At 38.2% G+C, this 72089-nt stretch overlaps 1 long non-coding RNA gene across 1 annotated transcript; it reads left to right on the top strand.

Annotated features, from left to right (window-relative positions):
- Positions 1 to 35181: 35181 nt before the first annotated feature.
- LOC108592988 (uncharacterized) lies at positions 35182 to 68326 on the top strand. The gene is made up of 3 exons (XR_004728254.3): positions 35182 to 35278; positions 36492 to 36600; positions 68009 to 68326. It is a non-coding gene; the product is annotated as an uncharacterized LOC108592988 (long non-coding RNA).
- The last annotated feature ends 3763 nt before the right edge of the window (positions 68327 to 72089 follow it).

The raw sequence follows: 72089 nt of genomic DNA, 5'->3' as shown, positions 1-72089 counted from the left end.
AGTTCTAGGATTACAGGCCTGAGCTACCGTGCCTGGCCATTATGCCAGATTTTTTTAAAGGGATGATAAAGCAGATTGTGCTGGGAAGCATGCCAGGTGTGTACTTACTTTTTCCCTTGTGGTAAGATAGTCATTCACTTCTGAGTGCGAATATCCACTCCTCTTTTCCTTTAAAAGAGCCAGTCATGCTGCAAACTTTTTGTCTCTTTTAAAGCAAAATGAAACTGTCATGGACACTAGAGAACAATAAAAGGGTTATATTCTTCTTCTTCTTTTTTTTTTTTTTTTTTTTGAGATGGAGTTTCGCTCTTGTTACCCAGGCTGGAATGCAATGGCGCGATCTCGGCTCACCGCAACCTCCACCTCCTGGGTTCAGGCAATTCTCCTGCCTCAGCCTCCCGAGTAGCTGGGATTACAGGCATGCGCCACCATGCCCAGCTAATTTTTTGTATTTTTAGTAGAGACGGGGTTTCACCATGTTGACCAGGATGGTCTCGATCTCTTGACCTCGTGATCCACCCGTCTCAGCCTCCCAAAGTGCTGGGATTACAGGCTTGAGCCACCGCGCCCGGCCAAAAGGATTATATTCTTAAACACACACACACACACACACACACGCACTCCAGTGGCTGGGGCAGAAGAAGATGGATGTCCAAACTCAAACACAGTGAATGGATTTGTCTTTCCTCTCCCATTTTTTAATTGCATTTTAGGTTTTGGGGTACATGTGCAGAACATGCAAGGTAGTTGCATAGGTACACACATGGCAGTGTGTTCTGCTGCCTTCCTCCCCTTCACCCACATTTGGCATTTCTCCCCAGGCTATCCCTCCCCAGCTCCCCTGCCGCTGTCCCTCCCCTATTCCCCCCAACAGACCCCAGTGTGTAGTACTCCCTTCCCTGTGTCTATGTGTTCTCATTTTTCCTCACCCGCCTATGAGTGAGAATATGCGGTATTTAATTTTCTGTTCTTGTGTCAGTTTGCTGAGAATGATGTTCTCCAGAGTCAACCATGTCCCTACAAAGGACATGAACTCATCATTTTTGATTGCTGCATAATATTCCATGGTGTATATGTGCCATATTTTCCCAATCCAGTCTATCATCGATGGGCATTTGGGTTGGTTCCAGGTCTTTGCTATTGTAAACAGTGCTGCAATGAACATTTGTGTGCATGTGTCCTTATAGCAGAACGATTTATAGTCCTTTGGATATATACCCAGTAATGGGATTGCTGGGTCAAATGGAATTTCTATTTCTAGGTCCTTGAGGAATCGCCACACTGTCTTTCACAATGGTTGAACTAATTTACACTCCCACCAACAGTGTAAAAGTGTTCCTTTTTCTCCACATCCTCTCCAGCATCTGTTGTCCCCAGATTTTTTAATGATCGCCATTCTAACTGGCGTGAGATGGTATCTCAGTGTGGTTTTGATTTGCATCTCTCTAATGACCAGTGATGATGAGCATTTTTTCATGTTTGTTGGCCTCATGTATGTCTTCTTTTGTAAAGTGTCTGTTCATATCCTTTGCCCATTTTTGAATGGGTTTGTTTGTTTTCTTCCTGTAAATATATTTGAGTTCTTTGTAAATTCTGGATATCAGCCCTTTGTCAGATGGGTAAACTGCAAACATTTTTTCCCATTCTGTTGGTTGCCGATTCACTCCAGTGACCGTTTCTTTTGCCGTGCAGAAGCTGTGGAGTTTGATTAGGTCCCATTTGTCTATTTTGGCTTTTGTTGCCAATGCTTTTGGTGTTTTGTTCATGAAGTCCTTGCCTACTCCTATGTCCTGAATGGTTTTGCCTAGGTTTTCTTCTAGGGTTTTTATGGTGCCAGGTCTTATGTTTAAGTCTTTAATCCATCTGGAGTTAATTTTGGTGTAAGGTGTCAGGAAGGGGTCCAGTTTCTGCTTTCTGCACATGGCTAGCCAGTTTTCCCAACACCATTTGTTAAACAGGGATTCCTTTCCCCATTGCTTGTTTTTGTCAGGTTTATCAAAGATTGTATGGTTGTAGATATGTTGTGTTGCCTCCGATGCCTCTGTTCTGTTCCATTGGTCTATATCTCTGTTTTGATACCAGTACCATGCTGTTTTGATTACTGTAGCCTTGTAGTATAGTTTGAAGTCCGGTAGTGTGATGCCTCCCGCTGTGTTCTTTTTGCTTAGAATTGACTGGGCTATGCAGGCTCTCTTTTGGTTTCATATGAAGTTCATGGTAGTTTTTTCCAGTTCTGTGAAGAAAGTCAATGGTAGCTTGATGGGGATAGCGTTGATTCTGTAAATTACTTTGGGCAGTATAGCCATTTTCACGATGTTAATTCTTCCTAACCATGAACATGGAATGTTTCTCCATCTGTTTGTGTCCTCTCTGATTTCGTTGAGCAGTGGTTTGTAGTTCTCCTTGAAGAGGTCCCTTATGTTCCTTGGGAGTTGTATTCCAAGGTATTTTATTCTTTTTGTAGCAATTGTGAATGGCAGTTCGTTCTTGATTTGGCTCTCTTTAAGTCTGTTATTGTTCTATAGGAATGCTTATGATTTTTGCACATTGATTTTGGATCCTGAGACTTTGCTGAAGTTGCTTATCAGTTTCAGAAGTTTTTGTGCTGAGGTGATGGGGTCTTCTAGGTATACTATCATGTCATCTGCAAATAGAGACAATTTGGCTTCCTCCTTTCCTATTTGAATACCCTTGATTTCTTTTTCTTGCCTGATTGCTCTGGCTAGAACTTCCAGTACTATATTGAATAGGAGTGGTGAGAGAGGGCATCCTTGTCTAGTGCCAGATTTCAAAGGGAAATTCAAAAACTGCTTCCAGTTTTTGCCCATTCAGTATGATATTGGCTGTCGGTTTGTCGTAAATAGCTTTTATTACTTTGAGATACGTTCCATCGATACTGAGTTTATTGAGGGTTTTTAGCATAAAGGGCTGTTGAATTTTGTCAAATGCCTTCTCTGCATCAATTGAGATAATCATGTGGTTTTTGTTGTTGGTTCTGTTTATGTGGTGAATTATGTTTATAGACTTGCGTATGTTGAACCAGCCTTGCATCCCCGGAATGAATCCTACTTGATCATGATGGATAAGTTTTTTGATGTGCTGTTGCAATCGGCTTGCCAGTATTTTATTGAAGATTTTTGCGTCTATGTTCATCATGGATATTGGCCTGAAGTTTTCTTTTCTTTTTGAGTCTCTGTCAGGTTTTGGTATCAGGATGATGTTGGTCTCATAAAATGATTTGGGAAGGATTCCCTCTTTTTGGATTATTTGGAATAGTTTCAGAAGGAATGGTACCAGCTCCTCTATGTGTGTCTGGTAGAATTCAGCTGTGAACCCATCTGGACCTGGGCTTTTTTTGTGTGGTAGGCTCTTAATTGCTGCCTCGACTTCTGACCTTGTTATTGGTCTATTCATAGATTCAGCTTCCTCCTGGTTTAGGCTTGGGAGGACACAGGTGTCCAGGAATTTATCTATTTCTTCCAGGTTTACTAGTTTATGTGCATAGAGTTGTTTGTAATATTCTCTGATGATGGTTTGAATTTCTGTGGAATCTGTGGTGATTTCCCCTTTATTGTTTTTTATTGCATCTATTTGGTTGTTGTCTCTTTTCTTTTTTATCAGTCTGGCTGGTGGTCTGTCTATTTTGTTGATCTTTTCAAAAAACCAGCTCTTGGATTTATTGATTTTTTGAAGGGTTTTTCATGTCTCTATCTCCTTCAGTTCTGCTCTGATCTTAGTTATTTCTGGTCTTCTGCTAGGTTTTGAGTTTTTTTGATCTTGCTCTTCTAGCCCGTTCAATTTTGACGATAGGGTGTCAATTTTGGATCTCTCCACTCTTCTCATGTGGGAACTTACTGCTATATATTTTCCTCTGGAGACTGGTTTAAATGTGTTCCAGAGATTCTGGCATGTTGTGTCTTCATTCTTGTTGGTTTCGAAGAACTTCTTTATTTCTGCCTTCATTTCATTGTTTATCCAATCAACATTCAAGAGCCAGTTGTTCAGTTTCCATGAAGCTGTGTGGTTCTGAGTTAGTTTCTGAATTCTGAGTTCTAACTTGATTGCACTGTGGTCTGAGAGACTGTTTGTTATGATTTCAGTTGTTTTGCATTTGCTGAGGAGTGATTTACTTCCAATTATGTGGTCAGTTTTAGAGTAGGTGTGTTGTGGCACTGAGAAGAATGTATATTCTGTGGATTTGGAGTGGAGAGGTTGGTAAATGTCTATCAGGTTTGCTTGTTCCAGGTCTGAGTTCAAACCCTGGATATCCTTGTTAATTTTCTGTTTGGTTGATCTGTCTAATATTGACAGTGGAGTGTTAAAGTCTCCCACTATTTTTGTGTGGGAGTCTAAGTCTCTTTGTAAGTCATTAAGAACTTGCCTTATATATCTGGGGGCTCCTGTATGGGGTCCATATATATTTAGGATCGTTAGCTCTTCTTGTTGTATCGATCCTTTGACCATTATGCAATGTCCTTCTTTGTCTTTTGATCTTTGTTGCTTTAAAGTCTATTTTATCAGAGATGAGAATTGCAACTCCTGCTTTTTTTGCTCTCCATTTGCTTGGTAAATCTTCCTTTATTCCTTTATTTTGAGCCTTTATGTATCCTGCATGTGAGATGGGTTTCCTGGATACAGCACACCGATGGGTTTTGGCTTTCTATCCAATTTGCCAGTCTGTGTCTTTTGATTGGTGCATTTTGCCCATTTACATTTAGGGTTAATATTGTTATGTGTGAATTTGATACTGCCATTTTAATGCTAGCTGGCTGTTTTGCTCGTTAGTTGATGCAGATTCTTCATTTTGTTGATGCACTTTTGCATTTGGTATGTTTTTGGAATGGCTGGTACTGGTTGTTCCTTTCTATGTGTAGTGCCTCTTTCAGGAGCTCTTGTAAAGCAGGCCTGGTGGTGACAAAATCTCTGAATACTTGCTTGTTTGCAAAGGATTTTATTTTTCCTTCACGTATGAAGCTCAGTTTGGCTGGATATGAAATTCTGGGTTGAAAGTTCTTTTCTTTAAGGATGTTGAATACTGGCCCCACTCTCTCCTGGCTTGTAGCGTTTCTGCCGAGAGATCTGCTGTGAGTCTGATGGGCTTCCCTTTGTGGGTGACCCGACCTTTCTCTCTGGCTGCCCTTAGTATTTTCTCCTTCATTTCAACCCTGGTGAATCTGATGATTATGTGCCTTGGGGTTGCTCTTCTTGCAGAATATCTTTGTGGTGTTCTCTGTATTTCCTGGACTTGAATATTGGCCTGTCTTGCTAGGTTGAGGAAATTTTCCTGGATAATATCCTGAAGAGTATTTTTCCGCTTGGATTCATTCTCTTTGTCACATTCAGGTACACCTATCAAATGTAGATTAGGTCTCTTCACATAGTCCCACATTTCTTGGAGACTTTGTTCATTCCTTTTGTGCTTTTTTCTCTAATCTTGGTTTCTCATTTTACTTCATTGAGTTGATCTTTGACTTCTGATATTCTTTCTTCTGTTTGGTCAATTCGACTGTTGAAACTTGTGCATGCTTCACGAAGTTCTCGTGTTGTGTTTTTCAGCTCCTTCAATTCATTCATATTCCTCTCTAAGTTATCCATTCTTGTTATCATTTCCTCGAATCTTTTTTCAAATCTTCTAAGTGTCTGTACAGGTTGCACAGCTATGAAGTTGCAACAAAGATTGCACAGATTGCATATCTTCGTACGCCCTTCCTCCTCAAAGAAATTACTCAAAAGACTTGTTTGGTTCTATTGGAGAGTTCCTGATTAAAGGGACTCCCTACTACCCAGCATTTGCCTATGTTGATTGGTTCAAATCACTGTCAAACTCTTTTTCAAACCTCCTTTACTTTCTTCAAGCTTTTTATCTGTCCCCACCCCATGTATCTACTTTGCTGAGAAAATTAAAGCCATCAGACGAGAACTACCTTAATTTCTCCCTTGTTAGTATGACATTGTAAACATGCAAATATAGCAAACATGCAAATATATCTGCACCCACATCCATCTTCCCCCACCCCTGCTTGCCACCTAAGGCCAGTCCCTTCTCCCTTCAGTTATAGATCCTGTGCCCATTCACCTTCTCAAGAACTTGTCAGTATCAGTTAATCTTTCTCCATCTTAAATATTTAGCCTCTGCTTTTCAATTAAATCCTTCTCATGACCATATACAAGTTCAAATCTCTCTTTTTTTAATCAAACAAACAAACACGTGGAAATAAATCTCTCTTAAAGCCACACCTCAAATCCAACTAAAAGCTCATCTCATTCTAACCCTTCATAGCTAAGCTGGCCCATTTTCCATATTTGCTGTCTCATTTCCTCACCTCAGTTCCAATCTGGCTTCTGTCCCCTCATTCTATAGACCCAGATCTCTCTAACATCATCAGTTACATCTATGCTTTTGAATTATTCACACATTTCTTTATTCTTACTGTACTTTAGAATCTCAAGAGCACTCTAACCAGCTAAGCAGACCATTGTCCCTCACTATCACGCCTTCCCTTGGCTTCGATAACCAGACAGTCTCATGCTTTTCCTCACATTCCTCTAGCTTCTTCTTTGCTGTCTCCTTGTCAGTCTTTTCCTTCTCTACCCAACCCATATACAGTGGACACCGCCAGGACTCGGCTGTACGTGCTTCCTTCTCTCACTGCATATTCTCTCCGAAAGGAAGCTTATCTAAGCTTCAACGATTCCCAAATTTATATACCTTCCCTGACCTCTCCTCTGTGCCATAGAGTGATAAATTTGTCTACCTACTTGACATCTCCTGTTGGATACCTTCAAATTACTTAAAAATTATGTGTCTTTGGCAGAGGCCATGATTTCCCTGCCTGCCTAATCTGTTCTGTTTGTAGTGTTTTCTGTCTCAGTGAATAACACTGCCATCCAATTTGTTGTGCAAGCTGCATATCCCCATCTATCACCTTTGCCGTTAAAACTATCAACCTGTCCTGGGCAGCTCTACAATATCTGCTGAAGTCTTGCAATTTTCTTCCATTTATATTAAAATTATTGTAGCCCAGTGATTTCCCCTTCATGGTCTGCCTACCTACCTGTTCAGTTTCGCTCCTACCATTGGCTCCTCCTCATTCTCAAAACTCCTGCTCTTATGGTCACTGTCACCATGATGTTCTTTGTTTGGAACCGTTTTGCTTCCTCTGTTCTCTATTTAACTCCTTTACTGATTTTTCAAATATCAGCTAAGTGAAACACTTCCTTAGGGAGAACTGTACCATTCAAGTTTGTATCTATAAGCAATAGAAGCATTTTCTGACCTAAGCAGAAAAAAGAATGTATTAAAAGGGTATCGATACTTTACAGACGGAATGGTTATGTAGTCTGGAAAACCAAGCTATAGTATTTAGGACTAACATGCTAACCACCCTTAGACACTGGTCTGGGGAAGAAACCTCTACCATCTGCCACTTCTACATCACATCAATGTGAGAGGGAAAGATGGGAGTTGGGGGGGGCAAAGACAGAGATAGAGAGAGACCCATTGCATCCTAGTTACAAGGGAAACTGGGAAGGCAAGTATCTGACATTTTCAGCCTCTAGAGTGCTAGAGTGGGAGGCGTTTATGACTCCACCAAGGCTTATCATGTAGGAAATTTTCTAAACATTTGAAGGGAGCTCAGATGTTGGGTAGTGAAAAAGAAGTACAAACTCTATAAAAGGTTTCCCTGATCTTCTTGGTTAAGTGACATTCTGTTACTAACTGTCATCACAACATGCACTACTTTTTAGTAGTACTTGTAACAGTTGGAATTTTACATTTATGCGTGTTATTGCAATTTGCCATGTGCTTACTATCTATTTCCTTCAATATCCTGCCAACTCCCTCAGAGAGGGTCTCTGCATATTTTTGCTCATCTGTGTATTCTCAACACTTAATACATTATAGGTGCTCAAAAAGTATTTCTTGAAGGGATAATATTTAACCTATAAAAATTATTTCTACCAAAATAGATTAAATAAGCATAACAACTTCTCTTATTTGGTGGATATATGTGGTATGTCTTTCCTTCACTCTTTTAAACCCAGATGGGGAAAGTACCCTACTGCTGTCCTGTTGTGAAAGCAACAGAATCTATTTATTTTGCAGGCACTCCTTCACAGGAACAGCCATTTGGGTGCATTTTAAAATGTCTTCTGCACTGAGCCAGGACATACAATGGTTCCCTTAATCTCTAAAGTAAATACAGTAGCAACCCAAGCACTAGGAGATTTTATATAAAACTATATTGTGCTCCTCACACTTTCCTCTTTCATCCTGAGCTCAAAAGCATTTTTGGATTCTTTCATTCTGTCCTCAGGGTATCATTGCTATCCTCCCTCTTAATTCTGTTAGAGGTAGCAGCACAGAGAAGAGGAAGTCAAAGCCAGATTGGCCTGGTGAGGTTAAGTAAGTCCCAGAAAAGAAATGTTGATACCATCAGAGCTTTTGGTTGTTGTATTTTAATGGCCATGTACTATTTAAACACTGCATGCTGTTTCCAAATTTGCATTCAAGCTTAAATGTAAATAATCCTAGAGAGATGAAAGTCCTTGAGGATAAAAATCCTGGAGACATTAGCTTCACGTAAATTTTTCTATGACAATATACCATGTATTGGTTTTCAAGAGCTGTGAGGACATAGTGCCACAGACTAAGTGGCTTACATGAAAGATGTATCATCTCATAGTCCTGGAGGGCATAGTCTGGGATCAAGGTTTCTGCAGGGTTGGTTCCTTCTGAGGGCTGTGCCTCTGCCTCAGCTTCTGGCGGCCTCTGGCATTCTTCACTTATAGATGGCATTCTCCCTGTGTCTTCACAACCTCTTTTCTCTGTAAATGTCTGTCTCTGTTTCCCAAATATTCTCTTTTTTAAAGAACAGCACTCATATTGGATGGAGACCTACCCTAATGACCTCATTTTACGTTGACTACCTCTGTAAAGATCCTGTCTCCAAACAAGGCTACCTTCTGAGATTTGGGGAGTGAGAACTGCAACAAGTCTTTTTTTGGGAGTACAGAATTCAGCTGATAACATAACCTAATCTGGGAGACCTCTGCAGCAGGCAGACCATCTACAATGCAGGTTGCAGGACAAGATACTTCATGGAAGCAAAGACATTGGTCAGCAGCTGGCAGACTAAGAAAGAACACTACAGACAGAATCAGCTCAGCTCTCAACAGCCACAGTGCACATACAGGGAGCATTATACCTGAAAAAAGGACTAAGCTTTGGGTTCCTCAGTTTCACTCATGCCCTCAGTAAGCAGCACCAAAACATGCCCATTTTTAGGAAATGAGACAAATTGTTCTAATCTTGTCAAGTTTTCAAAATGAAATAAATTATTAGTTAAGGAAATAAACATTATGGAAGTGGTTAAATAAAATCAAATATAATTTAGCTATTTTCTTACAGAAGAGTTTTTAAAATGAAGTGGTACCTCTGGTTCATCATGGGAAATGTACATGAACTTGTCCCGACTGGTCAAAATCATACTTACTACACACAGTCACAGGTCCACGCACCTTTACTAAATCGGCCCTGTCAAGGATGACATTTTGCATTAGCTAGCACTATTCTTGGATTCATGTTTGTCTGCCTGACTAGAATGCTACCTCCCTGCAGGCAAGGAGTACGCTTTTGTTGTTGTTTTTTTAACATGTTTTCACATTCTCAGCAATGACCACAGGCATGGGCACACAGTACAGCCTCAATAAATATTTGTTTATTATGAATAAATAAATGAATAAATTCATTTATTATTCAAAGGCTGCATTATTCATTCATTCAATGATGTATAGATAATATTTGCTGTTCTACCAGTACAGCTTGAGAGGTTATGATGAAAAAGAAGCAATATTTGCTTCCACAGAGTTTAGGATTTATAAGGAGAATAAGAATATTTTTGAAATAAAATGACAAAAGTACAATACACAGTGGTGAAATAAAAGAACGGCGAGAATGGAGTAAAACTGCTATAAACATACGGAAGGTGGGGGAGGCTATCATGCTCTGAGAGCAGGGAAAAAAGTTTCTGAGAGAAATATTTGAGATAAGTCTAATGAATGGGCAGCAAATAAAAATGATTCTGACAAGTAAAAATGAGAATAAAGGGGAAATTGTGAGAGAAATGAGCAAAAGTCATGCCTCTAAAGGAGCAAGTAGTTATGTTGCAAGTAGTTATTATGGCAGAGAAAACTAAAACTAAAATAGGTAGTTGTTGACAGTAAAAATGAAAATTAGGCTGAGATATTTATTTGTCAGGCTGAATAATTTAGATAACTTTTATGATGAGGAGACAGTAAAAATTTTTTCACAGAGCACTGGGTGTTTCCTTAGGAAGACTGTTTGGAACCTGTGGGTAATATGGGTTTGAATAGAAGTGAGTGAAATGAAGATTATTTAGGAAGCCACTACCCTCGTCTGGGCCAGTGATGACAGACATGGGTAGATCCAAGTTTTGTAGGGCCCCAAAGCTTATATAATTTGGACACTTTCAGGAAAATAATACAAAATTGAGTTTCAAACTAAATATTTTTAAAGGAAAAAATTACATGTTTTAAAGGCTAATACCATAAACATGAACAAAACTAAAAAGAAATCAGAATATTTTAATCAACAACCTGACACATTTGATAACATTTTACCTTTGTACACTTTTTAGCTGCATATTCCTTTAATTGCCTCTTTCTATGACATGTGACATAACTTTCTATAAGGAGAACAGAAGGATGATTTGCTTTTTTCTGTGGGATGATTAGTAATAGTTTAAAAAGCAATCAATAGTTTAGAAAACTTTCTTCCAATTTTGTAACTTGTTACTGCTAATTTCACACTAGGACGGCCTCTAATATGTTTGAATACGCAAAACATACAACTTTAGTTGAATATGTAAAACATACAACTTTATTTGAATACATAAAACATACAACTTTGCCCAGAGACCTACTTGATCTTGTTTTATGACCAGGAAATCTAATAATTCTACATCATAAATTAGCCATCAGAAAAGAAAATTGATGTGTTTATGATTGCGCATGCTGAATAATTGAATATATTTTTGACAAGAGAGAACTTGTCAAGAACTGCTTCTTCCACTTCCAACCATACACACATAATTATTGAAAGAATTTTCCCCATTTAAAAAAGCTTCTGGCTCTATGCCTTTCAAATATTTTGTTTCATCTCCTAACTCTGCCGGTGCTGGAAGCCATGTTCATATAAAGGTATGACCTCTGTTCTATGTCACAAAGCTGGTTGAATCAGCATTGTAGGAAATTGGTGTATTTCTGGAAACCAGTCCTACACCAGAGTAATTGGAAATAAATTACTCAAAGAAGTAACTACAAACCAATTAACATACTGCATAAAACTCCAAACCTAAACTAAATGCATCTCCAACTCAATTCCTTCTTATCTGTATTACAAAGTTCCTGTGATGATTCCCATGCCACCTGACAAGGGAGGGTGGGGTGTCCCTAAGGGACATGTGATGGACAGAAATCGGAAGTGGAGATAGTAGTCTTAGCCAATTGCAGGTAAAATGTCTTATTTTTGAAAATTTATTAAATTATATGACCTAGCAAATATTTTGCTAGGGCCCTGGGGTCCCCAAAATCCTTGCTTCCTGGTATTTAATGCCCTGTGTAAGCCCTTCTCCTTGAGCGTAGGCTGGCTTAGTGACTGGCTCTAACCAATAGAATGTGATCAAGGTGATGGAATTAAGTTCCCTAAGTTGCTACTGTCTTGCCAGCTGATTCTCTTCCTTGTTGGCTTTGATAAAGCCAGTTGCCATATTACCGAGGCTCCTGCAATAAGGAATTAAGGGTGACATCTGGCTAACAGCAGGAAGCTGTCAGTCCATCAACCCTAGAAGAACTAAACATTTGTCCACAACCTCATAAGTTTGGAAGTCAGTTCTTCCCAAGTCAAACCTTCAGATGAAACCCCTGCTCTGGCCAACTCCATAATTGAAGCCTTATGAGAAAACTTGAACCAGAGGGCCCAGCTAAGTCATGCCTCAATTCTCAAACCAAAGAAACTGAGAGACAAAATCTATGTTATTTAAGTTGCTAAACTGTGAAGTAATTTACCACACAGCAACAGAAAAACTAATGCAAGTAACTTCCAAGGTCTTGGGATGGTACAAAGGAAGGGCCTCAAAGCTTATTTGCTGCATTTACCCCCGCCAATTTACCCAAATCATATGAACCCAAATCAGGGTTGTGGCCATGGGAACAACATGTTATAATCTTATATAATCACACTTTATGCCTTATCATTATTTGTAGCATTTCATCTCTAGGCAGGCAGCATGGGTTTGGTGTGGATGATTGCTCAGTTGAGAAAAAGATAAATATTTACCTGGCAAAGGTAAGAGGTTAGGAAGGGACTGGTTAAGGAAATAACTTTTTTTGAACAATTTATGAAATTAGAACATTTACATGAAATAATAGATATGAATTAGGGGGAGCAGGACAGACACCTGAAGTTAGAGGATACATGCTTAACAATCTCATGGGCATGATTTTATGACTCTCCCCACAAAGTTTGGCAGCTTTGATATGGAAGCTGAGCAAAAGAAAGATGGAGTTACCTAATGGTGAGAATTTTGGATGTGGTCATGGGATTCTGGCCCAGTTGGATGACAAGTTAAGTTAGAAAAAGGTAATGTAATAGAAGAATAGAAAAATAAACAGGGCTTGGAAGTCATAGAGCAATGAAAAAATAAGTTCAGCAGATATAATAGAGGAGAGGAGAGATGAAAATATGATGTGGTCAGAGAAAAAGTTTTTGAGAGTTTGAGAAATTGAGAATGTAATACATTTGAAAAATTGTAAGTTGGGTTTGGCCATATAAGCATGTGGTGGAAATGGAAGCGAAAGGAAATGTGGTGAAGTTTAAAGCAAAAATGATGACTCCAGTGTCTCAAAATTGTCACCAAAATTTTTTTGAAGATACAAAAGATGGTTATATGAACAAGGCATTGAAAGGTGACTGTGAGCTAGACATATTCCATCAGTACGAACTTGTCTATTTTTTACTCTGAAAATATGGCTTTTTTTTCAAGTGGCATGTCTAATTTAATATTAGCCCCATTGTCAAAACACATCCTATCATTCTATTAATAACAAAAAAAGAAACTTTTATACTGTTAGTTTAAAAAACAAATAATATTTTTCCTAAGATTAACAGGATAAACTTCCTTGAGCAGCTGTTTCATGTTTTATCTAACTGATTTCTACAAACAGATTCATTAACAGATACCATAGACAAGTCATCTGAAATTGGTTATCAGTGGGGACGTAGAGACACAGTTCCTTTTTAATCCCATCTCTTTCTTCCACAGAGAGAAAACTTGAATAGACTGTTTTGGCCGATGAGCATCATTCTAAGTGTTGAAATGTGGATTTCATCTAGAGTTAGAGAAGCTGAAATTTCAGGAGAAGATACAAAACTGAGTGTTGAAAGGAAAATGAAGGTTAGTAAACTGTAGCAGCAAGTCTGAATTGGTCTCTAATAATGCTGTAATTGTAAAGGTTAACCTTCATCTTTGAAAGATCCCTCAGTATTTGGGTAAATTCCCAGACAATGAGACCTGCTTCTTTGTTATGTCACAACTCAAATTTTGAGGCTTACCAGCAGATAAAATGCAGACACTGGGCCTAGGCTACATGTATCAGAAGCAACGAGAGAGGATTGGCTTTGAGGGAAACTTCCATTTTGGCGGAGACTGCAGCAGCAGATGCATTCAACTTTCAGTCTTGGCAGTGGAAGGGCAGTTTCCCAGAGGGTTCGAGGCGGAGTTCCTGGCACAGAAGTAGCACCAAGGGGGTGGCAGCTGCCAAGTTTCCTTTAGTACTAGGTGGGAAGGCAGCAGCAACAGCAGGTTTTCTCATCAGGCCAATTCTGTTGTGAGGTTTTGGGCTTTAGTCCTGAAAAGTTAGCCTGAAGTCTGATTTGCTAGTCTTTCCAGCAATTTTGAGACTTTTGAATATGCTTTGAATAAACTTTTTTTTTTTTTGCTTAATTAGTCACCTGTTGATTGCATCAAAGAGGATGACATACATTCCTTATTAGAGTGAGGATATCAGGAGGACTGCCAGATGGCTTTTCTAAGCACATGCTTTTGCCTGAGGATGGTATCTGCGTTCATTTCTCATTGGAGCATAGGGAGGGTATAGCTACATTGAAATGAACTGGATGAGCTCAACAACCCCTTTGATTCAGGCTTCCATGCTAAATGGGAAGGGGGCACTATTATTAGATAAAGCCTACTGGAAGACTGTATTAGTCTACCAGAGGTGCCATAACAAATGATCACAGACTGGGTGGTAAAAATAACAAATTTATTTACTTATCACTCTGGGACTGGAAGTTGGAGGTTGGAGAAGTAGGTTTGGTTTCTTCCAAAACCTCTCTCCTGGGCTTGCAGGTGGCACCTTCCCAATGCCTCTCGACCTGGTTCTCCTTCTGGGTTCTTGTGCACTTGGTTTCTTTTCTTTGTGTGTCCAAATTTCCTCTTCTTGTAAGGACACCACATGGATTAAATTAGAGTCTACTCTAAGAACCTCATTTTAACTAATCACCTCTTTAAAGGCCCTATCTTCAAATACACTCACAGACTGAGGTACCAGGGGACCAGGACTATAACACACAAATTTTGCAGGAAAAGAATTCAGTCTATAAAAAAGACCTTGACATCTTACTTGGTCAACAAAAAAACTGCTGCCTGTGGCATCCTAAAGTAGCATGTTCAACTCTGTGGCATCTTTAATCTTCCAATTAGTTTCTCACTTCTCCCCGCTACACCACCTATCACAGCCCAAATGACCTGAGAGAGAGCAGCTCAAGTATATTATTGACGAGTACTGTCAACAAACATCCAATTGTAATACTTTCCTGTAAAGAGTACTGGCTATAAAAATGTTCACGGAGGTAGCCTCTTATTTTTGGAATGTTTCAGAATATGTTAGGAACTGCCACTGGGCAAATCCAAGATAATATCTTTTTCCACTCCAAACAGGGGATCTTAACTAGTTCCCAAGTCCTCCTGTCCATGTTATAAAATCTTCAAATTGCTTGAGTTTTCCTCTTTTAATTATGAAGAGAAAACCAATGACCAATCCTTTGCAACAATCTCTTAACTATCCTATCTCCTACTGGTTTTGCTTTTCTCATTGAATCCTAATAGGAAATCGCATTTCAAAATATGGAGGAGTATCAGAAATGACTGGTAAAATAATTGAATGTATTTACTGAGCCATAGGACTGGAGGGTGAGGAGATTTATGTTTTATTGAAAGCAATAAAAATTAAATTAGAAAGCAAGAGAGGGGGCCTAGCAGTTAGTGGTGGCCACTTTCCCTTTGTTCTTTAAGAGCAGCTTACATAATATGTCATAAAACGTATGTAAAAGTTGGTGAAGGCCAGTTTCTCATATTTATTCAAGATCTTCCCAATCTCTACTCCCATCTGTTCATTTGTTTCCCCCACACACACACACTGTTTCAGTTACTGCTTGTTCTCATCTCTGTTCTCTCCTCTACTTTTGACTTTGCAGGAACCCACATTAGCATAACCTATTCCTGCTGCAGGGTGTGCATAGAAGAAAACCGCCCTGCTTTCAAGGACATCATTAGAGCCCAGAGTTCATCAGATCATGGACACTTTGAGACAAACGAACACAGGGGCAATCTTCTTGGAGGAAAAAAGCTAAGTACCAACATCCCTTTTGAGTCAAGCATACCCACTCTTAAAAAACATAAAGCTATTGATCCGGGAGGGAAGTGAATTAAGTAGAACATTTTTGACCAATGGCTAGATACTTCCTCCTCCCTAACTGCAGACAACTGCGGTCACTCCTGAGATTCTTAGGGAGCAGAAGAGCAGATAACTGGAGGAGATGAAACATGAGGACTGAATATGGAAATTTGGGTGCTACATTGATTGATATAAACCAACGTACATATATCAAATGCGTCACACTTTCCAGTTTCTAGGCAAAGATCTTTGGTGCTGATTACTCCACCCTCTATATACAGGTAATTGCGACCTCCCTCTCTCTCTAAGCAAAGATGGCAGAGACTGGGAGGTGAGGATGGGCTCAGTACAGAATTTTAAATTATATACCTCTCTATATTTGTTCCCATAATGCAATCATCACTCTACATGCTGTTTTATAACTTTTTCACTTAGTGAAACATGACCTTTTCTACTTAATAAACTATAGATCATGAAATAATTCACTCTGTCTCTACTTTTGATGACCTATTGAGGTGCTTTGCTGAGCATTTAGGGCACAATAAGGAAAAAATGAATAAATACATGGCTCTCAAGGACTTGATGGAGCTATTTCTCGTGTCTTTAATTTATTCTTTGAATCATTTCAACAAATTCTTGACCTAAGTTTAAACCCTTAGTAAGAACAGAGCCAGAATTTGGACCCAGATTGTATTCCAAAATCCACGTTCTTACAACATATGTTTTATATGTAAAGCTAAGGTTTTAAAAAAAAGAAAGAATATGATAAACTGACTAGTGTAGTTGTGAATAAAGGTTTTGGGATTTTGAAAAATTTTGCCACATTTGCTTTATCTCTGTCTCTCTAAATAGATTTAAATATGTGTATATCATTTAAAACTTTTTAAAAAATAACTTATTTAAAAATTAGTTCTCGACATCGTGAACCTTTATCGCTAAGTATTTCAGCATAAATATCTTTTTCTTTTTTTTTTTTTGAGACAGAGTCTCACTCTGTCACCCACGTTGGAGTGCAATGGCTAGATCTTGGCTCACTACAACCTCCACCTCCTGGGTTCAAGTGATTCTCTTGCCTCAGCCTCCCAAGTAGCTGGGATTACAGGCTGCCACTACACCTGGCTAATTTTTGTATTTTTAGTAGAGACAGGGTTTCACCATGTTGATCAGTCTGGTCTCAAAATCCCAACCTCAGGTGATTCGCCCACCTCAGCCTCCCAAAGTGCTGGGATTACAGGTGTGAGCCACCATGTCTGGCCAAATATCTTTGAAAATGTAAAACTACTAGCTGGGCCTGGTGGCTCATCTCAGTAATCCCAGTGCTTTGGAAGGCTGAGGCTGGAGGTTCGTTTCAGCCCAGGAGTTGTAGTTAGCCACGATCATGCCACTGCACTCCAGTCTGGGTGATATAGTAAGACCCCATCTCTAAAACAAACTAACTAAAAGACCGTCTATGCTTATTATTACGCCCCAAATTTAACATTGATACAAAAATATTAAAGTATTATTCAGAGTTTTCCAATTTTTCCCAAATATACTTCAATTTTTTTTTTAAATAAAGGATCTAATCAATGGATTGATCATTATATTTCTGGAACTATCCCCTTTCCTGACAATTTTTTTGGTCTTTCACAAAATGACATTTTTGAAGAGTTTAGATCATTCTCGTGGAATTGTCCTACCATGTGGATTTGTTTGATTGCTCCTTCATGGTTAGGTTTTGGTTAAACTTTTTTTTTTTTTGAGACAAAGTCTTCCTCTATTGCCCAGACTGGAGTACAGTGGTGCAAACATGACTCACTGCAGTCTCAACCACAGGTGGCATGCACCTGTGGTTCCAGCTACTTGGTAGGCTAAGCGATCCTCCCACCTCAGCTTCCCGAGAAGCTGGGGCCACAGGTCCGTGCCACCACACCCAGCTAATTTTTTAATTTTTTGTAGAGACAGAGTCTCACTATGTTGCTCAGGCTTGTCTCAAACTCCTGGGCCCAAATGATTCTCCTGCCTAGGCCTCTCAAACTGCTGTAATCACAGACATGAGCCACTGCACCTTGCTGGTTAAGTATTTTTGACAAGAAGACTATATAGATGATATATGCATCCCACAATTCAGGTGACACATAATAGTTTATCCTACCATTGGTGATACCAAATTAGATCATTCAGTTAAGGTGACTTCTGCTAGACCTCACCTTTGCTAAATTACCTCTTTAGAAAGTGACCTGGGGTGGAGGACCAGCTACATAATTTGCAGCATACAGTACAAAATCAAAGTGCTAGGCTCCTTGTTTTAAAATTATTCAGAATTTCAATATGGCAATAATGGAGCATTAAACCAGGCAGGAGGCACCATTCAGTATAGGGTCCTGTGTGACTGGTCTCATGCCTGTGAAGCTGGCCCTGTGTCAGGTGATTCCTTAGAATCATCTAAATATCTTCTTCCTTAATGAACTTTCATTCAATAGTTTTGCATTTATCGATGGTTTTCCCTGAATTAATTTTTATCTCAGTGGCTGCAAATAAGTGATTTCCTAATTTTGTTATTGCTCTTATATTTATTTGCTGGCATTCTGTAGAAAAAGCTCTTTCATAGACCTAAGTTCATACAAAAATCTGCATGTGAATTTTTATAGTGGTTTGTTCATAATTGTCCAAAACTGGAAATAGCCCAGATGTTCTTTAATGAGTGAATAGATAAACAAATCATGTTGCATCCATACAGTAGACTATTATTCAGGGAAAAAGAAAGAACAAACTACAGATACATGAAACAATGTGGTAGAATCTTAAATTTAAATACATTTTCCTAAGTGAAAGAAACCAGTTTAAAAGGCTACATATTGTAGAATGTCATGTAAAATATGACATTCTGAAAAAAGCAAAATATAGAAACAGAAGTATATCTCCTGTTACCAGAGGTTGGGGTGAGGGGAAGTATTGATAACAAAGGGAAATAAGAGGGAATTTTTGGTATGATGGAACTATTTTATGTCTTAATTTTGGTGATAGTTACATGGTCATATGTATTTATCTAAGTCATGTAATTGTATACTACTAAAAAATTTTACTGTAGGCAAATTTGAAAAAGTGAGTAACTTAAAAATTAATAAAATTAGTCATGTTAAAAAAAATACCTCACCTTTCCAGTACTTGAGATAACTAGGGACTCATGGATTCTCTTTTTATGAAACATACAATATGTTCTACTATACCATTACCTGCACGTTCTACTTATACCATCGATATTATTAGTATAATATTTTCTACTAATACCACTTTTTACCTTTTATTTTAAAATTATTATAAATTTATAGGAAGTTGCAAAAATAATGCATAGAAGCCCTGAAAATGCCTCACCTTGGTTTCCTCTGTGGCTACGTTCTAGGTAACTAGAAATTCAATATTAAAACCAGGAAAATGCCATTAGTACAATATATGTATATATTTCTGAGCCACTTTATCATATATGTAGATTAATATAAATACAACTACAATCATGATACAGAACTAGTTCCTCACCAAGAATGTTTCCAGCATGTTACACGTATAGTTATATCCATCTCCTCAACGCCTGCCGCTCCTAACTCTTGGACTAACCTGTGTTCTAGCACTGTAGTTTTGCAATGTTGAGAATGCTATGTGAATGAATTATACAGTATATGACGTTTGGAGACTGGCTTTTAAAATTTAGTTTAATGTCCTTGGGATCCATTCAAGTTATTGTATGTAGCGGCAGCTTCTTTCTTTTTACGGCTGAGTAATATTCCATGCGCGGGTGTGCCACTACGTGTTTATTCACCTGCTGAGGGATATTTTGGTTGTTTCTCATTTTAGACTATTACAAATAAAACTGTGAATAGTCAGCTTACAGCTTTTTCTGTAGTCACTATTCTTTGTCATGTTAAATATTGTTCCAAATTTGGCCAGTAGGAGCCCCATCAATTCAGTTCAGGTATACTATTTTCTTAATTGCAATGTGATTTTCCTATAGATAAATTTATCCTCTTAGGGGTATAGTTCTAAGCATTTTGCTCAATATTTAGAAGTATGTAACTATCACCAAAATAAAATGGAGAATAGTTTCATCACAATAAAAGATTTCCTTGTGTCACTTTATCGTCACCTCCTTGCTCCACTCCAGAGCAATCACTGATTCATTTTCTGTGTCTTTAGTTTTGCCTCCGGTCTCCTTTTGATATCTCTTTAATAATCTCTAAATAAGTCCTTATTTTTGGCATAGTAAGATGTTCTAAACTCATCTTATCCTTTTTCTTTGTTTTGTTTTGTTTTTTATTTTTTTTTTGGTTCGTTATTTTTTAAAATTTTTATTTCTTTTTCATTTTTTTATTCATCTTATTCTTTTTCTACCCCAAATCTAGTGAGGACTGATTTAAACACCTGTGCACTTTGCAAACAGGGAGGCGAACCCCCAAAATATGCCATGGTAATTGTACTAAATAGGTTTTTATTTGCCCTATTTATTGACAAGAAGAACTTAGTGATTTATTATGAAATTTTGAACAGAAAACTTTGAAATATGCTTTGAAGTTAGTGCATGAAGTTAGCTTTCTAGCTATACTTTATTTTCCCTAGTTTATAGGAAAAATCCCTATTTATAGCTATATCTGTATCTATCTATGTTAACTGCAAAATTTAGAGATGGGATTTTACTTACAAGTTTACCAAAGAACGTAAATGTTTTTATAGTTCAGCTGATATTTTGACTGGACTTATCTAGAAATTTGAGTCATACCTTGGTCATTTAAAAGCACATTTATTCAATGCATAGCTTACTGAATGACTATTATGTGTCAGGTCCTTTCCAACATTCCAGAAATAAAAGTGGAGGGAAATATGTCTTGGAGAGAATAAGGCCACATAGGTAGACATATCACAATATCAATACCATAGGGGCTATTCAAGCCACCAGAATACAGTGCTTTGTGAAGATCTACCTTAAGATAAACCCACATTAATTGTCCATATTAGAAAATATGTCTTTATGAAATACAAAAAATGGAAGGGGAGCTTATTCTGTTGACACAGAAACATCAAGTAGGGTCGGTGAATCAATTTAAGAATTCACAGTTTTGTATGATCTGTGAGGAGCTAATAAACCGCCTTAGGACTAGCATTCAGCTGAAGAAGGACAGAAGAAGTAAACAGGAAAAACTGGTGAAGTAATACTTCACCCTGGCAACTCAGGTGCAAACCTCATCTGTAGCAGGGTGGGGGTAAGAGCTGAAGATGGAATAAAGAGATATGATTACTCAAAATGCTATAATATTAATATATTTTAACTCAGGACTGGAAAAGGAGAATGCTTTTTGGTGAGGAAAGAAACATTTGTATAGAATCTATGTTTTGGGGGGATGGAAATATATTTACTTATTTATTTATTTTGAGACAGTGGCTCACTCTGTTGCCCAGGCTGGAGTACAGTGGCATGATCTCAGCTCACTGCAGCCTCGGCCTCCTAGGCACAAGTGATCTCTTGCCTTAGCCTCCCAAGTAGTTGGGACCACAGGTGTGTGCCACCATGCCCAACTAATGTTTCGTTTTTTTTTTTTTTTTTCAGACACAGGGTTTCACCATGTTGCCCAGGTTGGTCTCATACTTCTGAGCTCAAGCAATCCACCTGCCTCAGTCTCCCAAAGTGCTGGGATTACAGGTGAGAGCCACCATCCCGAGCCAAGAAGTATATTTATTTTTGAGGCAAATTTGGCTAGAGTGGATTGCAGGAACGAAGTGAGGGCCAGATGAGGAGAAAGGGAAAGTGGGGCCTTAGAGAACTCGAGGCTCAGGGCAAAAAAAGGAAGTAGGGTGGATGTTAAATTTCCTTTCTAACTTACTTTTGAATTACTGGGACAGTTCACCAAGTCGAAAAGGAGGGTGGAATTTGAAAGTCTAACATGATTCTGTGACTCAGAGAAATACTTTGCAGCTATAAGATTTCAGTGGTAAAAGATCCCCAGTGACTAAATAATATTTGATATAATTGGGAGAGTAGTTTATCAAAGTTGCTCATTTACCTCCAAGAAATAATTTAAATAATGGAAATAATAGTTTTTTTAAAAATAATCTAGGAAAACATTTAAGGGTATGTGACTATATTTGGCAAGATACTTTGTAGTTGAGAAAATTATGCTCCTTATACTTAACAGATTTTAAAAAATGTAAAGTGGCAGAAGGAGATCATTAGATTTTAAAATACAAATAAGAAAATAATGCTGAAGATATCTGGCCAGACTAAAAAAAATTGCTTATAATGGTAGGGAAAAAAATACTTTTCTAAACTGTATTGATTATGACTCTTTCACTAATATTGATAATATAGAACTGTTATTTTGACAAGGTGAATGCCATAAAGTTAGCAGTGGAAGACTAAAAATAACTTTACCTTGGAAACAAAACGACACACATATGCACCTCTGCTTTGTCCTCTTTTTAGCTGTGTGAGGCTCAATCATGATAATAAAATGATCTGTAAAAGGTAAAGACTAACAAAAAGAAGAGCATTGCTATTAAAGGTGTTTCCAGAGAAGTGCATGGAGTCCATACAAGAGAAGAAACGAGGAGGTGACACCACTCCACAAGCAGAAGGGAATGAGGATCCCACCCTAAAAATCAATCGACAGTATATTTTTGGATAGAGCTATAGAATTTGACATTGTGGAAGGCAGGCTCTCGGATGGTCCCTAGTAATTGATGCCTCTTGGTATTCATGTCCTTGTGTAGTGCCCTCCTGCAATGCACACAGTCCCCAGGGAGGGACTGTGTGACCAGCAGAATCTGGCAGGAGTGAAATTCTATCATTTCTGTGATTAGCTTAAGACATGGCTTCCACCTCTCTCTCTTTCTCCCTGTTTTTAATTATTCACCTTGTAAAATGCCAACTGGTGTGTTATAAGCTGCCCTATGGCCAACAGCTACATGAGTGAGCTTAGAAGTGAATCCTTTAACCCAGCCTTCCAATGACATCAGCCACAGCTAACTATAGCCCCATAAAAGATCCTGAGCCACACCTACTTAGCAAGGCAACTCTTGGATTCTTGTGCCCTGAAACAGTGTGAGATAATAAATATTTGTTACTTGAGCAGGTAAACTTGGGAAAATTTAAAAAAATATTGCTCAGTAATGTATCAACTTGGCTGAACTAAACTACATTTACCAGAATTCCCTTTCCTGTATGTTTCCAGTTAGGGCCAAAAGGGAATTTCTTGCAGGGGATTTGGAAGATGGAAATGAAGCCACAGCATTTTGTACTCGCACACATCGTCAGCTGCCTGCTAACTCACCAAACTGGGACAAGGCGGTGGCCAGTACTGTAACTAGCCCACTTTGTTCTGGATCCTTCTTCAGCTTCGCTGTCTCCTGAGGCAGGTGGGTGTGTTTAGTTCTGTGAAGAAGAACCTGGCTTCTTTCAGACATCCACATCACTAAGATCAGAGATAGTGTGAACTGACTTAGGGTTCATTCTGTCCTCATGAGCTACTCACTCACTTGCATTTCAGGTTGTCTTTGTTCACCACTTTACTTTCCATCTTTTTTTCCTAATTACCTGCTCTTTGGACTTCAAGCTCAGATTTAGACATGAAATCAGCAGGCTTATAGAAACTGCTTAACCAGCACACCCAGTTGAGTAAGGTTAAATCCATGTCACAAATTCCTTTGTATTTATGTATCTGTGTGTATACATGTATATGTGTGTGTGTGTGTATTATATATGCTATCTATCTTACAAGTGTGAGTATATGTGTATACACACACACACACACACACACACACACACCCCACACACACCCCACATACAGTACAACTGGTTTTGGCAACATGGGATCAGTTAGATCCATCATCAAAAGGGTAATATTTACTGGCCTGCTTATATTCTAATTCACATGACTGCTCATTTTTCTCTCACTTCTTGTTCTACCAGCTCTAGTTTTCTATTTTTATCTAGTACTACTACATAGCAAATAGCTATTGGACTGTTTTCTCTAGAAGTGAAATGTCAGTACTCTTGTAAATGAAAGCTGATGATGATGATCATAATTCAAAATGACATTAAAAAAAGGAAGATGCCAAAAGTTTCATATGTTTAAGGAGCAAGATAAAGGCAAACTAAAAGAAATATACAGTTTCTTGCTTCTGCTCCTTGCATAGAAGTGGAAGGAAGAGCTTCCATTACCATCTTCTCCTCTTCCAATATCTTCAACCTATGGATGACGATAAGAGATCCAATGAAACAGTCAATGGGGTAGTGTGCTCCTAGGTTAAACCTCACACCTGGCTATTTATTTTATATCTGAAACACTCCATGTGCTTTCTACTCTGTAAGAAAGACATAATTGGCTGGGTGCGGTGGCTAGCACCTGTAATCCTAGCATTTTGGGAGGCTGAGACAGGCTGATCTGGAGATCAGGATATCGAGACAATTCTGGCTAACACGGTGAAACCCTGTCTCTACTAAAAATACAAAAAATTAACTGGGCATGGTGGCACATGCCTGTAGTCCCACCTACTCAGGAAGGTGAGGCAGGAGGATCACTTGAACCCAAGAGTCCGAGGTTGCAGCGGGCCGAGGGCTTGCCACTGCACTCCAGCCTGGGTGACAGAGTGAGACTCCATATCCAAAAAAAAGACATAACTGTGTGAAAAATATTCTAACATTTTAGTATGTAATTTTTAGAGAAGGAAGGAATTGATATTTTAAAAAACGCCAATCATGGGCATGGGATTGGGTTAGGCACTTTACATACACCATCTCATTTTGTGAATATCTCATATTCACAAAACAATGTCATGAAGCTGATGCTGCTGCCAATATTTTACAGATGATAAAATAGGCCCAGATGACTTATGTAACTTGCCTGTGCAGAGCTGGGCAGATCTGTCAGACTTTAAAGTAAATGCGCTTTCTATTAAATGGCACTGTTCCCTTTAGAGACCTCTATTCTGTAAAAAATAATTACAATAAGGGCTTAATTTCCTCCTTGGTCTGAGGAAAATGTGGATCGGCTGGAAGCGTTTCTAAAGTATGTAACTTGCAATTGAGTTATATGCTCCAAGTGTATTTACATGTAAAAATATTATGAGTTGGGAGGCCGAGGCAGGTGGATCATGAGGTCAAGAGATTGAGACCATCCTGGTCAACAAGGTGAAACCCCGTCTCTACTAAAAATACAAAAAAATTAGCTGGGCATGGTGGCACATGCCTGTAGTCCCAGCTACTTGGCAGGCTGAGGCAGGAGAATTGCTTGAACCTAGGAGGTGGAGGTTGCAGTGAGCCGAGATTGTGCCATTGCACTCCAGCCTGGGTAACAAGAGTGAAACTCTGTCTCAAAAAATATATATATATTATGAGTTTTGCTTTCTCAAAAATCAGTATTTAATTTTTTTCTTTTCTAGACAGGGACTCACTCTGTCACCAAGGTTAGAGTACAGTGGCATGATCAGAGCTCTCTGCAGTCTTCACTCTGATAGCTGGGATTACAGGTGCATGCCACCATGCCTAATTTTTTTGTATTATTAATTTTTTGGTAGAGATGAAGTCTCCTTATGTGCCTAGGTTGAAAAATCAGTTCTCTCAGGGGTCAGCATGGCATTGAGATTAAGAAAATGAGTCCCGAGGTCATATTGCATGAGCTGATAGCAGCAGTTCCCCCACTTACTCTGTGACTTTGGGAAAGTTACTTAACTCTGCACTTCAGTTTTCTCAACTTTCGACAGACCTAATGATAGTGCCCATATCTAGTGTTGTTAAGATCAAAATATGTATTTTGTCAAAACCATAAATCTAACACTATGGATTTACTATGGGTTGGACATTGTTCTTAATGCTTTGCCTATTATAACTTGTTTACTACAAAGACCCTGTGAAGTAGACTTTGTTAGTATTTCCATCTTGCAGATGATTAAACCAAAGAACAGAGACATTGAGAATAATTTGCTCAAGGTTACCTGTCTGTTAAAATCAAGAAGTCTGGCTTTGGAGCTTATGACCTTAGCTAAACTGCTTCTCAAGTACCTAGCAGACTGCTTGGTGCAGAGTTCATATTCTATATATGTTAATTCTAATATATACTTTCAAAAAGTTCCTTCATTGACCTGGCTTCTTTAAACTCTGTTAAATGCTGCTGGTCACTGTGTTCATACATAAGCAAGGTCATTCAGTGCTAATCAAGAATGAACCACTGCTGAAGGCATTTACTAAAAGCAAAAAGCTCTAGTCAAAGGCTTTTGGAATTATCTACTCAAAAGATTTTATTTGATGTCACATTGTCTTTTAATTTTTTTTTTTTTTTTTTTGAGACAAAGTGTCACTCTGTTGCCCAGCCTGGAGTGCAGTGGCACCATCTCTTTGCTTACTGCAATCTTTGCCTCCCAGGTTCAAGCTATTCTCCTGCCTTAGCCTTCCAAGTAGCTGGGATTATAGGTGCTTACCACCATGTCCAGCTAATTTTTGTATTTTTAGCAGAGATGGGGTTTTACCACATTGACCAGGTAAATCATATGCACACTAAAGATAGAGAACCTCTGCTACACATTATACCAAAGCATCTATGGAATATGTATGTATCTCTTATAACTAAGTCATGAAAAAGAAGTCTGTCATTTAGTGCTCTTCCTAATTCATCTTTAAAAAGGAGCAATATTTTTACATCTTGCAGTAAGTCAACTCATACGGCAGAACTTAAAGTAAAGGTGGCTCCTAGATTCCTGGGCAGTCACAAACCAATTTATTCAATCTCTGTAGGGTGAAGTTGGGGTAGATGCATATTTAATAACATTTTTGGAGTTTCTTATGCAAAATTGATAAGAGCCCTGGCCTAGGATGAACTATACTCACAGGAGTTTCTGTGTGGATTGACTTTTGCATTCCTTAAGTCACAGAAGAAACTGGGTCTGCTTATCTTGAAACGTCTTTGACAGGCCATTTGGGGCCACCTCTGCCTTTTGCCTCATAGTGTTATGTTTTACTAAATAAAACTCGTTTTGTTTTTGGAATCACCAGCTTCTCTGCCCCATCTTTTGTAACTAGTTACCTAATTTCAGGTCTCTAAGTAGTCACTGTTTTATTAACCTATAGCAATGTGAACTAAAGTAATAAATGGGCCGGGTGCAGTGATTCATGCCTGTAATCCCAGCACTTTGGGAGGCTGAGGTGGGAAGATTATTTGAGGTCAGGAGTTTGAGACCAGCCTGAAAAACATGGTGAAACCCCATCTCTACTAAAAATAACAATAAAAAAATTAGCCAGGCCTGGTGGCACATGCCTGTAATCTCAGCTACTAGGGAGGCTGAGGCAGGAGAATTGCTCCCTGGAGGCGGAGGGAGGTTGCAGTGAGCAAGATCATGCCACTACATTCCACCCTGGGTGACAGAATTAGACTTTGTCTCAAATAAAATAAAATAAAATAAAATAAATAAGATAAATGAAGCATGCTCATGGAAATTCCAAACAATACCTCACTGGTTGTGTCATAAACAAGAAAATTTTGAATTGTTTCTGCAATTAAGACCCTGGCTCCTAATCAAGTGTGTTAACCATGTATTAGTCACTTAGTTGTTTAGAGAAGGCAAAAAGCTTATTTCAAGGATACTAAAGAAAATCTTGTGGCCAAACCTACATACAAGGGGAATTAGTATTTAATTACAACTTCATAGAAACAAGCCTTAAATAAGATACAATTATGTAAGGGATGTTAACAACCTGACATTGTTTGGTTTGAACAGCACTACAATTAATTGTGAGAGTCAAATGAGCTGTAGCATACCCAGAAGCCTATGTATAATACTTCGTAGGTTCTGAAAATGTGTGAAAATGAAGAAAGGTGAACAAGAATAACTGACTTCATATTCTGGAATAAAATTAAATACTTTTTATAGTTTGTGATGAAATACACCTAATAAGAAATCAATGGATATGGGCAGGAACTTATAATTGATAGGCTGTAAACAGAAACTAGATACAATGGAGCAGGGACCTCCTCTCCCCAAGCATGGAAATCAAGGAAAATCTTGAGTTCTTTCAAGGGAAATTCCAGGCACCTGGCTATCATCAAGGAGTAAATGAGCAACTTGGTAAGCAAGAAGGTAATAGTAGCTTAAAACAACGGCCAAGGGAATTAGAATCATGAAATGTTCCCTACAGAAGCTAAAGATAACCTCTTAGTATATATCACCGTGTTGTTCTTTAGAAACCCACTGGCAGGCTGGGCACAGTGGCTCATCCCTTTAATGCCAGAACTTTGGGAGGCTGAGGCAGGTGGATCACTTGAGGTCAGGCATTTAACACCAGCCTGGCCAACGTGGTAAAACCCCATCTCTACTAAAAATATAAAATTAGCTGGGTGTTGTGGCAGGCACCTGCAATCCCAGCTACTCAGGAGGCTGAGATAGGGGAATTGCTTGAACCAGGGAGGTGGAGGCTGCAGTGAGCTGAGATTGCACGACTGCACTCCAGCCTGGGCGACAGAGCAAGACTCCTTCTCAAATAAATAAAATAAATAAATAAAATCAAAATAAAATCAAAAGGCAATGTGACATCAGATAAGTAAATCTTTTAAGTAGATATTTCCAAAAGCCTTACTGGAGCTTTTCACTTTTAGTAAATCCGACTGCATTTAGCCTTACTGACAGAATGATAGTCTTTCTCAAAAAAAAAAAAAAAAAAAGGAAGAAACTCACTGGCAGGTAGACCTCAGATAAAGCAGAACTGAGGACTGAACTCTGACTCCAGTTCTTGGTTCTAAAGTTATTCTTGAAGGCCCTAGAAGAAGTCATGCCCAGGAGCCAGGACTAACACATCTTTCTGCTGACCCCAAATTTTAAAACAAAGCTCTTCCCTAACCAGCTGCACAATCAGAACACCTTTGAATCAGTTTAAGATTTGTAATTCCCTACTTCAAGATAGCTCACCTTTTTAGAACAAACCAACATGTAACCTCCTTGTATTAATTTATGATTTTGCCTGTAACTTCTGTTATCCTGAATTTACCCCTGACTTTAAAAAGTATTTGCTTGCAAGCCATCCGTGAGGTAAGGTCTTAAGCATGAGGTGTCTGATTCTTTCGTTGCTTGGCACCCTGCAAAATAAACCCCTTCATTTCTCCCACTGCAAACCTCTGTGTGGATATTTGGCCTTATGTGCCAGGCACCTGGACCCCAGTTCAGTTGAGTAATGTGAGGAAGGGGGAATCATGCCCAGCAGTGGTAGATAATGATATAGCAGTTAAGGAGAAATCACTTAGGCAGATAGTAAGGGTATGGGAGTCCTCCGTAAGCTTTTTCTTTTTACTGAAAAGCAGCCCCAAATCATCTAATAAAGAGCAGCCTGTAAAATTAAAAACAAAAAACAGAGCAGCCTGTAAAGTTGAGCTGTAGATATAGACTAGCAAGCTTGGAGCTTGCAGGGGTGAATGCTGACAGGAACTAGGAACTAAACATGTTCAAGATGGCGGCTCCATCTTTCCTTCTCTGCCCACCATGTGCACAGTAAAGAGCAGACAAGATGGCACCCGCCAAGGAGAATTCATTTGCATAATAGGATTAGGGTGGGACTACCAGCCTTCCTCAGGCACTATGTAAGCATCATACCTAATCAAACCAATCTGTGAGCCTTGTGTAAAACAGACACCACCTCCTCAAACTGGGCTATATAATCTGGTGCATTTGTCACCAGTCGGTTTTTTTCTGCTGGAAGACCCCTTTCTCTATAGAGAGAACTGTTCCTCTTTCTCTTCTCTTCTGCCTATTAAACATCCGCTCTGAAACTACTCCTGTGTATCTGTGTCCTAAATTTTCATGGCACTCGATGAGGAACCCCAAGGTATATACCCCAGACAACACAGCCGCTTTAATAATGAACACTGTTCTCTCCAGGGAAAAAGAATAAAATGAGTATTCAAGGTGTGTCTGGGCTTGGATCTAGGAAGTGAGACTTTCTTTCACCAACCTGGAAAGCAAAGATGTATAATGTAGATAGCCTGGTGCAGGAACCCAAGGATTCTTATTGGTAAATATGAATGGAGAGAAGGTAAGAGTCTGAGAAACACAATGCCTGATGTGAACCTAGGAAGCCATGCTTACAAGTGTTGCTGATGAAAGAGCAGCAGTGGATGGTGGTCGGGGTGTCTGTCTGGGGTTAAGTGGAGCTAAATGCTATGTTTGCACCTTTGTAAGCAAAATAAAATATGTTGATTCTTCTCATGATAAAACATTTCCAGACGTCAGAGGCCTTTGAACCAGAGCAACTCCATCTTTAAAAGGAGCTGGGTAAAATAAGGCTGAGACCTACTGGGCTGAATTCCCAGACAGCTAGGCATTCTAAGTCACAGGATGAGATTCTAAGTTACTTGCTGATGCTTCAGATTGCAGTAAAGAAGCCAGCCAGAACCCACCAAAACCAAGATGGCGACCAGAGCGACCTCTGGTCATCCTCACTGCTACACTCCCACCAGCATTATGACAGTTTACAAATGCCATGGCAATGTAAAGAAGTTACCCTAGATGGTCTAAAAGGGGATGCATGAACAATCCACCCCTTGTTTAGCATATAATCAAGAAATAACCATAACAATGGGCAACGCACAGCCCTCCGTGCTGCTTTTCCTACCGATTAGCCATTCTTTTATTCCTTTACTCTCTTAATAAATTTGCTTTCATTTTACTCTTTGGATTCACCTCACATTCTTTTTTGCGTGAGAACCCACTCTTGAGACCCGGATCTGGACCCATTTCTGGTAACACCGGCACTTAGGACCCCACATTCTCTGTTCCAGTGTGGATTTCCCACTTCATAGCATCAAGCTATGGCAGCCAGTATTGATTGCTCTCTTGGGCAGTAGGAGTCTGGGAGTTGTAGTTCCACCTGGCTTCAATCCCCTAGGTCCGCTGGATTTTTATCTAAATGCAGTCCTTACAAACAAGGTTCTTTTAAGTGGAAATCAAGCAGAACCTTCTCCTTTAGGCTAAAACTGTTCCACCAGGCAGTCTCTTGAGCCAGGAGATGATTACTCACTCACTTCCTGGTTCCTGTGTCCACAAATTTCTTGAATTAGCTAAAGAATGCAGTCAGGCAAATTCCAGTTTCTTACTCAGACACTTGACTGAATTTCTCCTTTATCCTCATTTCTTCCACTTCTTTTACTCTTATCATTTCTCTAAATTTATATTTTTCATCTACACTTTATAAATTGCTTTTCTCTCTGTAAATAGAAATTTCACACATTTCCAGAACCTACCAAGTATCATACATAGGCTTCTAGGGGTGCTACAACCCATTTCACTCTCACAATTAAGATTGTAGTACTGTTCAAACCAAACAATGTCAGGTTGTTAATATCCCTGATAGAATTTTATTTTATATAAGGCTTCTTTTGTGTACCTGTGATTAAATAGTTATTCCCCTTTTCTGTAAGTTTGGCCACAAGATTTCCTTTAGTATCATTGAAATAAGTTTTTTGCCTTCTCCAAACAACTAAATGACTAATACATGGTTAACACACTTGATTAGGAGCCAGTTCTTAATTGCGGAAAAAAATTCAAATTTTTCTTGTGTATGATACAACCAGTGAGGTATTATTTAATATTCCATGACCATGTTTCCTTACAGGAAGTACAGACTTTACTACTAGCATGTCTACAAATCACTATGTAAATAACAGATGCAACCAATCATGATCAGCGACCTTCACATCACCTCTTTAAAAGTCTGTCAGTGATTGGTCACTGCACATCTGTTAGTCAATTCACTCACAGAAAGCAAAACATGAAGTTGTGTTGCCACCTGGTTTCCCAGCAGTAGAGAGTTATTATAGGCAAAGTAATTTAACTTTTAAAGCACCGATTCTCCTGGGGACTTCAAAACGTGAAAATTTGCTTTTTAGCACTGACACAACATCATTATCTAGCCAATGGGACAAGGGAGTTCTTTTAACTTTTAAACCTTGTTTCTTATATGAACTTGAAGACAGGGTATTGATACTATAGCTGGAAATCATGCAATTTCTTTAGCTGAATTTTTGGAGAAATGTGGCATAAAGCATGCAATTGAAAACACTTATGCATTATAGCAGGAAGGAAAAGTGGGTAATACCTGTGTAGCATGGCAGAAACTTTTACAGCACTGTGCAAGTAATTTTTCAGGATTCAAATCAAACATAAATGGAGTTAAAATAGCTCACTGTGAAAGTGGGTTTTATATCTTTAGAGGTTTTAGCAAAGTGCTTTTCTATAGCTGATTGAAATTTGTCATTTAAATTTAAGATATTAATGGTAAATAGGGCTTGTACAAGCAGTGTTGCAGGGTCCTTACTCATACTCCCCCTTTGTTGTTTTCTGGGCATATTTTTAAGGGTGGAGTGCACACATTCTACTATGGCCTGCCCTTGGGGTTATACAGGATACCTGTGGAATGTTGGATGTTCCATGTGTGACAAAATTGCTGAAATTGTCAGCTGGCATAAGCCAGACCATTATTAACTTTTTTGGGCTGCCCCATAAACACAAAAGTTAAAAGAAGATGTTTAATGACATATTGAGTGGACTCTCCAGGAAGAGCATGTGTGCTAATTAGGTGAGAACTGGTATCAATGGATACATGTACATATCTTAGTTTTCCAAATTCAGGCACGTGTGTAATGTGCTTGCCATAACTGATTAGGTTCTAGTTCTCAAGGGCTAACACCTGTTGAAAGAGGGGACGTGCCTGTGAGCTGACAATCTGGATATTGCAGGATAATTTATTTGGCTAGTCTTTGGGTAAGTTGAAATTATTTAGTTAGGTTTCTCCAATTTTGGTGAAAAAATTGATGTGATTGAATGGCTTGGCCAAGCAGTGACATTACAACTTGTAGGTCTGCTTGATCATTGTCATGAACTAGAGGGCCAGGCAGTAAGCGGTGGGTTCAAATATGTGTGATAAAAATAGGATGTATTTGTAGATCTATCAATTGCTGAAGTTAAAGAAAAAGGGCACACAGGGTGGTTCAAGAGTAGACTTAATGAGCTGTCTCAGGTTCTGCAATAAATAGAGTAAGCAGAGTCACCAACAATATTGATAGGCTGAGCAGAAAAAGTTTCTAGGGCTAATATTAGGGATCCAATCTCAGCTCCCCGAGTGCTAGTAAATCCAGACTGAATGAGAAAATTATGTGGTTCCCACCAAATAGCCACTTTTCCATTTTTACCAGAGCTGTCAGTAAAAAGTGTTAAAGTGTTAGGTATGGGGGAGTGAACTACTTTTGTAGGCAAAACTACAGGAGTACGAGGTAAGAACTGAAGTAGTTTGTCAGCAGGAAGGGCATGCTCTATATGACCTGCATAAACAAAGAGTGCTATCTGAAGATCTAGACATAGGGGCAATACTGTTTTGAATTGCTTTTTACTCAAAGGAATTCTTATAACATCAGGGTCATAATCTAGCAACAGATTGCATCATCTGTGGCCCATATAGACAACTTTACTAACTAGCTGGATATAGGAGGTGGTGTTTTAGTCCCAGTATGCAAGCAAAAAACCCATTCTAGGAAGCACAGCCCTGGGACCATCTGTCCTATTAATCCTGTTGGAGATTGTTTTGTAGGAAAAACAAACAATTGGACTGAATATTGTGGGTCTATGGATCTAGCTGTGTCTAAGAAATAGCTTGTTCTATTTCCTCAATTTCCTTTTTGGCTGTGGGGGTTAAATACCTGAGAGAATCTAGGGCTATATTGCCTTTGAAGGTAAAAAAACAGGTTCTGTAATTTATCAGTAGTTATGCCCAAGGTGGGGCAAAGCAAGTTAATATCACCCAGTAATTTTTGATAATCACTTAAGGTATGTAGGTTGCTAGTATTTAATTTAACCTTTTGAGGTTTATTGACTGAGAAGTAGTATGTGTTCAAGATAATTCCAAGGAGCAGACATTTGTAATTTTTCAGGTGCTATGATTAAACCTCTTAACTGTGCCTTTTGACAGGAATATAAACTTAAAAGTACTGGCTCCATTAGGGCTGCTAATAAAATATCACCCATAAAATGAATAATTTTGCAATTAGGAAATTCTTTTCTACTGGGGAGCAAAGCCTGATTTACATGATAGTGCCACATGGTAGGACTGTTCTGCACTCCTTGAGGAAGCACTTTTCAATGAATCAGTGGGCTGGCCTTTCATTATTAATAGCTGTTATTGTAAACGCAAATTTTTCTCTGTCCTGTTTTGCAAGGGGAATAACATAAAAGCAGTCTTTTAAGTCAGTAATGATAATTCCATTTTTGAGGAATCACCATGGGGAGGGAAGGGAGCCCCAGCTGAAGAGGTCCCACAGGTTGCTGATTAGCATTAATAGCCTGTAAATCATGCAAACGTCTTCAATTGCCAGACTTTTTGGGAATGATAAAAATGGGTGAATTCCAAGGGCTGTTAGATGGTTCTATGTGGCTGGCTTTCAAATGCTCCTCAACTAATTCATGGGCTTGTTTTAATTTCTCTCTTTTTAAAGGCTACTGTTCTACCCAAATAGGATTTTGAGAGAGCCACGTCAGGGGTAGGGGAAGAATAGGAGTGGCCATTACTAGAAAAGGGTTTGCTGTTCACCTAATTCATCAAATTCTGCCCTCCAGAGGAGGTCTTGACTGGTATTTAAAGTGCTTTTAGCTAGCACTGACCAGTCCTATGGCCTCATATAAAAGTTGTTTGCTATGGCTTCAATGAATCCTTTTGTACATGGGCTAGAGGCTCCATTTTCTCTAATGCTTTTTCTTATCTCTTTATAAGCATCAAAAGAAATGGGTTCATTGCCTTGTCAATCTTGCATTACTGGGCAGGTCAAGAACTCCCCTTCTCATGCCACTTGCCTAAGACAGGGTCTCATAGCTATAATGTCTCCCTTGTCCTTTTGCCAGTTTATTGGGGAAGGGGGCTCAGGCAAAACCTCTGTTTCCTCTTTGGTATTTTTACCTGGTAATGTTGGTGCTGAGGGAGAAGGAGGAGTCAGTAAGAGAGGTGGCAGTTCCTCTTCCCTTCCTTTTTTAGGCTCTTCAGTGTCACGTGGGGGCAAAAGAGCCCTAAGTAAGACTCATAATGTTAAAGATGTTACTCGGACCCATTGCCTTTGTGCATGATTTTGTTAAGGATTTCTCTCCACTAGTTCCCAGAGCTCTACGTCCAGCGTGCCTTCTTCCGTGAACCATAGGTTATGGGAAACGACAGTTTACATTGGATCTGTTCATTGAGATTGTGAAAGCCAGGCTCTGCTAGCTTTAAGCAGCTGTTTCAATACTTTTATATACTGTTTCTGTTGTGCTGATAACTGTTGTCTTATGATGAAACCCTGGCTTGAACAATCCCCTCGAACTTGGAAATCTTGCATGGGCACCAATGACTTACTGACTTACTGGCTGCGCAGTCTCTTCACCTTCGTTATTGAGGGATCCGTTGCAATCCGTTGCAGCATTCTTCACGCAGGGCACCAGCTGTTGAGTCTGTCCCACAGATTCTGGCCGAGTGACTGATGAAAGGAGTATGCAGACACAGGTATTTTGCCTGTGAGCGTGGCTAGGGAACCAGACAGCCTACCACCCGCAATGAGAAAGTGTGGGCCCCAACAAGCCAGAGACGCTCGCATTTATTTAGTATAGATTTAACGACAAAGGCCTGGAACAAATATAATTTGTGGGTAATTAACATTGTTGACCCCCTGAGGTAGGGGGCAGTCGTGCACACAGATGATCAAAGCTTGGTTCCCAGAGAAATAGGTAAACAAACCTATCTAGACAAATTCCTTTTCTTTTTCTTTTCTTTCTTTTCTTTTTTTTTTTGAGATGCAGTTTTACTCTTGTTGCCCAGGCTGGAGTGCAATGGTGTGATCTTGCTCACTGTAAACTCCACCTCCCAGGTTCAAGAGATTCTCCTGCCTCAGCCTCCTGAGTAGCTGGGATTACAAGCATGCACCACCACACCCAGCTCATTTTTGCATTTTAGTAGAGATGGGCTTTCACCGTGTTGGCCAGGCTGGTCTCAAACTCCTGACCTCCTGATCCACCCGCCTTGGCCTCCCAAACTGCTGGGATTACAGGCATAAACTACCACGCCTGACCCTCTATATAAATTCCTTTGCACTCCCTTTTAATCTGCCCTCTGCCATTAGCTCAGGTAGGATTCAGCTGCCTTCAGCCATATCCTTTCCGCAAGCTTTTGCAAAATCTCCCAGCCTTCCAAGAAGATTTGTGTCTTTCCTATAATTTTTCTCACCACCCTGACTGATCTCCTACAACTGCACCTGACCCAAAATACAGGTTTTAAAGATATTTTGAGGTGGCTATTCAGATGGCCTGCGAATAGAAGTATCCCTGCAAAGCTGTCTCTTTGAGGGGGAGATTTGCACCTGTAGAGAATGTACATTGATGCAGCCAGGTTTCTCTGAAGCTTTCCCTTGTCTAGACCTAGGAAAGATGAACCTAGAGTCTGACCCCTTTGAAGGTCTGAAAAAACATTACTGTCTATCCTCTCTGAGGGTTTCTGTCTCAGATTTCACCTAGGTGACGAGATTGCCTTTGATAGCCAGCCTTCTTCATCTCCACACTGCCATAACCTGTCTTGCCAATGTGACTGGATTTACCACCATAACCTGCTTTTGGCCATGCTCTGAGCCCCTACAAGGATTTGGGGTAATAACTCTGTGGTTGTTTCCCATGTGCACATTGATAAATTTGTATGCCTTTTCTCCAATTAACCTGCCTTTTGTCAGCTGATTTTCCAGCAAACCCTCAGAGGGTGAAGGGGAAACATCCCCTGAGCTTCTACACCTGCCACAGCTCCAGAAGCTCTAGATAGACAGCCAGAGCGACTCAGTAAAGGTGAGTTCATCAGCATAAATGAGCAAAGTGGTTGTGATGAAAAAGATGAAGAATTAAAGGAATTTTAGAAATGTCATGACATTGAAAGCACAAAGCGTGCAATACTGGAAGCTGATTTAAACTTAAAAAGGAGACTGACAATTCCCCGAGGTATAAAAATGCTTTCTTCCTATTGTAAGTCATATAACAAGAAGAAAGCAAGCACTGTTCAAACTACTCTTGATAAATGTTTTACAAAGAAATAAAACATTTTAATTTTCAAGTTTCTACTGCTTTTGATTATATTGTATTAAATAAATGTCAATTTTACTATTTTTTAAACATACCTATACATTCATAACTGACAGAAGTTTTGAATATTTCACAAAAAACTTGAAAGGTCATACACAGTCATAGTTTTTTTACATCAATTATTAAGATTGGTTTGCCTGGATTCAGGTTGTGCAGTCATTTTCATGGTTCCCCAAAATGTGCAAAGCGAACATTGTCATATAGATCACATATATAATATTTGAATGCGAAGATAAATGGATTCATTTACTTAGGTGTTTATTTAGCACTGACTCTTTACCAAGAACTGGGGATGTACAGTGACCAAACAACAGTCTCAAATCTTATGAATAAATGTAAAATATGTCTAGTGATTTTAAGAGCTATAAAGAAAAGTAAACCTAAACAATGGGATAGAATTTAGGGCAGTGGGATGGTATATTCATTTTTCTATATTGTGGTCCCTTAGAGCCTGTGTAAGTTAATGTTGGACATAGAAATGCAGATAGCTGGAGGAAGAGAATTCCAGGCAAAGGAAATACTAAGCATAGTATTGTTCTCTATTACTATTCATGATTCCACAAAATGTTTGTTTTGGTAGATCAGGAGCCAGATCTTGGTGTAGTATTGGAAAACAATCACAAGGCTGTTGCTATATTTAGGAACCCATAGAATGCTCAGGATATGATGACCTCTAAATAGTTGTGCTTACAGATCAGTGGAATAGTGCATGGATTCATTTTCTGCCTTATAATTTCTTGAAAAACATATTAGTTCAAATTCTGCTTGATTTCCCAGTACATAATTAGGCAGAGGCAATTCAGTTGAGAAAGCACTGTTTCTGCCACTCAGACATTATCTCTCAGATGCCAAGCATGTTATGGTTAACAACTCTCACATATTTAAACAATCTTCAGCTGAAGTTTATATGTTCCTACTTTTGTGAGGCATAGTACTGATGCATGTTTCTGAATTAGCTCCATCTTCTCTTTACTCATTTCCACAACCAGGCCATGAACTGTGATTTTTTTTTTTCTCTCTGTTGAATGACAACTGCTTTAAGGGGAAAAAGATTAAATAGCTGGTAAAATGAAAATTAAATACATATCACATATTTGTGGTCAAACTCCAGAAACGATTGGAAGAAAAACAAAGGTGTATTTACTGGTTAAATCTTCAAACAATCTCTGAAGGAGATACTACTATTACTCTTACTTTGCAGATGAAGCCCAGACTCAGAGAGCTAATAACTGGTAGATCTGGGATTTGAACCCAGACAGTGGGACTCCAGATCGTGTACTCTTAATTATTGCCTTAATCACTGAACTGGACGGAATCAAAGGGCGCAACTGTCTGAGAAAATAGTTTGCCATATGCACTTTGTCTTCCCTGCAGTTTTTGTGCAAGTATCATTTTGCTCCCTGCAAGGTTCACTTAAGCAGAATACTGAAAAAGATCAAAGTTCTATATCCAGCTTAACAGTTTTAGAAAAAGAAAAGGCAGATTGGATCAACTGAAATAAGAAATGTACTCATAAAAACATGGCTACTTCTGCAATATAACATAGCAACTATTAGAAGGTTTAAGAGAACTGGCCATGCGCGGTGGCTCAAGCCTGTAGTCCCAGCACTTTGGGAGGCCGAGGCAGGTGGATCACGAGGTCAAAAGATCAAGACCATCCTGGTCAACATGGTGAAACCCCATCTCTACTAAAAATACAAAAAGTTAGCGGGACGTGGCAGCGCGTGCCTGTAATCCAAGCTACTCAGGAGGCTGAGGCAGGAGAATTGCCTGAACCCAGGAGGCGGAGGTTGTGGTGAGCCGAGATTGCGCCATTGCGCTCCAGCCTGGGTAACAAGAGTGAAACTCCGTCTCAAAAAAAAAAAAAAAGAAAGTTTAAGAAAACTAAAGGGTTATTCTTGTTATGCATACACACATTAATATAAATGGAAGCTCTATAAGTACAGTGAAAAATCACACCCTAGGTAGAGACTATTATGAATGTTTCACAGGGCTAATGAATAGGAAGATTCAAGCTATTAGAATCAGGAAGGTTACTATATAATTTATAAAGGCTTTTAGTAATACAAAAATGTCAGTGTTTTAAAAAGTGACATATACTTAGGCCATCTTTATCACAGCCACTTAAATTATTAATAAAACCATAGCTTTTAAGATGGCCACAATGAAAATGAATTTCAACACATGATGCAGAGATTGTTAAGGCAGGCTGTTATATTGTAATTTATATGTTTGCGAAGTCTGCCTACTTTTTTAGTTCTTTTATTTTGCTCACCAACACAACAGCTTTGCTTTTCCTCGAAGCCACACAATAAAGCAGTTCTCAGGTACCTCAGTATAAAGATGAAAGGTACTCTTCCGACTGTCCCAGTTTACCTTCTTTGTGAAGGATATGGAAGGATGCCTCTTAGGAAGACTGTAATCCTCGAGTCAGAGCAAAGTGACTCCACTTTCAAAGTTCCCAATGTAACACTTACATGTAATATCTTGACTGTAAAATATTTAGGATGATTTGCTTTTACAGAAACACGTTTTACATAGCTGAGGTTAAATGTTATGGAGAATCCTATTGAGTAACCTCTGACCTCAAGGAAGGATCCTCAAATCTATTGGAAACCATATATGGAAGCAATAGGGCACTTTTAAAGCCCCTTGGGTATTTCAGTCTGTTTGGGCTGTTATAACAAAATATTATAAACTGGGTGGTTCATAAAAGAAATTGATTTCTCACAGTTCTGGAGGCTGGGCAATTCAAAATCAAGATTCCAGCAGGTTCAGTGTCTAGCAAGGACCCACTTTCGTGTTCATAGATGGTGTCTTCTCACTGTGTCCTTATATGGTGGAAAAAGCAACCTAGCTCCCTCATGTCTCCTTTTTAAGTGCACTAATCATTTGCATGGAATGTTCCACCCTCGTGACCTAATCACCTTCCAAAGGCCCCACTTCCTCCTATATGACCTTGGTGGTTAGTATTTCAACATAGACATTCTGGAGGGACACAAACATTGAAGACCACAGTATCAGGTCCTATGATACTAGCAAGACCCAAGAAAGGATTCTAGTTTCACTTCTCAGGATGACAAGACTTGTTGGGGTCTGGCATGTCTGCCGGGGGTCTACTGACCTGCAGGAGTCCCCGAGACTGCCAACGTAGATGTCTCGTTCAACCTGAGGGAGAGAGTGCACGGAAGTGAAAGAAAAAAATGAAAAGCAGAGTCTGGAGGGCTGGCTTAGGCTATGTCCAAGCAGCAATTTTATTTTTGCAATATGTTCCTTTATATACTTTTCTGAAGTTAATCTTGTTTACTCCAGATCAACATACTTAAGTTACAGTAAGCAAGTTACGCCCACTAAGTTACGCCCAGTAAGTAAGTCCAGTAAGTAGGTTATGCCCAGTAAGTAGGTTACTTCCAGTAAGTAAGTAGGTTATGCCCAATAGGTCAAGGTAAGTAAGTTACAGTCACGCCCAGTAAGTTATGGTAAGTTACAGTTACACCCAGTAAGTTACGATAAGTAAGTTACCAAGAGTAAATACTTAAGTTAATATTTTACAATGAAGGTGACAAGGGTCCAAAATGAACACAATCAAGCAATAAACCATAAGGAGCCGAAAGTGGACACATTGCCTCCCAAGTCCTCATATCCATAAAGTAATGTCTGTTAATTATTTAGAATAACATAGTCCCTCTCTCGGTTCCTGCTTTCCCTCAGCTCGACTCCCCCAACCGGGGATCTGTGTTCAGGCTTAAGCTCACCGTATTGCGAGGCCCATTTCCTAGGGGCCCCACACGGGAGCGATCCCCACAAAGACTTAATGCATTCCTGAATATTATTTCCCTTGCCTGTAAAATGGAATGCTAATATCAATCTTGTAAAATTTTTGCAAGGATTATAAACATCTAATATGTCCTAGACTTAGTATGTCCAATATGGAACTCGACCTCCCTTTCCATAATGAAAAAAAAAATTTTTTCCCTGGCTTTCCCCAACTTATAAAATAGCAGGATTTTTCACTCAATTTCTCAACACAGAAACAGAAGACTTATGCTTGATTATTTTCTTGCCCTCCTGTCTACATTCTATACTTTAGCAAGTGTGAAGAATGCTCACTTTAATCTGAGTCCCAGATGTAATCTCTTCTTATCATCTACCATTCTGTCTCACAAGACTTCCCCATAGTTTCCTAAATGTTCTCTCTGCTTAGAGTCTTTCCCCTATGTTATTCTCAACACAAGAACCAGAATGACATTTTAAATGCATAGAAAAGATAATCTCATTTCCTCATTCAAAATCGTCCTCTAATGGTCTCTTAATTCATTTAAAATGAAATCTAATCTCTTTAACATGGTCTTCAAGATCCTGCATAATCTGGCTCCTCTCTTTCTCCTTCTCCCTCCTTCTCTCTCTCTCTTTCCCTCTTGTATTCAATCACTTGATCTCCTGGTCACATCTTTCTAGCCATACTGATGGTCCTTTGTTCCTGCAATGTGCGTAACTCATTCTGATTTTATGAATGTTTGCATGTGAAGTCACACCTGGCTGGCTCTCTCATGCTGCCTCACATAAGCCTTCCCCAATCATTTATTAAAAACAGCCCCGAGCCATTACCACATTATCTTGTCGAACTCTCCTCACACCACTTATGTCTATGTAAAATTACCACCTCCATAAGGTTCACAGAGCAGGAGCCTTTTCTATCTTGTTCATTGTCATATCCCAAAGATATTTAATATAAAGTAGGTTACAATTAAGTATTTAATTCATATTGGGAGGAAATGATTGGATTAATGTTGACGGATATAAAAATTTAGGCATACAATAGGCACACAGCAAATGTGATACACATTTAGTAATTTAAAAATGTACAAAACTCTGAAAGACAGTACAGTATATGTTAAAAGCTATAAAAACTCTAACAGGAATACAAGGCCTCCACTCACGTGACAGTCTAGTCTATTAAAAAATGAGAAGAAATTCATGGAGAAAGTGACATTCACTAGGCCTTGAAGGATTGGTGGGCTGTTATAAGAGGAAAATGGAGGGAAATAGATGCTAAAGAGCTGTAGCAGTGTGTGCAACATCAGAGGCAGACATACTGCGTGGTTCTGTATATGTGGAAAAGAGATTAATAGGCAGTAAGCATCGTAATGAGAAGCTGGAGGGATTAGGTTAGGGTCAGATCACTGGGGTTATTAAAGGAATTGGGTTTTGTAGGGAATAATGTGAATATGATTTTGGTCATGCATCTGTAGGTGTCAAGCAAGCAGTTGGAGATTGTCTCAGTCTGTTTTCTGTTGCTATCACAGAATACTTGAGACAGCATAATTTGCAGAGAAAATAAGTTTGTTTGGCTCACAGTTCTGGAGGCTGGGAAATCCTCCCAATCAGGGAGTCAGCTCTCTGGTAAAGGCCTTATGCTGTGTTAGCCCATGGTGGAAAGCAAACAGGCAAGAGAGCCTGAGAGAAAGAGAGACAGGGGGCCACGCTCTTTTTTTTTTTTTTTTTGAGATCGAGTCTCGCTCTTGTCACCCAGGTTGGAGTGCAAGGGTGCAATCTTGGCTCACTGCAACCTCTGCCTCCTGCGTTGAAGTGATACTCCTGCTTCAGCCTCCAGAGTATCTGGGATTATAGATGTTGCCACCACATCTGGCTAATTTTTGTATTTTTCACCATGTTGGCCACATGGGTCTCGAACTCCTAACCTCAGATGATCCATTTACCTTGGCCTCCCAAAGTGCACACTCATCTTCTTTAGCACGAACCCACTGGCTTTATAATGACATTATTCATGAGGCAGAGCCCTCATGACCTAATTACCTCTCAACGACGTTGCATTGGGGATTGAGTTTCCAACACATGAAACCTGGGGGACACATTCTAACCACAACAGAGATTGAAGTCTGAGGCTCAGAAGTGAGGGCAGTCCCAAAATTGTAGATGTCAGGGAAAAACTGGTGGAGGTGAGTGTTAAAGCTGGGATATAATGAAATAGTCCAAAGAAAAGCTGGTGGAAAACTTCTCACTGGGTGTGGAAAAGAAGAGGAACTACCAAAGATTGTAGAAAATATCATTCAGAAAGGTAGGAAGGGAATCACAGAGGCAAACTCAAGCTGAAGAAGGTGGGAAGTTAAAGAAGTATGTGGTATTCAGTAGAACTGCTTATTGCCAAGAGGAAGAATGAAATGAAGAATGAGAGATGATTGACTTAGATAATAGATGACAAGAAAGTTCCTTTCAATAGGGTGGAAAAAGAATTTGATATAGTTTATATGTGTGTACCTGCCCAGATCTCACACTGAAGTGTGCTTCCCAATGTTGGCGTGGGGCTCGGTGGGAGGCTGGATCTTGGGTGTGGATTTCTCATGAATGGTTTAGCGCCATCCCCCGTAGCACTATCACTGTGATAGTGAAGGAATGCTCACGAGATCTGGTCACTTAAAAGTGGACCCTCCCCACTCACTCTGTTGTTTTCTTGCTCCCTGTGCTGGCCATTGTGATGTGTCTGCTCCTCCTTCACCTTCTGCCATGATAGTACGTTTTCTGAAGCTTCCGGAGAAACTGAGCAGATGCTGATATCATGCTTCCTGTACGGCCTGCAGAACCATAAGCCCATTAAACCTCTTTTCTTTATAAACTACCAGTCCCAGGTATTTCTTTATAGCAATGTGAGAAGCAATTAACACAGAATTGCTGTAATTGAAGTGACAAGTTGGAGGTGAAAAGTTTAGTGGTTAAAAAAAGAAGCAAATGGGAAATTTACCTTGAGGGTAAATATGATTTTATAAATTTTATGTTTTTTAAAATTAGAGAGGGTTGAGTATATTTATAGGGCATGGGGAAGAGCCAGTGAAGGGAGATGTGGGATGGGAAATGTGAAGATAAAGAGAAGGTCTCATTCTCATCCTGAAATGGGAATATATGTTTTTTGTTTTTGGGGTTTTTTTTTTCTCAGCGAGTTGTTAATAAAAGCATGAGTAAACATTCAGAGAGAGGTTGAGGTAGTGGGGAGGGAATTCGAAAGTATGCTTTTTGGAGATCTTTCCTAAGAGTACCTTTTGTGTTGGGGTCGCCTACTGAGGGGTAAGTGTGTACTTCATTTTGAAGATTAAGAGACAAGCAGGCCAATGTTATGGAGAACTGGTTTGTTATGTTAGACTGAAAATTCAGATGAAGGCTAATGTTTGTTACTGTCTTCCTAATTCCGGACAACTGTATTTGCTCAAAACAGGACTTCTCCTAAGGAAGGTGTTCATAGCTGTGATACCATCTTAGTGAGTAAGATGGTATTGGAAAAGGCAATGTTATTTTTCAAGATTCCTCTGATGTTTGTAATCGTAAGCTATCATGATAATATTCGGGATAGTTCTTTTGTATAATTTGACACTATGTCAATAGTATAAGTTAATAAAGACTAAAATTTCCTAAAATGCTTTTGAAGCACATTTGGTCAGATTATACATTAGTGTAAGGATACATGAAAAGTGCTGTTAATATTTTTCATGTGGTTTCTCTCTGGGTCCGCAGCTACAGCAGAAAAAAAGGAACCAGTAAGATCAATCTCAATACTGACATGTTTTTGTAGGAATTAGAGTAAGTTGTTTTGAACCAAGTATTTGGTATTTTCAGGTTATACCACTCTGCTGAGTACATGGTACTTAGGTCCTATATGATCGAATAGAATTGTATTTTTGTGCTTTTTCCATTTATTGAATTATAGCTTTCCAAGTCAATAAAACTTAGTGCAGCCATTTCTAGGCCCTTTTCATTTCCAGCCTTAACTTAAATTGTTGATTAAACTTTTCCCCCTATCAAATACATTCTGTACAAAAGCAAATCTGGCAGAGCAAAAGTGGGGAGTGAAGAATAATCTTTGGGGTAGATTTCCTTGTTTATGATCTTGGAAAAATCACTTCCCTTAAGCTTTCTTATCTGTAAACGAAAGGAATGAGTCTCCATGACCTCAAAATTTATTGTGAGTTCTGCAATTGCGTGCCTCTGCTCCCCTTACTCATATAGTTAGCCCTGCTGATGTTAGTTCTGCTCCACGTTAGCCCAGCGGCACTGAATGAGAATCAAGACAGGGAAGTTACTGAGCAATGATGTCAGACCAGTGTGTCTCTGCAGCTCGGAAAACAAAGAAGACATGCAGAGCCAGGGCCAAAGAGGCTGCTTGAGACACATTGATCATGTAATGTCAGTAGCCATCTATTCAATAGTTCTTTGCTTACACAGGAAAGAAACTTTTTCAAGCTAGCTCCCATAAAGGATGGCTGTTTAAGAAATACTTGAAAACCTTAGAGAACCCTGGGGAAATATTTACAGCTGGGCTTCTTGGAGGCTCTGGGAACAGAGAAGTCAGGAACCCGCCTTTCAGGAACTGCTGTATCTCAGTCGGCTTCTTCATTTCATGGTTTCTCTCTGTGCAGCTGCTTTACTTCCTCTTCAGGCTGACTCCTCTGCTGCTCCCTGGCTGGCTTTCTCTGCTTACTTCTCCTGAATATGGCTAACTATGTCTCCAAAGGGCCTCCCCAGCCCTGACTCCACATGACTTTTCAGGTCCCAGAGCTACCCTCTGACATAATCTCTCACAGTCTTTTAGCATAAATTCTCAACGGTTAGCATCTGATTAATTGCTAACCAGCCAATGGCTTGCTTAGCCTTGGGTGAATTAGTTTTCCTGTCAAGTCAGCTTTGAAGGAGGGAGGTGAGGGGAAAAAGAAGTGGATGCCATCTGCTGTGCACTGAGTGACTATACTTTCGAGAGTAAAAGGAGCCCTATGAATTATACTAGGAACAGATGTAGATCCAGCCTGACACAGGCCAAGTGGGCCAACAGAGCTATGAAGCACTGCCTGTTCTAGGATTGAGTGGCTGAGATTTTCCAGGGAAGTAAGAGACAGGACAAGCAATGAGACCTGTCTAATAAACTCCTTAGTCTTTCAAACAAACAAATATTTTTTCTTCATAAATATACTTCCAGTTATAGCCTGTCACACATACAGCTGTAAAATGCTCGCCCTATACCTGGTAGGAAGAGGAGGACAGCCACAGCTGGTTTCTGTGTATCAGGGCCTTTTATCCCCAGATGATAATCATTCCTCCTCTTGCTCTCTCCTCCTCTCCAGTCTTCACCAGTATGCAGACTGTGGAATAAATGAGTGCCTCTCACAGTGGGACCTTGGCCAGCATCATCAGCATCACCAGGAAACTCGTGAAAAATGCAAATTCTCAGGCCCCTCCCCAGATCTACAGAATCAGGAATTCTGGGATGGTGCTCAGCAATCTGTGTTTTAACAACAAGCCTATCAGATGATTCTGATCTATGCAAAATTCTGAGATCTGCTGGAGTAAACTCTAAATTTAACCACTACTAACACACTGGAAACAGAAATAGAAGCATTTTCCCTAACAGAAACAACTTTCCCTTCAAGTTTTATGTGATTTTCTCAAAACTTTAAGAGAGGCAACCTATATTTTACAGCTGAGAGAGAGAGAGAAAGAGAGAGAGAATAGGACAATAAAAAGAAATCATGTACACTTAGAATAGATCAAGTCAATTTAAACTTTTTTTTCCTCGTTCCAATCTCATGAAATCTGGTGTGTTTTGCCCTAAGTTTCCTTCTGAGAAATTCTCATTTTTTCCCTCATCTTTAGAATAAATCAAGACTCCTTACAAACACCTGGTTCCCAAATAAGACAACATCCAATAAGCAATAGTATAAAAACGAAGCCGGTGTTGGAGAAGAGGCCTCCGGTATTAAGTAGATATTAACAGCCTTCAGGGAAGTTCGGTTTTGCAACCTACTTTGGCCGGAGGCTGTAAGTTACATGATGAGTTAGATCAGTGAGTGCCATGGGCATCAGCATGTCTTCTTGCTCTCTTGAAGTAAATGAAATTCCTTGGGTATTGCCTATCAGGAAAGTTTCAGTCTTTTTCACTATTTTTTTAAAGCTGCCTTGAGACCGATATTGGGTAGAATGCCCTCCTGGAGCTGGGTACCCTCTGCAGAACTGTATGTTTTATCTGTCATGAATAGCCAGACTCCTTATTGAGCTGATTGGAGCCAGGCACAGTTCCCTGTTTGCGAGCTGCAGTTTTTTTTCTGGCAATGCAATTTACATACAACTCTAGTGAGCTGCTGCTAAACCTCATTTGGAAGTGTTTCATTCTTTAAAAGCAATACTGAAGGTATTGCTGAGAATGTGGCTTAGCAGAATGCACACACTCATCCAGTTTGCTTTCACATGGGCTCTAGGTTCAGGGACTTGATGGGGTGGCGCAGACTGCCTTTACTTCCCACTCTATCTTTGCACAAAACCTCTGAATGCATGACCCATTTCAAACGAGCTGCCTTATGATTGGAAGGTAGGATTGGGTGTACATCCTGGAAGTGTTTCAGGGAATCAGCATACCTAGACTTTGCTCCATAAAGTGTCACTATTACTGTTATGATTTTGGATTTTCTAGGGTCTTGTCCTGCAGAGGAGAGAATACAGTAAGGCACATGATTTCCTCATTTGGACTGAGTCCAGTCTTTGGCTATTACATAATGCTACTATAACTACTCTTGAACATAGCTTTTGGTGCATTTTTTGTTGGGGCTATCTATATCTATCTATATATATGCGTATATGTGTGTGTGTGTGTGTGTGTGTACCATATATATATAATTGCTGCACATGTACAAATGCTTTGTAGACTTTTCAAAATATTAAAATGGCTTAACAAATATTTTCTTCCTCTTGTAATAAAGGAGAATCACAGTTGTTCCTCAGCCTAACCAACACTCAGAATTGTCAGTTTCTGTGACTGTGTTTTAATTTTAGCCATTCTGGTGGTTGTTTAGTAGTATTTCATTGAGGTTTTAATTTATTTTATCCAAATAACTAATGATGTTTAGCACGTTTTTATGTTTATTGGACATTTGGATAATCTTTTGTGAAGAAGCTGTCCAAGTTTTTTGTTGGTTTTCTATTAAGTTGCCTGTTTTTTCTTATTGAGTTCTTTTAACTTATTATTATTATCATTATTATTATTATTGAGATGGAGTCTCACTTTGCTGTCCAGGCTGGAGTGCAATGGTGTGATCTCTGCTCACTGCAACCTCCACCTCCTGGATTCAAGCGATTCTCCTGCCTCAGGCACCCAAGTAGCTGAGATTACAGGTATGAGTAACCATGCCTGGCTAATTTTCATATTTTTAGTAGAGATGGGGTTTCACCATGTTGGCCAGGTTGGTCTCAAACTCCCGACCTCAAGTGATCTCTCTGCTCAGCCTCCAAAAGTGCTGGGATTATAGGCGTGAGCCACTGCACCCAACCTCTCATTGATTTCAGGAATTCTTTATTTATTCTGGATAACCCAATTTGCCTTCAGTCCAGTTTATCAATAACATTTATTTGTTTACTCTTTTACTTTGTATTCTTTATTTTTAGTGACTCAAGATGTTTTTTTCTATCCTAAAAATATAAGGATATTCTCCTATGTATATCTTAGGTAATTTTTATCTTTCACATTCACAAACCACCTGGAATTGATTTTTGTAAATGGTGTGAAGTAGTGTCAAGATTCTTTTTTCCCATATGGATACTATTAGGCACTTAACCCAGAAACATTTATTTAAAAGACTTTTTGTTTGCTCTATCTGTATTGTAATCTTTATGATAAATTAATGTTTGTTATTATACCAGTATATTTCTAAAGCCTGTATTTTGTTCCTTTGGCCTATTATTTCTTCCTTTTGCTAATATTACTTATTTAATTACTGTAGCCTTATTATTTATTTATCTATTTATTTATTGAGACAGAGTCTTGCTCTGTTGCCTGGGCTGGAGTGTGGTACCATGATCATGGCTCACAGCAGCCCCAACCTCTTGGGCTCAGGTAATCCTCCAACCTTAGACTCCCACATGCTACCACACTAGGCTAATTTTTGTATTTATTGTAGAGACGGGGATTTTGCCAGTGTTGTCAAGGCTGGTCTTGAACTCCTGGGCTCAAGCAGTCTTCCCACCTAGGTCTCCCATAATTCTGGGATTATAGGTATGAACCACCGCACTCGGCCTGTAGCTTTATATTAATTATTGACTGTTAGTATAAGTCCTCCAAATTTTTTCTTAGCTATTCCATGCCTTTGCATTTCCATATAAATTTTAGAACCAGCTTGCCTTGTTCCAAAAACAAGAAGAAACAAAATACGACTTTACTTTTGAATGGGATTATATTAAATCTATAGATCAATTTGGAATGAATTATCATCTTTACACTATTGAATATTTCAATATGTGAACTTAGCATGTTACCTCCATATATTTTACAATCACTTTCTGGACTAGAGAATCCCAGAATATGGGAAAGCAAAAGATGGAGCCAGATGTTTAAGACACCAAACATTATCGTAGAGACAGGGATTTTCCCATGCTGCCCAGGCTGGTCTTTATTCTTTATTTTTAGTGACCTGGAAAGTCAAGACCTGAGGGTACATTCTAATACTGAAGGGCTATTAAATCCTCTTTCTCCTTTATTCTATTCTTTCCTCTATTACAGAAAAGGATGTCTGAATTGCTCATCTTCACTGTCACTATATGGTTTTTCAGCTCAATTACCTATTCCCAGCTAAGGCTAGTTTCTTAATTCTTAGTTCAAATAATTTGGTAGAGAAAATCCAAATTTGATTATTAGGTGGCCAATGGATTATTTGTTTCAGTTTAGGTCTTGGGCTATGTAGGTGGTAGGAAGCAACATGTGAGAAAGACAAGCTCTCTGGAAGGAGAGGAGGCCATGGAAGGCAATCAGTCTAGAGACTATTGTCAGCCAGTCAGACTGGGCTAGAGGAAGAAACTCACATTTCAAACTTTATTTTCAGACTCAGTCTTTGAACCTTCTAATAAAGATATTTGATTCTTATTCTTCAACACCTGTTTAGCTCACTTATCAGTTGAATGTAGCTAATCCAAGTAGATATTGATAGTATTTAAGATACTAATAGTAAGTAGTAAGATGGTCTCTGTTAGAAGTTGTTCTCTACTTACTGCTCTAGCTGTTTTGCACTTCAGTTTCCAAATCTGTAAAATGGGGATAAAATTATTTGGGAGGAATATATGAAACAGTACCTATCAAGTCCTTAACACAGTGTCTGGCGTATAGTCACATTAAAATGAAGAGTCTGCTTTATTACTGCATCTCAGATTGTTGGTTCCAGACCTTGGTTCTTCAGTCTGGTTCCTCGGACAATCCTCTGCCTTCAGATTTCCATCTGATGGTTTCTGCCATTGCTACTCATTATCTGCGCTTGGTTAACATCCTAACTTTTACCACTTCTCAGCAATTTGAAATGAAGCAAATGCTTTGGCAAACAAACTGAAACTATTACTCCATTCTGCTATAAAACCACTATTTATGTTCCTGTGGAATTTGGTTTCTATTTTATTTGCAAATTTTCTTGCTGCACTTTTAAGAGAATGTAATAAAACCAGAAAAGGCAAGAAGAATGCACGTTTGAGGTCAACAATGGCAAAATAACAGTGGGCTGCTGGATTCCCCTGGACTGACTCTGGGTAGCAGCTCTTAGGTTCCAGTAGTTCTAGCTAGGTTTCCAATTTCCAGTCTTGAACATGGGTTTTTCTTGTCTGACTTTCCCCAAGTTTTCTTTCTTTCTCAATTTAGCCCTGTTTCTATCCTCAGCCAAGCGATCATGCTGCACTCTCTTGTTCTTTGTGGGCACAAGGCTCCTCTGTTTGCTTTGAAGAAGCACAGTTCCCTGATTTGGGGCCAAGCAGAAGTCTGGTTACTCTATACACTCTGTGTAGTCTCTCTCTCTCTCCCTACTTCTTCTAAATTCTTTTCCCCTTAGTTTTTTGAATTCACCAGTTCTTTTCTCTATAATGCATATTTCTCTAGGTTTTCCAAATACCTAAATTTTAAGTATTCTTTTTAATGTGCAGTTACCTACAAGTTGGAAAAAATTAATATTTGTGGAAAGCTTTTACTAAAGTTGGGGATACTAGGTATGTTATTACCAAAGTGAACTTAGTAGTAATCTGATCCAACTCTCTTGTTTTTTAGATACAAATACTGAGATTGGATGGTTAACACATTTGGTGACCACAAAATATCAGTGGATAAATACCATTCATTTCTCACTTAGCAGGCCTGGGAGGTATTTAGTTCAGTAGGGTGTAATTTCTCCACACAATCATTGAAGACCCAGACTGACAATGGTTATGTTATCCTAAAAGTATCAATTTTATGATCAGCCTGTGTATTAGTCAGGGTTCTCTAGAGGGACAGGACTAACAGAATATATATATATATATATATATATATATATATATATATATATATATATATATATATATAGAGAGAGAGAGAGAGAGAGAGATCCTGTTAGTCCTTCCCTTTATATATATAAAGGGATATATATGTAGATATATAGATATAAAGGGAAGTTTATTAAGTATTAACTTACATGATCACAAGGTCCTGCAATAGGCTGTCTGCAAGCTAAGAAGCAAGGAGAGCCAGTCCTAGTCACCAAAACTGAAGAGCTTGAAGTCCAATGTTCCAGGGCAGCATCCAACACAGGAGAAAGATGTAGACTGGGAGGGTAGGCCAGTCTCTCCTTTTCACATCTTCCTGCCTGCTTTATATTCACTGGTGGCTGATGAGCTGGTGCCTGCCAGATTAAGGGTGGGGCTGCCTTCCCTAGCCCACTCAAATGTTAATATTTGGCAACATCTTGATCCTGAGAGATACACTCAGGATCAATACTTTGCATCCTTCAGTCTAATCAAGTTGACAATCGGTGTTAACCATCACAGTCTGATAGTGACCACTGCAGTTATCTTGAAAAGAAAAAGAGCTAACAGCAGCACAATGGGCGTATTTTTTGTTGGAAGTGGCCCATATCATTTCTCACATTGCAGTCGCGAGAATGTAGTCACATGGTGTACTTAACTAACTTCAAGTGTGGCAGTATGGCCACAAAATGGTTAAACATATTTGAGGGGACAATTAGCGATTTCACTGTTAACTGTGATCATAGGTCACATGGTTAAAATGGGAAGGTCTTCCCTACAACATATGTGCTCATATATAAATGAATTTGGGCATTTAAAAATGTACATTTCTAACATGGTGATTCCCTAGAAGAAGAAAATTAAATTAAATTAAATTAAAATGTACACTTCACGTACAAAAGTAGTATTCTTATGAAATGTGCATAGGAAAGACAGAAGACAGAGGGTGGGGAGTGTTTAGCATTTCCGTGGATATAACAACTAACATTCTTCCAGTGCCCACCTAAAGGTCAGTGTTCTCTTTGCAGAGTTGCTGTTACCTTCCCTACTCCCAGAGGGAAGGAAACTGAGGCTGAAATAACATAAGATTCTTTCTTAAAAAAATTAAAAGTAATATATTTATTAATTTTTATAGCAAAGATTTTCATTCAAGGATGTTGGTTATAAAGTCTATGCACATTTCACTAGATTATGTTGCCTTTAATTAAAAAAAAAGATGAACAAATGAGCCATGAGATTCTGTGAGCTAAGAATGAGCACCACATTTTTCTTATTTATTTTTCATAATTATATCATTGAATTTGATGTTTTTATATATGTATTAACTATATATTACAATCAGTCCAAATACATCCCGTAAGAACATAACATAAGCAAAATCACTGGCGAACATTTGAGATGGAGAAATATGAATACCTCCCAAAATGTCACCAATTAGACAAAGCACAAAATAATAAAATACGTATTCATATTTTCTTATATAATATAGATGTTATTGATTAAAATATATCTATTGACCCTTTTCTCATCTGCTGCTAAGTTTCTTGATCCTTACGGATAACTCAGCATTGTGTAGAGAAGAGGGCCTCACTTCATCTAGCTAGAAGCTCCCTTGCCTGGTGGCCACAGGCTCCTCATTCACCTGCAATTAAGACCAGCTCCAAGCTCACACCTGTGCTCATTCTTTCTGACCGTGAGGTGACCTTCACAGAAAGTAAAATGAACACCCTCAATAAACAACTGGTAACAACGTGGAAACTTTCTGGCCAGACTTGTTTGCAAGCCTTCCCAATTCCTACTTTCTACCTCTGCATGGTTGAAGTAATAAATAATTTTATTTGTTTTTTGCACTCATGGGTCCCCTTTGCTCTGTCTTTCTCCGTTTCTGTTTCATCGTTTAGTGTTTGCATGTATGTCACATAAAGCATCTCGAATTATTTGAAGAATACAGCGAAAGTGAAGGAAGTAACAGAGAAGGATGGAGAGATGAAAAGAGGACAAAAGGAGGAATGTGTGGGGAGAAGAGAAGAAAGGAAAAAGAATAGCAATAGTCTGTACTAGAGATTTATTCTGTGTCATTTTTCTTTTCTATGAATTTCCACTTATCACTAATTTTCCTCCTCTAGATGTGTAAATCTTATCTATGAATTTCCACTTGTCACTAATTTTCCTCCTCTAGATGTGTAAATCTTATCTATGAATTTCCACTTGCTTGTCACTAATTTTCCTCCTCTAGATGTGTAAATCTTATCTATGAATTTCCACTTGTCACTAATTTTCCTCCTCTAGATGTGTAAATCTTATCTATGAATTTCCACTTGTCACTAATTTTCCTCCTCTAGATGTGTAAATCTTATCTATGAATTTGTGACTAATTTTCCTCCTCTAGATGTGTAAATCTTATCTATGAATTTCCACTTGTCACTAATTTTCCTCCTCTAGATGTGTAAATCTTATCTATGAATTTCCACTTGTCACTAATTTTCCTCCTCTAGATGTGTAAATCTTATCTATGAATTTGTGACTAATTTTCCTCCTCTAGATGTGTAAATCTTATCTATGAATTTCCACTTGTCATTAATTTTCCTCCTCTAGATGTGTAAATCTTATCTATGAATTTGTGACTAATTTTCCTCCTCTAGATGTGTAAATCTTATCTATGAATTTCCACTTGTCACTAATTTTCCTCCTCTAGATGTGTAAATCTTATCTATGAATTTCCACTTGTCACTAATTTTCCTCCTCTAGATGTGTAAATCTTATCTATGAATTTGTGACTAATTTTCCTCCTCTAGATGTGTAAATCTTATCTATGAATTTCCACTTGTCACTAATTTTCCTCCTCTAGATGTGTAAATCTTATCTATGAATTTCCACTTGTCACTAATTTTCCTCCTCTAGATGTGTAAATCTTATCTATGAATTTGTGACTAATTTTCCTCCTCTAGATGTGTAAATCTTATCTATGAATTTCCACTTGTCATTAATTTTCCTCCTCTAGATGTGTAAATCTTATCTATGAATTTGTGACTAATTTTCCTCCTCTAGATGTGTAAATCTTATCTATGAATTTCCACTTGTCACTAATTTTCCTCCTCTAGATGTGTAAATCTTATCTATGAATTTCCACTTGTCACTAATTTTCCTCCTCTAGATGTGTAAATCTTATCTATGAATTTGTGACTAATTTTCCTCCTCTAGATGTGTAAATCTTATCTATGAATTTCCACTTGTCATTAATTTTCCTCCTCTAGATGTATAAATCTCATCTCAACCATTTAACTACATACAGTAATATACTGATTTCATTTCTTGAGAGATGTTTCTTTCAGAGGCTTTTTAATAGCAGATGTCTTGGGAATTCTCTTTATCTCTTGGAATGATCAGTCATTTTCTGTGTCCTATGTCTTCCTCTTTCTTGGCTTACTCCCTCAATTTGGTAGAAAATATCCTCCAATATATCTCTGAGAAAGAGCCAATGGGTGGAAAAGGTTTTGAAATGAAAATGTCTTTATTGTATTCTCATGTTTAATTGATAATTTGGCAGGGTACTAAATTGGAGGGTAGAAACACATTCCAGGTGAAAATGTGAAGACAGTTTTCTACTCTTGTCACAGGACAAAAGCACTATTCTAGATATTGTTGCAAAGATGGTAACCAGAATCTTATGTGTCTCAGAATCCCCATGAGAATCCTCTTTTCAGCTGAAGCTTCCTTAAGCATTTTCCAAGCAAGAGGGTATTGCCAACATATCCCTAAAGAGACCCACCAAATTTATATCAGCCAGCAGGTGCCAGTATAATAATACACATGAAGCCATATTTCCCAATTAGTCATATCAAAAAGATTCAGTTCCAAACAAGCATTACAAACTTTTATTATCTGATGCTCTTTTTTATTGCACAGTTGCACACCTGCAGAGAAGCATCATTTTATTTTCCTAGATCCTACAGGGAACCGGCCTTCTTTATTGCTAGTGAACCTCCCTGGGCCTACTTACTCCCTCTACACCACATTGTTCAGCCTTTCTTGTAGTTATGATTGTTCTGGTATTAATGTGGTGTTAGTACAGGTGATGTGTTTTCTTCCTGGTCAAAGATTTTAAGAAAAGAATATGTTGTTTTCCTGCATACTTCCCTCCTCACCATTTTGCCAGCTGAATGCAGATGATAATGACATTCTAGAGAATAGACATTCCCAGTATAAGAAAGAGCCTTAGTCCCTGATTTACTCAACAAAGAAAAACTGCCTGTTAACCAGAAACTTTGGACTTTTACCTGAACAAGAAATAAACTGAGCTATTTTATAGTTTGATTCTATTTTATAAAACATCTAATATCATCTTAATACAGAATGCATTATGATTATTGGTGCTTTGTCAGAAATCTTCCCTCCCTTCTTCCCTTCCTTCCTTTCTCCTTCCTTCCTTCCTTTTCTTCCTTCCTTTTTTCTTTCCTTCCTTCCTCCTCCCTTCATTCCTTGCTTTATTTTTCCTCTCTCTCTCACCTTCTTTCTTCCTACCCCTTTTTCTCCCAGACTTTTTAGAATTTTCTCATGGTTCCCAGTATTCTGATATTTCAGCATGGTGTGTCTTGTTAGGTTCCATTTTTTTACGCAGAGAATTCAGTGGATTTTTTTTCAATCTGAAATTTTAAAAATTTCATTTAGAGAAACTATATTTAATTCCTAATTTATCTCCTTCCTTTTTCTTTCTTGCAGAAATCCCAGTCAACCTACTAAAATGTTTCTCTAATTTTCTTACATGTTTTTCTCCTATTGTTTATTTTTTTCTCATCTCCTAATATTTTCTTTACTTATGAGATACTAATGATCCCATAATCCTCTTATTTCAAATTTTTCCATTAGCTTCTAAGTTTTCACAATCAAGAGAACCTAATTAAGAGAGTCATTCTTATAGGACAGCTGTAGCATTGCAGATATGTGCCTGGGAATACTTGTTTTTTTGTTGTTGTTGTTTGTGTTCTGTTTCATGTGGAAAAAGAAATCCTCTCTCTGGGAACAGACCTTCCTTTTCTCTGCCTTTCTATTGACAAGTCATTGTCTGTTGCTTTATTGCCAGTGACTTTAGCATGACATTTATCAGTCAGGGTCGGCTACATTACACTACAGTAATAAACAAACTGAAAACTTTCAGAAGCTGAAAACAATATACTTTTGTTTCTCACTTGTGATTGGTAATGGAACTTTGCTTCTTGTGGTCAGTCAAGGACGTCAGCTGCAAGAGTCGCCGCTATCTTACTTGTTGCTGGTTAATGTGACAAATGAACGAAACTTTTTTGAGGTCTGGCATTAGTACATAGGTGTACAGGCCCAGGGGAGCCACACCACCCTTCTGTTCATGTCTCTGGCTCAAATGAGTCACATAGCCCCGTCCAAATACAGAGGAGCAAAGACGGGTCAATATCCCCAGCACCCAGGAGGGCAAAACAGGAAACAGTTGGCAAACAGTCTAATGATTACAACAACTTACTCAAGGAAAAAGGTACGTCAGAGTGAGAGTTCATATAATGTATATATCTGTCAAGGACCCAAAGTATACCTGTCTATTCAATAGAAAAACTCGACTAGTCTTGAACTTCCAGTTGTCTTTGATTTTCTGTTTATTTGCTTGCATCCAGAAGGCCATTGGTTGTTTTAGATTTCTTTTTATCCATAAAAGAAGGAAACTGACTATAATCATCAGCTGCCTTTCTAACACCTTCTAAGAAAAGCCCTGTGGTATGTTTCAGTTAAGAGGTGGTAAGATTTCTTAATCATGATCCAAACTGTCTTTAACACATTTCAACAAAAACTATATATGGCTGAGAAGAACCATCTGTTTCACATATTTTTGTGTCAATGATAGATAAGGGGAAAAAGCTACTTGAAGTCACTGTTTTGAAGCTCTTTAGAATTGTCCTTTGAAGCCTGTGCTAACATTTTGTTTGTTTGTTGTTTGCTTTCTCCACAATCTCCATAAACTGACCTGCATTAACTATACATAAATGGAATTCAACGTAATATTTATTTTCAAGAAAAAAATGGCCTCCTTCTAAAAGGGTCTAAGTATCAACCTTGAGTTTTCTTTGCTGTAATGATCCAGTCTTCATGCCTCCATATAGGAGTATAAGCATAGGAGTTCCTCACTTTACAGACAGGTTACCTTTCAAAGTGTTTTATTTAATTCCAGTTGTGTGGAAAACAAAAATGAATTTTCCCATGTAAATTATGTTATAGTTTGGTGGTTAGATTTCCAGATTTTATCACAGGAACTCTTTTCTCCTTTTCCCTTCTATTATCCATCTTCTTCTAAATCGCGCTGTATCTCCTTTGCTAGCTTTGAGTGTGTGGAATGGGATTTTAAAGCATCAGATCAAATAAGGTCAAGTGGGGGCCAAGTGAGAGGCAGCAGTTTTGACATGGCAGCAGTATTAAGCGGGAGGATAGGCATGTAGTAGCAGGGGAGGAAAGGTGGGGTTGTAGAACTGTCCCTAGGACATGTCTATTTGGCACAGCTTTGCATATAAGAAACTTCAAGTCTGGCTCGTGTAAACTAAAGATTGCTTTTACTACGTCGTGGAACTTGGCACAAAACCTTCATTGCCGTCATCTGTCTCTGCAGTATCCATTTCCCTCGTCGAGATTCTAATCCCATTATCACATCTCAGCCTATCCTATGCATAACAGCAGGAGACATCCCAAGGGCTAGGTATACAACTACATGGATAGAGCTAAATGTTACTGTTACTCACAGCAATGAGATTTTTTTTCATTTAAATTTGATTTCATTTTGGGTTAGTTAATACATTAAGATGGTTCAACATTCAAAAGGAATAAAAGGTATAATAAAAATCTCCCTTCCCTGTTGTTACTCTGCCAACGACTTCCCTGCGCTAGAATTAACTACTACTAAACATCTTTTGTGTATCCTTACAGAGATTTGTCATGCATACACAAGTAAGTGCATAGCTACCTGCCTATCGCTATCCCTTATTTTTTAATTATATAGTTTTCTCTGCATTGTTCTTTCACTTAAACGATTGTACCTTGGAGATCATTACATGTTACATAATGAGTTTCTCCTTTTTTATGACTGTCAAACACTCTTTGTGAATATACATACTTTATTTCACCAGTGCTCTTTTACTGAAGTTAATTATTTTTGATATTTTGTCATTACTAAAAATAATCCATGTAATACATTTTCCACAAACATCATTTGGAATATGTTTGTGTAAAACATGTATGAATAAATTCCAGGATATATTCAGTATTCATGCAAAGTTATCACAAACAAAATACAGATATAATACAGGTTTTATTGGGGATAACCTAAAAACAGAGAAGTAGTGCATTATATGCAATCCCCTGAAGTCTCATTATTCCACATTATGGGGTAGGTAAAGACGTTCTGAATGCACATTGGGTGAAGTTTCAGCAGACAGAGGTCTACCGGGGTCAGCAGGCTGGATGCACTACAGAAGTACTCCAAGGAGAGAGACAGCCCTGCACCGAACTGTGTTGAGTCTCTAAAGTCTGAACCTCAATATAAGTGGTTGGAGTGGCCATCCTCTCCTTGTATCCAATGCTAAACAGGAAGTATTTCTATTTTCACAGTTAGGTATAAATGTTTTTCATGCTTGCCGGGGTTTTATTTGCAAATGCCTTTGAACTGATTGAGAAAATGTCTCTTTTAAGTTAGCTGGGAGTTTTAAAACAATTTTTAATTAGTATTGAATTTTGTCAAATACATTTTTGGCATCTATTGAAATGCTTATGTGGTTTTTCTTTAACTTGTTAATGTGCTGAATTTTTTTAACTATCACATCAATCTTGTATTATTGAATTAAACCATCAGTAGATACATTGTATTATTCTTTTTATGAATTAATGAATTTAGTATAGAAATATATTTTTATGCCTATAAATGCTATTGGTTTCTAATTTCCTTTTTCATATGCTCATATATAGTTTTAGTATCAGGGTTATTCTTTCATTCTTTCTCCATAATATAAATCGGAAAGTGTTTTTCCCTCCTCTATAAGTCTGTGTAAACTTGATATTATTTCTTCGTTTTTTAAAAAAAAATTTCTAAATTGAGATGGAGTCTCGCTTTTTTGCCCAGGCTGGAGTGCAGTGTCATGATCTCGGCTCACTTCAACCTCCATCTCCCGGGTTCAGGCAATCTTTTTGCCTCAGCCTCCCAAGTAGCAGGGACTACAGGCACCCCCTACCACATCTGGCTTTTATTTTTATTTTGTGTATTTTTAGTAAAAATGGGATTTCACCATCTTGGTCAGGCTGGTCTCAAACTCCTGACCTCAAGTGATCCACCCACCTTGGCCTCCCAAATGCTGGGATTACAGGCGTGAGCCACTGTGGCCAGCCTCCTAGATGCTCCTTCTTTCTTTCCTGAAAATGTTACTTTGTGTGCTCACTTCTCTATTTCTCCCTCCCTGTCTTCCTTTGTTCAGTTTGATTAGAAGTTTATCAATGATACTGATATTTTCAGAGAACCAGCTTTCGGTTTCATTGGCTTTCTTTATTGTTCTTCTGTTTCCTACTTCATTGACTCCTACTCCTATCTGTGTTAGTTCTCTACTTCTGCCTACTTTGAATTTAATTTGTTCTTCTTTTTAAAATTTTCTTTAGGTTGAAGTTTACATAACTGATTGTGATCTTTTTTCTTTACTAATATGAAAATCAATGTATACTTTTACCTATAAGCACTTTAAAAAAGGTATATTCTTCTAATTTTGGGGATAGCATTCAATAAATATCAATTAGGATAAGATGTTTGATAGTGTTGTTCATGTTATCTATATATAAATTGATTTGATTGTCACTAATTATATTAATTACTGAAAGAGGTGTGTTAACATATCCAACTGTAATAATACATTTTTGTATTTTTTCCATATCTAAAGTTTATCTCCCATAAACAATACATTATTTGGTACTGCTTTTTTTTTTTTAGTGTTTTTTTTTTCTTTATTGTGTTTTAGGCTTTGGGGTACATGTGAAGAACATGCAAGATTGTTGCATACGTACACACATGGCAGTGTGATGTGCTGCCTTCCTCCCCATCACCTATATCTGGCATTTCTCCCCATGCTATCTCTCCCCAACTCCCCACCCCCTGATGTTTCTCCCCTATTTCCCCCCAACAGACCCCAGTGTGTGTGGTATTTCTTTTTAATTCAATCTAACACTCTTGATTTAACAAAATCTTTATTTATATTTAATACAATTATTAATATATTTGGTCCTAAGTCTGCCATTTGGTATTTGTTCTCTGTCTCATTTCTTATTCATTCCTTTTTTCTTCCTTCCTTTTCTTGATTTAAATTACTGAATATATTTGGTAGTATTTTCTCTATCAGAATTTTAGCTAAAATTATTTTTTTAATTTGTTTCACTAAGGATGAAAATAAATGCTTTTAACTTATTATAGTCCATATTATTTTAACATGACACACTTTATATATAGGATCCTTTCAACTCAAACTTTTATATACTGCCTCCTTGTTATTTTTGTGTACTTTATTTCTAAATATGCTATGGCCACCAAAATGCAATCATTATTTTCTTTTGCGTTGAATAGTCAATTGTCTTTTAAGAATTAAGAAGGAAGGAAAATGTCTGTTTCAGTTGCCCATATTTGAACCAGTTGCCGTGTTCTTCATTCCTTCCTTTAGATACATGTTTCTTTAGATACGTGTTTTAGATACATGTTTTTTCAGCTTAAAGGCTTTCATTCAACTTATCTTGTCATGTTGGTCTGTTAGTGGTGAGTTCTCTCAGCTTCTATCTGCACATAATTTTATTTTGTCTTCATTTTTGAATTATATTTTCTTGACCATACATTCTGTTTTCTCTTTGAACACTTTAAAGTTGTGACTCCATGGTCTTCTAGCCCATGCTGTTTCTGATGAGAATTCTATGATGATTCTTATTATTGTTTCACACATGTAATATATGTTTTGTCTCTATCTGCTTTTGAGATTACCTGCGTATTGTTGGTATTTAATAACTTGATTATAATATGCCTAGGGACTTTTCTTTCTTATTGCTTGGGGTATTGATGAGTTTTTTGATTTCTTGCTAGAGTTTTAAAAATGGAATTTGGAAAATATTTGCCTTAATGCTTGACATATATTTTTCTTTAATATTCACTTTTCTTCTCCTCAGACACCAGTTACACAAATACTGCTATATATTTTCCCAGAAGTCATTAGGCCTTGGGATTTTATTTTAGTCTTCTGTGTTTCAGTTTGTACAGTTTCTGTAGACTGTACAGTCTACAGAATGCATTTTCAAAGTTATTAACCATTGTATATAACATACTTATGGTTCATACTGACTCTTAATACTTCCAATAAAATTCAAGATGAGAGATTTTTAATTTACTTGTTATCATGTATATATGATTTTGTAATACATATGATTATATATATCATATATATGATATACATACACCTACTTTTTTATGGTAAAAATACCTGTTAATAAAAATGTTCACTTTTCCCACAATACATATATTAGTTTCAAAATTATAATACAAATCCTACAATCACAATAAATGTTTCCTAACCACAGTTTAATATTCTTTTGCAATTTTTTTTTTTATCCTTAGGGTACATCCAACTGGGAATGGACACTTAAATTACTGAGTTTTAAAGTTAATTCAATAATATCACTATACTTAGTGATATTGTTAACAGATTCACCATTTTATTTATTTCAATTTGCTTTAGATTTGAAAATTAGCTTTAGAATGAAAAAATGTTTTATACCTAAGTAAAATAGTTACATGATTCCAAAGTCAAATCTACAAAATATTGTATATGCTAAGAAATCTAGTTTCTGTCCGTCTCTCTTTCACCCAATTTTCTTCCATTCTTTATAGATAAATAAATATATATAATATTCCATTATCTAAAACATAATAAAATATATAAGTATTCCCATAGTACCCCTTTTAAGCTAAATAGTATTATAATATGCATCCGTTTTATTTACTAACATTTTAAATTCATCAATATATACTAGAGATACCTTCATATGATATAGAAAATTCTATTTTTTACGTATGAGTCTTGTTTGTTGGTTTGAGACAGAATCTCTTCCTATCACCGAGGCTGGAGTGCAGTGGTGCAGTCATAGCTCACTGCAATGTCAAATTCCTAGGCTCAAGCAATCCTCCTGCCTCAGCCTTCTAAGTAACTAGATCCACATCTAGTTAGAAGTAAATCTTCTTACTACACCTGAGTAATTAAAAAAAATTTTTTTTTTGTAGAGATGGGAGTCTCTCTATATTACCCAGGCTGGTCTCAAACTCCTGGGCTCAAGTGATTCTCCTGCCTCAGCTTCCCAAAATGCTGAAATTACAGGCATGAGCCACTGTGCTTGGCTTTGTTTATTATTCTTTTTACAGATACACACCACTCTATTGTGTGGATACACCATAGTTTATTCAACCAGTTCTGTAATCAGACATCTGGATGGTTTCTATTGTTTACGTATCAAAATAAGATGGTGGTGAATTATTTAAGTCTATGTATTTTCACATTCTGCCAGTATATTTTTGTAATCATTCTTGGAAGTGGAGTTGTTGGGTCAAAAGATAACTGCATATGTGCTTTTATTAGATATTGTTAAATTTCTCTTTATGGAAGTTGTGACATTTTGCAGTTTCACCAGCTCTAAATGAGAGGGCCTTTTTCCCCATAGCTACGCCAAGGGACTGGGTTTTCAAACTTTTGGATTTTTGCCCATCTGATGGGTAAGAAAAAAAAAGGAGTTTCCTCTTTGCCAATATCTTGGGGTTTTCATTTACATTGCAGAAAACAAATTGTAAACCACTTTGCATAGTGTCCCAGCCCCAAAATAGGGGTTTGATTTACCATGTAATTTCTTTCTGGTTCATATTTCTGTTCTAAACAAGCTTTTGGGTTTGAGGTTATAAACAAAATAATTTGACTGTTTACTTGTGGCTAAACAAATGCCATAAATATATATTTTTGTTCTTCAAGGGAAAAACTTGGGCAATTGTTTCCAAAAATTATCATCTATTTGTCTGACAAGCATTTGATTCAATATCGAAACTTTTGGTTTCTTATCATAATAAAAAGGTGTATTTTTTTTTTCTAGTCAAAAGACTTTAGGTTCTTGACAAGACAGCCAAAAATATATGTTAACCTTTTCTTCTTATAGTCACTCTCAGGAGTTTGACTTGGAGTGGATGTTCAAATCTTCTTACTGTTGCTTTATATTTGTTCTTCCTTCACTTCCTTGTCCTCTATTTCCAGTTTTCCTCAATCTTCTTACCCACAGACTTTTACATTTTCCTTTCACACTTTTTAAAAATCATTGCTTGTTACTCTTTCCTGCTGTCATTGCTCCCTTCCATCTTCTCCACAGATTTTCTTTGATTCATGTCCCTAACTGTCATCTTGATCTTCTGCCTTGTGTCCCACGTTAGCACAAGAAACATCTCTTTCCTATCTCATGACTTATACCTGTCCAAAAATAAGGCAATCCTTTTTAGAAAAGGTTTCTTTTCCTGTACGTTCGCCATCTGTGACCTGATATATTTAACCTAGTAGGGTTTACTTGTACAAGGGCATCAGGAAATTTCATCCCTTAGTAGATCTGTGTCTACTTCCTGAACACACTATAACTCTCTGCATCTTTCCCTTTATTTCTTTGATCAAACATGGATAGTACACCTAGTAAATGCCAACCCCTGACCTAGGCAACATGGATATATAAGTAATGCAGAGTTCTTGTGCTGAAATGTATTGATTGATTTCAGTTATAACCTGTGAATACACAGGGCACATGGAAATTTCTGAAGGTGACTGTCCTCTCTTCCCACTCCTACATGGCATACTTCTACTTACCTTTGCACTTTATTTGTTATATTCTTTAGTAATCCTTTCTGACTTTTCTTTTTCCATTCTCAAGGGTATTTGATGCTCCTCCTTTAAACTCCCAGCTCGTGCTCAACTTACCCATTTTATCACATTTCACCACCCGGTATGGTCATTGTGTCCTTCTTTAGACTAGAAGCTCCAGGAGGGCAGAAGTAGCTCTCTATTATTAACTATAAGTCTCCAGCACACAACATAGTATGAGCAGCATAGAAGACACTCAAAATATAGTTTCTGAATGCTTATGTATACACATATAAGTGTATATTATGTGCAATAAATAAAAGTGGTAAATAGAAGAGTTGGAAGAAAGAAAACACATCTTTCAGTGAAAACAAAATAGTGAGGATGTCACACAAATGGAATAACCTCCATGAAGTAGGTTTTAATAATTATTTCATAGAGATTTTGCCAGTTTTAATCTCAAGCATCTCTGAAGTATGTTTTTTGTTTTGCTTTGGTTTTTGAGACAGAGTCTTGTTCTGTTGCCAGGCTGGAGTGCAGTGGCACGATCTCAGCTCATTGCAACCTCCGCCTCCCGGGTTGAAGCAATTCTCCTGCCTCAGCCACCCAAGTGGCTGGGACTATAGGCATGCACTACCATGGCCAGCTAATTTTTGTATTTTTAGTAGAGATGGGCTATTAACCATGTTGGCCAGGATGGTCTTGATCACTTGATATCATAATCTGCCCGCCTAGGCCTTCCAAAGTGCTGAGATTACAGGCATGAGCCCCGTGCCTGGCCAAAGTATGTTTTTAAACAAAGATAATTTAAATTTGTTTAACTTTTCTTAGTGGCATTAATTATACCCATGAAATACTAATGAGTTACTTATTTGGCAATTACCAGCAAGCACAGTGGTTACGTAAGTCTCATAAATGTTAAGTAGTAATTCCTGATAGCTTAATCACAGTGGTACCTCATCAAAAGAGTTTAAAGTCTAAGCGAATTGTTATTGGCTTTAAAGCTATATGCTGGTATCTGCAATTTGATTCTTTTCTTCATCTTTTTAAACTATGCTTTCTGTCTCTGATCTCATACATATTGTCTATGCAACCTAGTTTTAACTGAAGCTATTACATTAATCTAATAAAAGAATCTGTGAAATAGGTAGGGTCTGAACTGGGTGGAAATGGGAAATTATAGTGTAAAGTTAGAATCACTCTCTACCTGTGAACCTAAAGAAACCCAGACCGTGAAGTGGCTACATGCAGAAATTCAATGACTATATGCTAGAGTTTCATCCCTGCTCTTGTCTGGTCAACATATATTCTCCCAAATCTACCAGCAGGAATAATGAAAGGACCTTTTAAAAGAAATTACCTAAACCCCTTTCAAACGAAATTTAAAATGTAAACTTTAATTAAAAGAATTATCAGATGCAGAAATCAGGGAGTATTTATATTTACATATTTTAAATTTTAAGCTGCTATAACCTCGGATAGTCATGGTATGGCCCAGATGTTTGTTTTCTCCAACGCTCATGCTGAAAAGTGGTTCCTGGTGTTGGAGGTGGGGTTTGGTGGGAGGTGATTGGATCATGGGGCACATTTCTCATGGTTTAGCACCATCCCTGCAATGGTCTGTTTTCGTACTGCTATAGATACCACTAAAGACTGGGTAACTTATAAACAAAGATTTAATTGACTCACAGTTCTGCTTGACTGGGAGGCTTTAAGAAATTTACAATCATGGAGGAAGGGGAAGGAGGTACCTTCTTCACAAGACAGTAGGAGAGAGAAGAGTGAAGGAGGAGCTCCCAAACACTTATAAAACCATCAGATCTCATGAGAACTCACTATTATGATAACATCATGAGGAAAAATGCCTCCACAATCCAATCACCTCCCTCCCTCAACACATGGGGTTTATGATTCGAGATGAGATTCGGGAGGGGATACAGAGCCAAAAGCATATCAGTCCCCTTGGTGAGAAGTGAGTTCTCCCTCAGTTAGTTCACATGAGATTGTTTAAAGGAGTCTGGGGCCTCCTCCTTTGTTCTCTTGTTCCCTCTCTTGCCATGTGATGTGTTGGCTCCCCTTGGCCTTCTACCATGCTTGCAAGCTTCCTGAGGTCCTCACCAGAAGCAGGTGCCACCACCATGCTCCCTGTATAGCCTGCAGAATTGTGAGCCAATTAAACCTCTTTTCTTATAAATTATCCAGTCTCAGGTATTCATTTATAGCATTGCAAGCATGGACTAACACAAATCAGAAAACATGTTTTAGAAATAATTATTGTTGAAATATATAGAAACAGAGGGTAGAAAGCTAGCTATCAGGGGTGGTGGAGGGGTGAAGGAAATGGAAGTCAAAACTTACAAAGTTGCAGTTATGTAAGATGAATAAGTAGAGATCTCGTGCAGAGCATGAGGACTATAGTTCATCATACTGTATTGTATACTGGAAATTTGCTAAAAGAGTAGATTTCAGGTACTTTTACTACATATACACAAAAAAGGTAATCATGTGTGATGATGGATATATTAATTGGTTTGACTTTAGTAATTATTTCACATTGTGTGGATCAAAACAACAAATATATTTAAAGGATACAACATAATGTTTAATATATATATGATATGTATGTGTTTATGCTTAGGTAATTATATATATTCATGTATATGGTATATGTATATGATTATATATGTATATATGTATATGTATACATATATAGGTATTATGTGTGTGTGCATACACACACACACACACCCATATATGTATTTAAAGGCTGCTGTCTTGAATTTTTGTGGAGATAACATTGATTAAAATTACGTTTCTTGCAAACATAATTAAATATGGTACAGATGGCTAAAAAAAATTTTTATTTATTTGTTTGGACATTGTGATTAGTCCCGGGTTGAAGGCTGTGTTTTCATAACAATGATAGAAAGGATTCACAAATAGTGCTTCATAGAAGGTTACACTACATGAAGTAAATTTAAATAGTCTGAAGCCAATTGCTTTAAAGACTTCAGTAAATTTTGTTTGATACACAAATATCAAATCTTATCTGTTTTTGTCTGAAATCAGAAAACAACAGTATAGTGTTATTTGTCATAATTGCAGTTATTTTTGAAAATGTTAACTAGATAGTAACGTTATTTCTTTAATTTGAATTCTAGGCCAATGGTTTTCTTTTGGGGATTCACATGACTCATATCTGGAGTTTTGTTCATATAACAGATGTTTAAGACTTCCTCCAGACTTTTTATTTATTTATTTATTGAGATGGAGTTTCGCTGTTGTTACCCAGACTGGAGTGCAATGGCACGATCTCAGCTCACCGCAACCTCTGCCTTCTGGGTTCAAGCAATTCTCTGGCCTCAGCCTCCCGAGTAGCTGGGACTACAGGCGCGCACCACCATGCCCAGCTAATTTTTGTATTTTTAGTAGAGACGGGGTTTCACCTTGTTGACCAGGATGGTCTCGATCTCTTGACCTCGTGATCCACCTGCCTCGGCCTCCCAAAGTGCTGGGATTATAGGCGTGAGCCACCACCACACCAGGCCTGACCTCCACCAGACTTACTGAGTCTTTCTCAATAATTTTGATACATTCTTGGGTTATTCTAATTGTATGTTTGTTTAGTCATGTGCGTTATGTGTCAAGATCATTCTGTCTGAAGGCTTTTTCTCTGTAAAGGTTATGTTCATCCATTTTTACACATTAGATGTGATCTCCACTCTGACGATATGGTTAATCGTATGTTTATTTGCATTTTGTCTTTAGCTTTTTGGAGTGATTTTATTTTGCATGTCACAGAAAGAATCAAACTTCCTTGTCAACTGTATTATTCCTGTAACAAATCCTCTCAGATATTTGTTTTGAAAATCATTAATCATAAGTTAACCACACCCACTTTAAATCTTTGTCATCTACAGAAAGTGTTTGTATTGCCATGATGCTTCTCTGAAATCACCTGCAACAAGGCACAGCCAGAGTATGTCATTGTCAGCTAAGAAAGACGGTCTTAGAGCCTTGTGGGATAGGACTATTCCAGGCACTGTACCTTGGTGGACAGCTTCTGATGGCACCGCATGAACAACTTTGAGGCCATCGCAGTGGACTGAGTCAGTATTTCTGGGACTTCAGTTCACAAATGGGTTTATGATCTTGCCACCCCAGGACTGTGTGAAACAAGAATTCATTGCATAGGACTAAATAAACTGATGGGTACCACTTGTTGGTTTTGATTGGAATATTGTTGATGTTTTAATGTTCTGTGTTCTGGGTATAAGAAACCCCTTCTCTCTTTTCTCTTAAGTGGTCTATAACTTATAACAATTTAGTAGACTCTGCTTTATAAACAGAAATAAAACTTTTATCTTTGTTTCCCCTGCTTGCTCCCTCTAGAAATCAGAAACTCTTATTAAACATTCTTATTTTCATAGCAGAGTTATATGCATAAGTTCACTAAGAAGAGATTGTATTGTATCCCTTGTCATTAACAAGGAAACAACAATATTTGATTCCAATTATTTCTTGTTAATAATAAGGATAGTCCTTATTATTAACTAACCAAGACCATGCCTGTCATTTCATGCTTGATAATGATGAGTATTGAATCAGATATGACCAGACACTAAAGAAACTTGGCTTGACTTGATGGAGCCAATGCTTTTGAAGCCCTCTTAGGAAAACTTGCCCAAAACCCAGTTTACAGGGTTTAAAGGGCTTACAGGGCCTCCAGTATTCCTTCTCAGCCTTATAGATGAGGAAGGAAGACTACTTCCTGGTGATCCTATAAATTTCAGAATATTTGGGGGACCTCAAGAAGAAAGGAATTAATCTATATATTTAGACAAAATCTGATAATGAATTATTGGCTTGCCATACTATCCTCAAGGAGCATTTAAAAGTTAAAATTTCCCGGGTGCAGTGGCTCACACCTGTTATCCCAGCACCTTGGGAGGTCGAGGTGGGCAGATCACTTGAGGTCAGGAGTTCGAGACCAGCTTGGCCAACATGGTGAAACTCCATTTCTACTGAAAATACAAAAATTAGCCAGGTGTGGTGGTTCGGGCCTGTAGTACCAGCTACTTGGGAGGCTGAGGCAGGAGAATTGCTTGAACCTGGGAGGCAGATGTTGCAGTGAGCTGAGATCATGCCACTGTATACCAGCCTGGGTGACAGAGCAAGACTCTGTCTCAAAAAACAAAGCAAAGCAAAACAAAAACACTAAATAAATAAAAGCCAAAAATTGAATCAAGAGTTTCTAATGACAACTTCCAACAAAGAAAACTTAAGAAGATGTATATGGTAAATCACCATTCTTTCTGTACCTATGTAAGTAATAATCAGGCTAAATCCAGTAAGAATAAAACTACATTATTTTATGATCAACAATAATTTTTTAAGACTATTTTTGTTCAGGGAAACTTTGTTTCAATGGAAAACTATAACAGACCTTTTGGCTCAAAGATAACAATAATTCAGTTGTCTTTGAACTATTTGCACCTCTTTATAAATTGTAGGTAACTGATGGATGCAAACTGTTTGGTTGTGATTTATTTGGCTTCCTTCCCCACTGTGCAATATCTGGTTTTGTTACCTACTTGTGACTGGACTGGATTTTGTTACCTTGAACAAATTGTCAACTTTTACCAAATTTTCAGTTCTTCTCATCTTTTTCAATATCTGGCTATAACCTTTCGAACTAGTTTCTTCAACTTTTCTCCCTTCTTCTTAACTTAGTATCACTGAGAACAAAAGTCTGACTAGCTAGAGATCCTTACTGAGACTCATGGTTGCCTTGTGGTTATTCTTTCACCTCCAGATCTGAAGAAGGACTGGGGGCTAAAACCTGATGACTTGATATATACGCTCCGGAACTTATCACCACAGAAAACCATATACGGACTAAATTTCTCCCTGAGCAATTCACTGTCTAGGCCACTAAGAAAGCTCAGTGAAATGCTCAGGTCATGCATAACCTTATATGAGAAGTAACCAAGACAGGACAATATCACCAAGAACATTAACTTCTTAGCTTCAAGAAACTCCATAAGCAGTGCTACATACTTAAAAGGTTTTCATCCACCGACTCTGGAATCCACTAGACCAACCATTCTCAGAGTTGAACTCTTGGCTCTTTACTTTAATCTAACTTTTTATATTAATATATACATATATTTTATTTTTCATATAAGATGCCTTATCTCTAGGACTCTAAAACAACTGACCCTTGCCACTACCTCTCAATAGATGTGTTTATGGGGCGCCATTATTTTGGACTAGTCTCCTGTGTTAGGCCCCAGCAGACAAGACCAAATTAGAATGCAGCCACTTGGGCTAAGTGCCATGTGATCAAACTGAACTTTCAAACAGGGCAGTTTACCTAAAAAACAGCAGATTTCAATATCTGAGTCAGCATCATAAGGATATCTCCTCTGTTTGAACCCTATAAGGAAAGTAACGTTGAAAGAATGAATTTGTTTTTTGTTCTCTCTTTATGCTTCCTTTGGCCATTTTCATTTTTATAAAATTCAACCTCCTCTATTCAGTTCATTGGAACTCTCACTCTATTTTACAGAATGAGGTGTTGCCTGATTCTAGAACTGAAAATAAAAGTCAATTAAAATTTAAAGTAAATGTATTGTAATTTCATTTTCCAACAGGTAATTCAATTAATTTTGCAGACATCATGTCATTAAGAGTCCTCACAAGAATAGTTCTTACACTCTGGTTTACCTCACTCAGGAGATTTATGACCACCTATGACTTGTTCAACAGCAAATGTAATTTATCTGTCTTGAACTAAGGGAAGGAGGACTAACAACATTGAACTCTTCCAGAGCCTCGAGCTTTCAGAAAATAGTTGTGCTTAAGAAATCTCACCAACTTCTTGTTTTCAGAAATGCCTCACCATTTTGTGTTCTGGGAAAAGCTTAAGGAAATGAATCACCCCTCCTCCATGTGACTCACACAGGAGTCACTGTCCATTCTTTCTTGTTACTCCCATAAGGCTTGTAAATGGCTTTCTTATTTACCTGTGACAAGGCCAAACACACATTTTTCACCTTTGTTTGAACCTGCTGACAAAACCAGGTGTAACTTCTCCCTTCCCTGTGCCTCTACCTAATGTCCTGTTATTCTTTTTTATTTTTTGAGATGGAATCTCACTCTGTCATCTAGGCTGGAGTGTGGTGGGATGATCTCGGCTCAATGCAACCTCCACCTTCCAGGTTCAAGCAATTCTCTTGCCTCAGCCTCCCTAATATCTGGGATTACAAGTACATGCCACCATACCCAGCTACTTGTTGTAGTTTTAGTAGAGATAGGGTTTCACCATGTTGGTCAGGCTGGTCTCAAACTCCTGGCCTCAAGTGATCCACCTACCTTGGCCTCCCAAAGAGCTAGGATTAAAAACGTCCTATTCTTTATCTCATGAATGATTAGATAAGATTACAACTGCTTGTTATTTGAACTTAGCAAGACACAGAAATAAAAATTTTCTCCCTACCTAAATAAGACTTCTGATTGCAAAACAATACAGCTGGGAATCCTCACACCTGCAACTTGTCTACTCTTTCCTGTAAATGCCTTAAGGCAAATCCACTTTGCAGAGGCACTCTACTTTTCTGATCTGGGGGCTGTCCCTATGGCACTAGCTGGAATAATATCACCTTCTCAATTGTCTGATGCATTTCATCTTAAACAGTACTGAGAATAATTCCCTGAGTGGCATCGGAGGATGGGTGCCAGTGAGATTTGCATTTCCTTTTCTTTCTGCTTTCCAGTAGAAAGTAAAAGTAACAAAGTAAAAGTTTCCAGGCAAGTAAAAGAAACAAAGCAGTAAAGGACCATCAGATAAGACTTCGATAGATAGTAATATATTCTGTGGATAATTTCTACTTCAGAGATAGACAATTACACATTTTTAAAAGCAATTTTTACTGCTCAGTTACGGCAAGTTTACCTATTTACAAAATAAACACGGGTTTTACTATTTTTAAACATATC

This window comes from Callithrix jacchus, chromosome 11 (assembly GCF_049354715.1).
Source record: "Callithrix jacchus isolate 240 chromosome 11, calJac240_pri, whole genome shotgun sequence".
NCBI lineage: Eukaryota > Metazoa > Chordata > Mammalia > Primates > Cebidae > Callithrix > Callithrix jacchus.
This window is presented reverse-complemented; position numbering and strand designations above follow the sequence as displayed.